Source organism: Urocitellus parryii, chromosome 1, assembly GCF_045843805.1.
Source record: "Urocitellus parryii isolate mUroPar1 chromosome 1, mUroPar1.hap1, whole genome shotgun sequence".
Lineage (NCBI taxonomy): Eukaryota > Metazoa > Chordata > Mammalia > Rodentia > Sciuridae > Urocitellus > Urocitellus parryii.
The window spans coordinates 55,391,696-55,447,696 of NC_135531.1; the positions used below are offsets into that span (position 1 = coordinate 55,391,696).

At 39.0% G+C, this 56,001-nt stretch overlaps 1 protein-coding gene, 2 non-coding genes and 1 pseudogene across 3 annotated transcripts; 1 reads left to right on the forward strand and 3 right to left on the reverse strand.

The window, feature by feature from the left end:
- The first annotated feature begins 233 nt into the window (after window positions 1-233).
- On the forward strand, window positions 234-53,712 carry Ocln (occludin). Its single transcript, XM_026390853.2, has 9 exons — window positions 234-309; window positions 10,466-10,580; window positions 16,253-16,934; window positions 21,050-21,211; window positions 36,652-36,800; window positions 39,819-40,034; window positions 43,678-43,849; window positions 52,096-52,137; window positions 53,435-53,712. The coding sequence occupies exons 2-9, from the start codon at window positions 10,531-10,533 to the stop codon at window positions 53,534-53,536; spliced, it is 1,575 nt and encodes a 524-aa protein (XP_026246638.1). The 5' UTR covers window positions 234-309; window positions 10,466-10,530; the 3' UTR covers window positions 53,537-53,712.
- LOC113184240 (small ribosomal subunit protein uS15 pseudogene) lies at window positions 3,005-3,479 on the reverse strand (annotated as a pseudogene).
- Window positions 34,539-34,648, reverse strand: LOC113184253 (U6 spliceosomal RNA). The gene has a single exon (XR_003300966.1). It is a non-coding gene; the product is annotated as a U6 spliceosomal RNA (small nuclear RNA).
- On the reverse strand, window positions 47,845-47,951 carry LOC113184249 (U6 spliceosomal RNA). Its single transcript, XR_003300963.1, has one exon. It is a non-coding gene; the product is annotated as a U6 spliceosomal RNA (small nuclear RNA).
- Window positions 53,713-56,001: the final 2,289 nt, after the last annotated feature.

The following is a 56,001-nucleotide window of genomic DNA, read 5'->3' on the forward strand; positions in this document are numbered from 1 at the left end:
GCCTGGAACCCCTTCTCCGCCCCCACTCCTTCGGACTAAAACTCGACTAAAACTCGACGCTGTTCCTTTAACTCCGCGTGCTGCAAGGGTGTGCGGAGACCGGCCTGGCCCTCCCGCCTCCTCCTCCACCGCTCCCTTCCCCCTCCTATCCGAGTTTCAGGTGAATGGGTCAAGGAGGGAGGAGGCCGGCTACACCACACCTTCTCGATAGCGTCCACCTCCCACTCCCTCCTTCCTCCGGTGGAGGAGCTGGAGTCCGGGGAAAGCCGACTCGAGCGCTGTGGAGCTAGCTCGCCGAGGACGCAGCAGGTGGGACGCGCGGGCTCAGGGGTGCGGGCCTCCGGCACACCCGCCTGGCGTTGGTGCGCATGCCCCGGGGCCGGGCGACTGGGGTGAGGGGAAGGAGGAGGAAGGCTGAGTCCCCCGCTGGGTCTCTGGCTGCCTGCTGGCTGCCCACTTGGAGTCAGGTGTTCCCGCCAGGTGAGCGCTTCTCGGCTCCTGCGGCCCGATGTGGGTCGGGCCTGGCTGCGGTGAGTGGGTGAGAGTTGGGTGTGGCGCCAGGGGCTCGCGGTGCTGCCTAGGGTCCCCGCGAGGGAGTCTCGGTGCCTTGGGCTGGTAGAGGAGGATCTGGGGAGGACGCTTGGCGCTGGTTTCGGTGGTGGTTTCGCCTTGGGCTGGGGCTCGCGGGAATCTGAGAGGCTCGGGTCGGCAAAGAAAGCGGCGCCAGGGAATTGGGAGACTGTTTCCCCGGACGAGGGGCGACTTGGAGCGGCAGGTCAGTCTTATTCGCCTGAAAGGCTTGAAGCTACCAGTGCCCAAGCAACTTTCCGCTTTTATGGAGACGGGAGATTCGCGAACGACGAGAATGCTGCGCTCAGCTCTGGGTGCTGCAGTTCTGTGAGGTCCTCAGAGGCGCTCGGCGCCCTGCTCCTCGGGGTCCTAAGCCCGGGAGCGGGAGTGAGTGAGCCACTTGATGACCCTGCCGGCTTAGATCCCCGGGACCTTACAATATTTCCGCCCCACTCCATCCCTTGGGGTATCCCGGGGAGAGCGGGTGGCTGGGTTTACTCTGAAATATTCCTGGAGTCAAGGTGTGGGTCACACCGGCTGTTTTGAATCCACTTAGTAGGAGTTGGGTGAACCCATGTCGATTTTAAGCCGGGGGCTGGGGCGGGGAGTTAATTTCGAGTGAGGCTGGACTTCGAGGGAAGCTACTCGAGCTTTAGATTCTCATCAGTGACCAAAAGGCTGCTGCCAGGTGGGCAGATCTGCCCCGGGGCAGTACCTGCTGGACGAGCACTCACTGGGCCGGCAGCTCCTGAGTTCCGCAGGGCGCACCGTCGCGGGGACCCGAGGCCGGCAGCGGACTTTCGAGACCTCCTTAGGCGGGGCACGGCCAGTGACTTGTTGCCTTCGTCGGAGGAAGTATGCTGAGAGCAAGTGGATAGGGGGGCCAAAATGGCCTCTACATCTTGACTCTGGGCGCAACCCTGAGCCCCTGAACCCGAGGAGAAGCCGCGGGATCCGCAGGCCAGCCCAGGACCCACTGGGCGCACTGCCCACCTGGGGAATTATCTAGGGCGGGGAGAAGGCAACCTTCCAGGCAGGTTAATGTGTGGCCCTCACGCACAACAGGTGTATTATTGGGATCCCTGGAAAAGAGAAATACTTCCAGTAAGGACTGCTTGTAATCCTGCTGAAGTTGAAAGCTAGTTTTTTTCTAGACAGAAGTAGGTTTCTCAAACTACATTTCTCCAAGTGTAAAACAATAGTTCCTTCGTGTGGTACTTAGGAATCTTTATTTTCTCCCTCTGATGTTTTAAAATAGGCATTTAAATAGTGGAGGCACACGAATAGGTTTTTCTTTAAGAAAGTGGCGCTTTTTTGGGGGGGCGGGTGTTTGTATTTACTTAATTAGGTGTTTCTTTTGTTAGGCGAAGGAGAGGATAGCGTGGTAGGTGACGTGGGTTCTTTACCTTAAGGTAGGTTTCGGGCTAATTAGGGAAGAGGTAGTGCCTCTCTGTGAGTCTGTGTACTAAAGGCAGATCCCATTAGAACTGCATTTTAAAGGAGATAAACTTTTGTAGAGGAAACATGTTACAAATGGGCTGCTTCAAAAACTCCTTCAGCTAATCAGGGAAGGTATTTTTAGAATTGACAACTGTTGACTAGTCCATCCCTATGGCCCGGTTTAAGTTTTCCGCATCCTGTTTCATGTAAAGGTAGATTTCTTATACTTTCTTCTAAAGATAATGTTGGACTTACTGCATTTTCAGTATGATAAAAGATTACTTTTAGGGCTGGGTGTATAGCTCAGTGGTAGAGTGTTTTCCCCAGCATACTCGAGCCTTGGGTTAGATTCCCAGCAAGAGGTCCAGGGAGGGAAGAGTTGTTTTTAACCATATAAAGGATATCTTTGACCTTTCCAGGGACCTCCCAGAGGGATATCTTTTTCCAGTTGCATTTTAAGGCTTACTTGATTAGAATATTTAGAAGATTATTTCCTTCCAAATAACTGTTTTTTGGGTAAGGGGATGAACTCAACCACTGAGCCACACCACCAGCCCTATTTTGTATTTTATTTAGAGATAGTGCCTCACTTTTGCTGAGGTTGCCTTTGAACTCTCAATCTTTGTGTCTCAGCATCCCCAACCTCTGGGAAAATTACTGTTAATGGAAGTATCAGAGTAAAAAAACTATGCAGGTTTTTGTTGTAACTTTGTTTCAGGCTCTGGGCTTCCAGCCATTACCTAATACTACTACATTTTTTTTTTTTTAATATTTATTTTTTAGTTCTCGGCGGACACAACATCTTTGTTGGTATGTGGTGCTGAGGATCAAACCCGGGCCGCACGCACGCCGGGCGAGCGCGCTATCGCTGAGCCACATCCCCAGCCCCAATACTACTACATTTTTTGGGGGGGGTACTTAACCACTGAACCACATCCCCAGCTCTATTTATTTATTATTTTAATACTTTTATTGCTTGAGTACATATACACATTTATGCCATCAGGGCAGATGCTGTGGATGACTCATATTTCCAATTTAGGGGAAGAACCTGCTTGGTCTTATAATATCGAGCCTATCAGTGAATTTGGCTCTATCAGAATTAGGTGGAATTTAGCATTCTTATTCTTTCTGTTCCTCTCAAGATGCTTTTGAACAGCAACTGCTTTCTTAATTACATGGTAGAGATCCTCAGGAACATCAGGAGCAAGTCCTTTGGATTTAATGATTCTCAAAGATTTTATTGCCAGTCACAAAACGTACTTGTGTAACACTCATGTTTGTGAGTCCCTCAGAATCTCCTCGATTTATGGGGGAGTCAGACCCTTCTTGGACAGTTTGTAAATCTGCTCCTTCACATCATTAGATGGCAACCTCAATCAGGTGGGGGTGCTGGGGTGAAAGGGCAGAGCTGACTGGGACAGCATGCATGCATGCTGGGAGCATCCTGGAGCATACAGACTACCCATGATGGCAGCAGTCAGGCAGCAAAAAACCTAATTTTTTATTTTGAGACAGGGTTTCACTAAGTTGTTTAGGGCCTTACTAACTTACTGTGGCTGGCTTTGAACTTTTTTTTTTTTAAAGAGAGAATTATTTATTTATTTATTTATTTATTTATTTTTTTTTTTAGTTTTTGGCGGACACAACATCTTTGTTTGTATATGGTGCTGAGGATTGAACCCCTGGGCAGCATGCATGCCAGGCGAGGGCGCTACTGCTTGGGCAGCCCTGGCTTTGAACTCTTGATCCTACTGCCTCAGCCTGCCAAACTACTTGGATTAGTGCTTCTACCATTGACGGTGGTGCCAATCACTTAGGGATTTTACTGAAGTACATATTCTGTTTAATAGGTTGGAATGGGTACTGGGATTCTGCCTTGTTCCCAGGTGGTACCCATCCTGTTGTGTGTCCTTTTACCCTCTTTCTTTGCTCAGAAAGTAAGCACTTAACTACTTTAACTGACCTGAATTTGATAAAATGTATTTATTAGGTTATTAGATTTATGAAGGAAGAATTTCAAGGCATTATTGGTGGGTTGAAAATTCTGGACTATCGATTTTATTAATCAAATTTTGACTGAGCACTTCTTTGTGCTAGAAACTAGTCCTACAAATCAGGGATAAGTGATGGTCAAGACAGATATGAGTCTCACAAGTGCTCGTGAGACTCATATCTGTCTCACCTTGTGTTCCAGGGAGGTGGAGATGGTGGCAATAGAAAGAGGCAGACAGAGACAGGGAGGGAGAGAATAAATAATGGTTTTAGGTGTGGGGGAAAATTTGGGCTAAATATAAAGCAAGTTTGGTGTGACCTGGACAGCATTTCTGAGGTTACATTTGAACTGAGACTTGAATATGAGAGCTATCTAGACAGGAACTTGCAAGATCAATGCCCTCCTCGATTGACTCCTTCATTCTAGGCGGAGTCTTAAAATATGTGGGTTTTTTTAAAGAATCACCTTGGAAACCTTATTAAAAATGCAGTTCTGACACAAAGCTAGGCTATTTCAAAATCAGCCAGATTTCACATTTTTTTAAAAAATATTTATTTTTAGTTTTAGGTGGACTCTATTTTATTTTTACGTGATGCCAAAGATCGAACCCAGTGCCTCACACATGCTAGGGGAGTGCACTGCTTGAGCCACATCCCCAGCCCAGATTTCACATTTTTTAAAAGACAATTGTTAATGATGTTCTATAATCCAGATAGAATCATTTAGAATCATTTAACATCAGGTACAATTTAAAATTTTTTTTTTTTTTTTTGTACTGAGAATTGAACTCAGAGGTATTTTACCACTGAGCTACAGTTCCTTCTCAGTTCCTCCCTCCTAACCCCAGACACAGGGTCTCCCTGAGTTGCTGAGGCTTTTGCTAAATTGTTGAGACTGGCTTAGCCTCCTGAGTCACTGGAATTACCGGTGTGTGCACTGTGCCCTGCCCAATTTAAGCTTTTTTATTTATTTATATGCGATGCTGAGAATTGAACCCATTACCCTGATCTTTAGATAATGATAATTATTCTTTAAAGAAAACTAAACTACATCCCCAGCCATTTTTAAAATTTTTGTTTTGAGACAGGGTCTCAAAAAATTGCCCAACCTGGCCTCAAACTTGTGATTCATCCTCCTGAGTAATTTGGGATTACAGGTGCACCACTGCACCCAGCTCTTCTCTTGCTTTTTTTATTTGTTAGTTGTAGATGGACATAATACCTTTAATTAATTAATTTTTGAACTTTTTTTTTAGACATTGATGAACCTTTATTTTATTCATTTATTTATATGTGGTGCTGAGAATGGAATCCAGTGCCTCACACATGCAAGGCAAGTGCTCTGAGCAACAGCCTCAGCCCTCTTGGCTTGCTTTTTTGCCCCTGCCTCTAAAATAGCTTTCTCATTTTGTCTCTTTCACAATCTAGACACACTAGTAGAGGTGATCAGTGGGCAAGTGGGCAAGTCCAGTGGCCTTTTCACTTGTTTTATTTTTTCCTTTACTCAATACATACCTAGTGTTGCTATGCTGGAATTCTTCTCCTTTAGCTGTTTCTGTAAACCACAGTTGCAGACTTTGCCTTGTAAGAGATACCCCCCCCCCAACCCAGTTTAGTCTCCAAAAAATAACACCAAATAACATGTTTTGCATACGTGGCATGAATGTAAATCATTGTTTGTTATTCTTGGAAGAGTGATGGAGTCAGGGTGAAAGAGAGACTTCCTAACATTGAAAAGAAATCTGCCCCTGTGGTTTTGGCTTGTTTTTGTTTTTAACCATTTCTAGAACTACAAAGACAGCTCTTAAGATATTTCAGGGCTGCCAGAGTGATTCTTCTAATGTCAAGTTCTCCAAGCCAAACATTTCCTGTTTTTCTAATTATTTTCAGTCAGACATGTTTTATTTTTTAAAATTATATATTTTTAAAAGGTTCTTAACAATCTTAGTTACCCTCCTGGAGAGTTACCTAGTTTACAACTTAAACGGATTTCAAATTTTGTTTGTTTTATTTAATAACTGTAGCATTCCTAGATCTGAGCATTATTTCTGTGAGTGCTCCTAAAGTTCAGGATAATTTTGTAACTTTTGTTGTAGTGTTCACTAAGGAAATGCACTTTTCAAATGAACATCTGTTAAGCCAGGTCCCCTTTATCCTGTATTACAGTCTTGATTTTTTGAATTGAGTTTGCTTTGTTTTTGGTGCTGGGGATGGAATTCAGGACCTTACATGTCCTAGACAAGCACTGTATCACTGAGCTACACTTCCAACACTGTTTTTGGTGGCATTGGGAATCAAACCCAGGGCCCTGCACATGTTAGCAAGCATTCTGCCATTGAACTATAACCTCAGCCCTGAATTTCCCTTTTTGTATTAGTATTCATGCCTGCAAATACATACTGCCTAAACCCTTAAGTTTCTCACTTGAAGAATAACCGCCTTACTATGAATGCATTTGCTCCTTTTCTAATACCTATCTTACTTATCCTAGCCCACTGGTCAGGATTATGACCCACTTTGACAGAGGAGGTAGGTCCCTGAAGCTCAAAGAAGATAAGGAACTTGTTTCAGGTTGTGAACCAGTAAATAGGGGCTGTTAAAACTACTAAGTTTGCTACAACTCTGACTTTATGGAGATGTTGCTCAATGTTGATGAGTCCCTAATCAGTGGGTTAGTTATTCCAGTTCAGTGTTTGATCAGCTGCAAATCTGAATAAGCTTGTCTGGCTGACCTTGTCTGTGGTCACCACTATAGACCTCCCTCCAGGTAAGCATAAATGGCCCATTCTTTTGTACTAAGTAGATGCTATTATTTAGCCCCTTGGGAATCTGCCCAATATACAAGCATGTATTCAAGATTCCCAGGATTCTTTCTCTGTGTTTCCTTCATCTACCAGTCTGGTAACCTCCAAAAAAGAAACAAAGGTGTGGCATGACTTGTTCTTAATGAGCTTTCTAAAATTATTTGTTTCACAACCTAAAATCTGTTATTAGAGGAGACATAACGACTAAACTCTGAATCCAGGAAATAGCGGTTTGAAAAGGAATTTTGTTTGAATTTCTGACAACTTCAGCTTAATCTGAATTAATTTAGAATTTTCAAAATCTACCTACCACTGAGCCTGGAATTTGGGGGATAGTCTTGAATGACTGAGTTGTAGGTATAGAAGGGATAAGATTCATCTAAGGTCAATATTTACTATTTTACATTCAGCTTCTAAAATAGGCTACCATATTTAATGTTTAAATTCAGTTTTTTATAAAGTCCTTTTTCTGAACATTAATTGGGAAGAAAATTGGACTTTTACCTTTCATAGCACCATAATATTTTGGCCTAATACTCAATTATATGTGTATGTTCACCATTAGAATATGAAGAAATTTATTTGGGTGTTACATATGGTTTGTATATTTTTCTATATGTTGTACTTCAGGAAAGTGGAGTTGTTTTTTGTTTTTTGATATTGGGAATTAAATACAGGATATGGCTCTGTGGTTAAACACCCCTGGGTTTTAAATTGTGATCCTCCTGCCTCAGCTTCCTGAATTGCTGGGATTACAGGTGTGCAGCATCATACCCTGCTATTGTTATGGATTCTAAAAAACAGTGCTTAAAGAATTTGAATTGATTTGTTCTTCCCAATAAAGTCATGTACAATTGCACATACTTTATTTGAAAAGGAAAAAATATTACACTTTAATATACTCAGAGTATAGATCTTGCTCAAGTGTCATTTGAGGATAATGCCTTAGAAAATTCATTTGATCTGATACTTATTATTTTCAATCTTGAAAGCACAAGAAGCTTTGCAGGTAAAAATGTCCATGGTCCAATCTGACTCATTAAACCTTCAACAAATATTAGTCATGTTTTAATCAATGAAACAGGCAAAAATTCCTGCTCATGGAATTTACCTCTGGTGGATCTCAGAATTCCCTATTCCGTAATTACTGGTGTCCCCTGGAAATAACTTTTTTTTTTTTTTGGTAGCTGGGATTGAACCCAGGGATGTTTAAGCACATATCCTCAGTCCTCCCTGTCCTTTTTAAAATGTTTTATTTAGAGACAGGGTCTCACTAAGTTTCTTAGGGCCTCATTAAGTTGCTGAGGCTGGCTTTGAACTTACAATCCTCCTGCCTCAGCCTCCCCAAATCACTGGGATTACAGGTCTGAGTCACAGTGTCCTGCCTCCTGGAAAGAATTTATTGCTGTTATATTAAGGAATATAACTTACTGCTTATACCTGAGAGGCATGAAGTGCTATAGCTAACTGTGCTGTATACCTTCTGGGGTTTGCAGCACTGGATTTTCTAAAAGAAACCTCAAGCTTTTTGGATTTGGGGATTGTGTGTTTACCTCATCACATTAAGGTAAGAGTAGCTAGTCTTTCCAGGACAGCTCTTAGTGCCCATGGATTCACCTGGGACCTAGGCAGAAGATATCTAGTCTTACTGCCTCATGGACATACTACCAATTGTCTACACCACCCAAAAGTTAGCATATCACAAATGGAACTCATTTTTAAATGCTGTGGTAGTGGAAAGCTCATGACATTTTGTGGGTTCAAGTCACATCTAAATGACTCACTGCCTTCCTCTGGACTTTAGCATAATTACTTCACATCTCTTTCTGACCCTTTCTGCATCTATATGTAAAGTGGCTAGTCAGGGTTGTTTTAAGGGTGAAATGAGAATTTTATGTAGAGTGCCTGGCACATTGGTACTTATGTGATATGTTTGTTTTCTTCCTCTCTTAGCTCCTAAGTCCTTCATTACCTTTCCTGGCTTTGTTATAGCTGGTCCAGGTGCTCCTTTTAACTCTGGCCTCTTTGTTCTAACTTATTCATATCTCCTCTGAAGAGAATCTTGAATGGGCTCCCTATTTCCTACTTGAATGAGGTGGCAAACTCCTATCAGACTTTGACTCCTTTTTCTCACTATAGCCTTATTTTAAGAGGTTAATCATGCTAACATGTTCCCACCTGGTTTCTTCTCTTCTACAAAACCATCCACAGTCATGTCAGTATCTACCCAGGCTTGGTGTCCTTCCTTCTTTCCAGGATCCCATTTTCTGGATCTTTAAGTATTTTATATTTATACCTGTACTGTATCTTATCATGTATTTCAGCCCTGAATAATTCCTGAAGTGATGACTATTTTGTGTGTGTGACTTAAGGAGAACGGTGTCCCAAACTTAACTTTCACAGTCTTCTCTGTATATTTAGGCACTTAATAAATATGTGTTGATTGAGTGAAATTCCTTGCAGATGTTTAGGGATTTGTGCTCTGAGGAGTTTTAGAACAACCTTTCTGCTTTTTTCTTAGAAAAAGACTTTTTTTTTTTTTTTTAATGGTACTGGGGGTTGAATCCAGGGGTGCTCTATCACTGAGCCACATGCGCAGCCCATTTTATTTTATTTTATTTTATTTTTTATATTTTGAGACAGGGTCTAGCTAAGTTGTTTAGGGCCTTGCTAAATTACTAAGGCTGGTCTTGAACTTGAGATTCTCCTGCCTTGGGGCTGGGGATGTGGCTCAAGCGGTAGTGCACTCACCTGCCATGCGTGCGACCCGGGTTCGATCCTCAGCACCACATACCAACAAAGATGTTGTGTCCGCCGAGAACTAAAAATAAATATTAAAAAAAAAATTCTCTCTCTCTCTCTCTCCTCTCTCACTCTCTCTTAAAAAAAAAAAAGAAAGAAAGAAAGAAGAGGGGCTGGGGATGTGGCTCAAGTGGTAGCGCGCTCGCGTGGCATGCCTGGGGCCTGGGTTCGATCCTGAGCACCACATAGCAACAAAAATGTTGTGTCTGCCGAGAACTAAAAAATAAAAAAATAAAAAAATTCTCTCTAAAAAAAAAAAAAAAAAAAAAGATTCTCCTGCCTTAACTTCCTGAGTTGCTGGGATTATAGGCATGCACCACTACACCCAACAAGATGGGGTCTTGATAAATTGATCAGGCTGGCCTCACGCTCTTGAATGGCTGAGATTACAGGCCTGCACTGCCACACCCAGCTAAAGGCAAACTTTTTAATCAATTAGATTATGCTTTAGTTTACACTGAGGGGCTAGACTATGTGTACTTTCATATACATTTGTTTTAATAAGCTTTCAAAAGCAATATGAAATAATTTACTTTTGAGAAATTTTCTTTACAGTTCCTTGTTCTTTGAGGTGACTACTTTAAAAATATTTTCACTTATGCTATAAAAGGCTAATTTATGAAATTTTCATTACTGTAATAGAACTTGGGATTTAAGGATGCTTGTGTCCTTTGGATGTGCAGAGCATAATGCTATGAGGAATACCAGGGCAAATAGTTCTTATACTCAGTGATTACATAGTGTAAAAGTGGCAGTGTAGCATGAATGGTTGCTTGGGGTTGGAGTCAGGTTTTCTTCATGATGCAGGAAAACTAACCTCAATAGTAATGACATTGCCCTATTGTCATTGTTAGATTGGCTGATCTTGGGAGCTACAGGGAATTGCTCATCCTAAAGCAGGTGACCAGTGACATCAGCCATGTCATCCAGGCCTTTTGAAAGTCCGCCTCCTTATAGACCTGATGAATTGTAAGTAAATCATTTTTTAGATTTTTTGTTTTAGTAAGGTCTGACACATGTGAAAAAAAAATGTGTATGTTGAAACTTTGATCTATTAAATGTTCTTTTTTTTTTTGATACCGGGGATTGAACCCAGGGGTGCTTAACCGCTAAACCACATCCCCAGCCCTTTTTATTTTTCATTTTGAGACAAGGTCTCAGTAAGTTGCTTAGGGCCTTGCTAAGTTGCTGAGGCTAGCTTTGAATTTATGATGCTCCTCCTTCAGCCTCCTGAGTCACTGGGATTACTGGAATGCACGACATGTGGATATTAAATGTTCTTAAAAATTAAACAATATGTGCACTTGTATTAAACTATAGGGCTGGGATTGTGGCTCAGAGGGAGAGCGCTTGCCACACATACTTGAGGCACTGGGTTCAATCCTCAGCACCACATTAAAAAAAAATAAAGATATTGTGTCTACCTATAACTAAAAATAAATAAATAAATAAATAAACTGTACCAGGAACACAGAGTGAAAAGTATTTCTCTTTTAATCTTAAGTTCTAGCATGACAGCTTTTCTCTCCAGAAGCAACTACTGTCACCCATTTTTTTCTTCCTCCTTAATTCTTTCTTTCTTTCTTTTTTTGGGGGGTACGGGGGTTGAACCCAGGGGTGCTCTATCACTGAATTTTTAAATTTTGAGAAAAGAGTTTTGCTAAGTTGCCCTTGATGGCCTCAAACTTGTGATCCTCCTGCCTTAGCCTTCTCAGTAGCTGCAATTACAGATGTATACCACCACACCTGGCTCCTAACACCCATTTTTAATGTTTGCCTCAGGATTGTCTAGGTTTATATTTGTGTGTATATTTATTCCTTTTTTTTTACACATGATATGAAACTTCAATATTAACAACTATTTAAATGGCTATTGAGAACCTATTGCAATTTTTAAAAATAACAGATTTATTGAGATATAACTCATGCACCATAGAATTTGCCAATTTAGAATAGACAGCTCACTGGTTTTTAGTATATTCATAAACTTAAACAACAATCACCACAATTAATTTTAGAACATTTTATCATCTTCCAAACCTTCCTGTTAGCTCACACTTTCTGTACCCCAGTCCTATGCAACCACCACCTACTTTTTGTCTCTGTATTTGTCTACTCTGGATATTTCATGTAAATGGAATCATATGATAAATGACCTCTTGTAACTGGCTTCCTCACTTAGCATAATGTTTTCCATATTGTAAACTTTAAAAATGATTCCTGCCTTCATATAAAACAAGTCAATTTGAGGGTTCTCGGGTCCTTGGTCATTTGGGGATTTATCAGTGGATTGTATTTTAAATTTGACATCAAACATGGATAGGAATTTCTTTTTAAAAGTAGTTGTAGCTTTAATTCTGATAACAGGAAAAAACACATTTCTCCTGTACTCTTACAACACAATCATTAGAGAATGCCTGTGTGACCTCTGGTCATCAAAATGTGTGGGGATTGTTCCTCACTAGCATCAGCTGTAGGCACCAGCTGGCTGTTCTCCAATTCAGCTCTGAACCTATCTACCTGGAGATAGCATAGATTACAGATTGAGGGCACAGTCCTAGTATACTGCCTCCCACTTCTGATGTGTCTTAGGCACACTTAATGGCCTATGGTCTGACTGACCTGCTATCAAATGGGGTTCCCACAGCCCCCTCCTTGGGTTTGATTAATTTACTTGAGTGACTCACAGAACTCGGGGAAACCCTTACTCTTACTAGTGAACACCAGATAAACAGATACGTAGGGTGAATTATGGGAGAGGGTATGATGCTTTCACTACCTCTCCAGGCATGTCTCCTTCAGAAACTCCCACATGTTCAGCTTCTGGGAGCTCTCTGAACTCAGTCCTTTTGGATTTTTATGGAGGCTTCATTGTGTGGGCTCAATTGATTAAGTCATTGCCATTGATGATTAGTTTAATCTTCAGCCCCTTTTTCCTTCCCTACTGGTAGGGAGTAGGGCTAAAAAATACAACATACAATTATGCCTCTGTTTTAATGTGACCAGCCCTGACCCTGACAGCTACCTAGGAGCTGTGAGCCATGTGTCATCTCATTAGCATGCAAAAAAACACTTATTATTTTGTAAATTCTAAGGAATTAGGAGTTGTATGCCAGGAAACAAGGAATAGAACCAAATATATATATTTCACAATATCACATGTGGGTTGTTTTCCAGTTCTGCAGACTCCTTAGTGTTACTTGAACATGGTAGGGACACAGTTTTCTGTGATCATGAAGTCCTTAAAATATATTGGAGAAGGGTTGGAGAGTAGCTCAGTGGTGGAATGCTTATCTAGCATGTGTTTGCCTAGCATGTGTGGGGACCTGGGTTTGATCTCAGTACAGTAAGTAAGTAAATAAGTAAGTAAATAAATAAATGTAGGAGGATATTGGAATTGAGTAGTGCTTCATTTACCAAATATTTATTTTGTGTTGCTTTTGCAAACGGTGGTGGACTATAACATACACATGGAAAGAGGCACAGGACATATATATTAGAAGATGAATAAAAACAAGCAAACATCCCTACAGTCATCACCCAGGTCCAGAAACAGAACGCCTCAAATGTTTTCTGGGGTTTTCTCCTTTTCACTTATTAATTCTGAAAATTAATAAAGAAAAATAATAACTTTCTTTATTATTTTACCCCTAATATATGCCAGACAGTTAGTTTAGTTTTACTTATTTTAAAATATCATATGAATATAATAATGCTGTATTCTTTCTTGTTTCTTTCAGCCATTACCTGTAAGATTTGTTTACATAGCTGCATATATTCATAGTTCATTATTTTTTGCATCATAATAGCACTATAGAAATAAAATGCAATAAGCTAGGCATGGTGGTACATGCCTATAGTCCCAGCAACTCAGGAGGCTGAGGCAGGAGGATCCCAAGTTCAAAGCTAGCTTCAGCAATTTAGCAAGGCCCTGAGCAACTTGGCCAGATCCTCAGTGGTTAGGCACCTCTGTATTCAATCCTTGGTACCAGAAAAAAAGTGTGTGTGTGGGAAGATTACTTTTTTTTTTTTTTTAAAGAGAGAGTGAGAGAGGAGAGAGAGAGAGAGAGAGAGAGAGAGAGAATTTTTAACATTTATTTTTTAGTTCTCGGCGGACACAACATCTTTGTTGGTATGTGGTGCTGAGGATCGAACCCGGGCCGCACGCATGCCAGGCGAGCGCGCTACCGCTGAGCCACATCTCCAGCCCGGAAGATTACTTTTAATAATACATTTTCCTTAATCCAGTGTATTTAAAATGTTTAAATAAGTGATTGACATTAAAAAATGATTTAGGAGGGGCTGAGGTTATAGCTCAGTGGTAGAGCGCTGGCCTAGCACATGTGAGGCACTGGGTTTGATTCTCAGCACCACATAAAAACAAATAAAAGTTTGTGTCCATCTATAACTAAAAAAAATTTAAAAAATGATTCATGAGCCATGCATAGTGGCACATGCCTGTAATCCCAGTGACTTGTGGGACTGAGTCAGGAGGATTGCACGTTCAAGGCCAGTCTGGATAGATTAGTGAGATTCTGTCTCAAAATGAAAAACAAGGCTAGGAATTTATTTCAGTTGAATAGCACCCCTGGGTTCAATCCTTGGTAGTGCACACACACATCAAAAGATTCATAGGATACTATACATTCTTCTTTCATACTATGTCTTGGAAATCCACTGTGTATTTTACACATCTAATAGTACTTCTTAGTTTGGACTAGCATTACTCAAGTGCTTGATAGACCCTTGAGGCTAGTAGAGGCCCTATTGGACAGCACAGCTCTGTAGGATTCCATCATATGGAAATATCACAATTTATTCATTCCACTGTAGGTGAACATTTGGGCTTTTTCCAGTTTGGGTTTACCATAAGCAGTGCTACTGTGAACTTTTATACTGTTTGTGAAAGTGTAATCAGTACAGTCACTTTGGAAAACAGTTTGACATTGTCTAGTCAAGTTAAAAATGCACAAAGATGTATTCCTGGATATATGCCATAGAAAAATAAGTGATTTTTGTACCAGAATACATATTCAAGGATGTTCAGAGCTATACTGTTCACAATACCCCACACAGAAACAATCCAAATGTCTAAGTAGAATGGATTATAGAATTTTTCTCCTGGCATTTTCAAAGACCCAACTTATCAGTGCCCCTCTCTAGTTTTGCCATATCATTTTTGTTCTCATTCCCATATACTCAGATTTTTTTCAAATTATCATGGTTAGCAGCAGCTGGTAGGAAGATGTCTTACTTTGGGGAGTAGAAGATGGTTTGTGGGGATGGTTAAAACCAAAAGAGGCTGACATCAGTGTCGAATTGAGTTTTGCCTCCCAGGCTTATAGTTCTTAAGATTCAGTGTAGCCACACTTTAGTGTGTCTGTCACAGTGAGCCTATTTATGGTTAAATTACTGGGATGTCCAGAGTATTTTGTGTAAAGAGAGATTCTAGATCCTCTTAGGCATTACTCTGATGAGCTCTCACTGCATAGTTACTTTGCTTTGTGACCCTTGCCATAACTATAGATGTATAGTGATTTGCTCAATGTCTTACTCTCTTGACACACTGAACTATGGAGTGAGAGTATCCTGTTCAGTTTTGTGACTCCATTGCCCAGAACAGTGCCCAGCACAAGTCAGCCTGACAGCTCCAGTAAACAGTTGTTAACTGAATGAAAGAATGAATGTGTTTTCTTTTTTCTCTTTTCTTTTCTTTTTTTTTTTTTTAGAGAGAGAGAGAGAATTTTTTAATATTTATTTTATTTTTTGGCAGACACAACATCTTTGTTTTGTTTGTATGTGGTGCTGAGGATCGAACCCGGGCCGCACGCATGCCAGGCGAGCGTGCTACCGCTTGAGCCACATCCCCAGCCCCTGAATGTGTTTTCTTAACTAGGAGAATGAGGCTGCCAGGAACTACCCAGAATAGGCCAGTGTAGTTGTTATGTTCGATTGCACCTGTCCTGTGCCACACAGGCAAAAAGGTTGATATCATTGTTCTAAAAGTGTCTGGGTCTCAACCCTAGGGATTACAATTTATGGTGTGTACCATCTGAGATGTTTTTTTTTTCCTTCAATGCTGGGTATTGAACTCAGTGCCTTGAACTTGCTAGGCAAGTGCTCTAGTATATGAGAATGAGAACAAAAATGATTGAGTTACATCCCCTGCCCATCATCTGAGAGTTTTATATTTTCTAGGTGATCCTAAGATGGAGCAAATTTTGAGATCCTCTGCTCTGTAGTATATACAGAGTAGTCATTCTCCAGGTATGTTTCCAAGGCTGGTAACATCTGTACCAGCTGGAAACTTGTTTTATCTCAGAACTGCAGAATTAGTAACTCAGGCTAGAACCAAGAATCTTTTAACTGGGCCTGCGGTTATAGCTCAGAGTGCTTGCATAGCATGTATGAGTAACTAGGTTTGATCCTCAGCACCACATCAGAATAAATAAATAAAGATATTGTGTTCAATTACAACTGGAAAAAAAAATCTTTTAACAATCCTTTTCAGCTGATTCAGTGGGCCATAATAATAGTTTCATTTACCAATGGTTTGTTTAAAATTATTCCAAGTGCTTTGTATATTCTTTGTGCTTACACTAAAAAGTGCTAACATAAAGTTCTTTTCATATGTATTTCAGTAAACCGAATCATTATGCACCAAGCAATGACATATATGGTGGAGAAATGCATGTTCGACCAATGCTCTCTCAGCCTGCGTATTCTTTTTACCCAGAAGATGAAATTCTTCACTTCTACAAATGGACATCTCCTCCAGGAGTGATTCGTATTCTGTCTATGCTCATTATTGTGATGTGTATTGCTATATTTGCCTGTGTTGCCTCCACACTTGCCTGGGACAGAGGCTATGGAACTGGCTTACTAGGAGGTGGTTTTGGCTACCCTTATGGAGGAAGTAGCTTTGGTGGCTACGGAGGCAGCTATGGCTATGGTTATGGCTACGGTTATGGCTATGGAGGAGGCTATACGGATCCAAGAGCGGCCAAGGGCTTCCTGTTGGCCATGGCTGCCTTTTGTTTCATTGCCTCATTGGCAATATTTGTTACCAGTGTTATAAGATCTGAAATATCCAGAACAAGAGGATATTACTTGACTGTGATAATAGTGAGTGCTATCCTAGGTATCCTGGTGTTTATTGCCACAATTGTCTATATAATGGGAGTCAACCCAACTGCCCAGGCTTCTGGATCTTTATATAGTTCACAAATATATGCCCTCTGCAACCAGTTCTATACACCTGCAGTTACTGGAGTCTATGTGGATCAGTATTTGTATCACTACTGTGTGGTGGATCCCCAGGAGGTATGAATAATGTTTTGTTTGTCCCTATCCACTTGGGTCAAAGGGCTTCAACTTGAAATATGTAATAGAGTCACTTTGGGAATGTTTTAAAAATATTGACTTTGGTCAGGTGTGGTAGTGCATGCCTGTAATCCCAGCAACTTTAGGACTGAGGCAGGAGGATCACAAATTGGAGGCCAGCCATAGCAACTTAGTGAGACCCTCAGCAGCTTAGCAAGACCTTGTCTCAAAATGAAAAATGAAAAAGATTGGGGATGTAGCTCAGTGGTAAAGCGGCCCTGAGTTCAATCCCCAGTACCTGCCCTTCCCCGCCCCCAAAACAATTGATGCCAAGGCTCTTCTTCTAATTATATCAGAATGTGGTGGAAATACTGGGTGTCATTATTAATATATAGTTAAGATACTGTATAACTCTATCCATTTGAAGAACAGTTCACTGGTTTGTAGTCTATTCAGAGGATTGTGCAACTATTGCCACAGTCAATTTTAGAATAATTTCACTATCTCAAAAAGAGTTCCTGGGGTTGTGTTGTAGAGCACTTGCCTAGCATGCTTGAGGCACTGGGTTTGATCCTCAGCACCACATAAAAATAAAATATTGTGTCCACTTATAACTAAAAAATAAATAAATAAAAGTCCCTAGTACCCAAGAGCAGTTAGTTTTCAGTTTTCTAACCTTTCTGGTCAATCACTAATTCTGATTTGTCTATTTTCTGTGTATTTAATATATTCTCACAATATGTGGTCTTTTGTGATTGACTTCTTTCACTTAGCATGATGTCTTAAAAGTTTGCCTTGTTTTTAGCATGTATGAGTCTTACATTACCTTTTATTGTAATCCAGTATATGTACATGTCACATTCTGTTTATCCTTTGTTGATAATCATTCAGGCTTTTTTCTCACTGGCTGATACAAATAATGTTTTGAATGTTGGTGTTCAAGTTTTGATGTGACCTGTATTTGAATATCTCTTGGGTTGGATGTAAATCTAAGGGTAGAATTAGTAAGTCACATGATGATTCTGTTTAACCTATTGAGGAACTACCAGATTTTTCCAAAGAGGTGGCATCATTTTATTTTCACACCAGAAAGGTGTAAGGGTTCAGATTTCTCCATTTTCTTACCAACCCTTGTTATTGTCAGTCTGTCTGATTATAGCCCATACTAATAGGTGTCCTTGTGGTTTTCATTGATAGCTAAGTTGTTGAGTATCTTTTCATGTACTTATTGGCCATTTCTTTATGATCTTTGGAGATATGGCTATTCAGAATATTTACTCATTTTTAAATTTGACTTTTTTTGAAGTTGAACGCTGGGCCTCACTCATGCTACACAAAAACTTTGCCACTGAACTACATCCCCAGCCCAAATTGGACTTCTAAAAATTCTTATATATTTGGATGTGTCTCTTATATCCACATGTAAATATTATCTCATTTTGTTATTCTTTTTCCATTTTCTTTTTTGTGTCTTTTGCATAATAGTTTTTGTTTTTGTTTTGTGGTACTGGGGATTAAACCCAGGGCCTTGTGCATGCTAGGCAAGTGTTCTGCCATAAGGCTACATCCTCAAGCCCAAGTTTTCAGTTTTAATGAGGTTTAATTTATTCAGTTTTTTTTCTATTGCTTGTGCTTTTGATGTTATATCTGAGAATATTTGCCTAATTCAAGATCACAAAAACTTCTGTGTTTTCAGAGTTGTATAATTAACTCTTATAATTAGGGCTGTGATCCATTTTGAGTTAATGATGTAAAGAAAGGATTCAAAATTCTTTGCATATAACTATCCAGTTTTCATAGTATTTATTTAAAGTACTGTTTCTTCATTAAATTTTATTCATGAATTGTCAAAAAAAAAAAAAAGAATTTATCCTATGATCTGGGGATATAGATCAGTGGTATAGTTTGCCAAGATGGCACAAGGCCCTTACTTCCATCCCTAGCACCGAAAAACAAACAAACAAACCTTGTAGATGTGAACATTTATTTCTGGAGTCTTAGTTGATTTGGTTCATCTATATGTCTATCCTTATGCCACTACCACACTGCTTTGATTACTTTATCATTAATTTTATAGTAAGTTTTGAAATCATGAAGTGGGAGTACCAGACTTTATTTTTTAAGATTGTTTTGGCTAGATTCTGGGTTCCTCTCACATTCCCATATGAATTTTTAGGACCAGTCTCTATCAGTTTCTGCAAAAAATTCTGCTAGGATTTGGAAGAGTTGTGTTGAATTTGTAGATTGATCATTGGGAATTTTGTCATCTTTATAATGATAAGTCTTCCAGTTCATGAACATAGAATGTCTCTCCGTTTACGTAAATTCCCTTCAGTTTTTTTTTAAATGTTTTGTAGTTTTCAGAGTCTCTCTAGATCAAATTTACAGGTGAGGTTGAGAACCCTGCTGTTCAGTAACAATGAATCATCCTAATTATATTAGCATCTGAAATATTTCCCCGAGTTACTCATCTCTTGTTTCTGTTTTCTTTTTTTCCTCCTTACACTATCTTAGGAATTCCCATTCTTTTACCTGAATGAGTCATTCTTTTAGGGTTAGACTTTCTCCAGAAACTGTCTATCTTTATTTTGAAGACTGAATATTTTCTCTGCAAATATAGTATTTCTGAATGTTTGTTGCTGCCATTCAGACCTAGCTCTGGAATTGGTACTCCTGTCTTATCACATTCCCATCCCTTTATTTGAAACCTATATTCTTTGTAAAAGGATGTCAGATGGGTAGCTGAAAGGTGAGCCTCTATTACCCTTTAGTAGATAACCAGGACAGAGACTTGGTACCTGCCTGAACCTCAAGTGGCTCCCAGTCCAGCACACCGCTTAATATAGTTATCAGATACAGAAAGAACCATCCAGAATACGAAGTTTTTTGTCACAAGGCCCTTTCTAGTACGTATATGAGACTCTGAAAACAGGAATCTGTCAGACGTAAGGAACCTTTAATTCAAGGCTCAAATTTATGGTTTGATTAGATTCATGTCTTTTTGGTACTGGGAATTGAACCCAGGGGCGTTTAAATACTGAACCACATCCCCAGCCCTTATATTTTTTATTTTGAGACAGGGTCTCGCTGAGTTGCTTAGGGCCTTCCTAAATTGCTGAGGCTGGCTTTGAACTCTCAATCTTCCTGCCTCAACTTCTTGAGTAGCTGGGATTACAGGTGTGTGCCACTGCGCTTGGCAGGATCCATGTCTTGATCATTTATGGTTATACAGATCCTCTATGCACTAAAATTTACATTCTGTGTAAAAATGTTTGCCAAACATGTGTTATGAACAGGATTGTAAGCACAATTGGGTACTTAAAGCTACTTTTGAGATTAGCATTTTCCAGCCCTTTAGAAGTATATTTGTAATTCCTTTTACTGGCCATTCTCAAAACTGTCTATAAAAACACATTCCCGGGGATGGGGCTGGGGCTCAGCGGTGGAGCGCTTGCCTAGCATGTGCGAGGTGCTGGGTTCAATCCTCAGCACCACATAAAAATAAATAAATAAAGGTATTGTGTCCGACTACAACTAAAAAGAAATTTAAAAACAACAACAACAAAACATTTCCTACATGGGCAATCTTTAGAACTAGTTTTCTACAGCTCTAAACTAGGGTGATGAGAATACCTAGCTTTAAGCCATTTTGTCCATTGTCCCAGATGTTAAACACCTACAAAAATTTAAGTATAAATATAATTAATCATATTAATTAATATTAAGCATAAGAACTATAATAGAATAATGTTAATATATAAATTGTAATTAATTTTAATCTGATTAATTAATGTAATAATATGTATCAGCTTTAGATTATGATTTCCAACTTATTTCAATGCACCTGTGTCAATTTTGTTAAAACTGTCACTGAATTGAAAGCTTGGGACTGAATGGGTTAAGTACATTCTGAGGATTTTGTCAAGCAGTGCATGCGCATGCTTTACCAGCCTTAGCCTAGTGGGTGTGGGTTAGTTTTGCTTCAGCATTGTATCCATTAAGCCATAAATATTTAGTAGGTCCTAGGGTAGATAAGGATTTTAACTTGTAGAGGGCAGATTGTAATTAATTAAGCAATAAAAATTAATCTGCAATGTCTTCAAATCCCTTTTTAGGCTATTGCCATTGTGCTAGGATTCATGATTATTGTGGCTTTTGCTTTAATAATTTTCTTTGCTGTGAAAACTCGAAGAAAGATGGACCGGTATGACAAGTCCAATATTTTGTGGGACAAAGAACACATTTATGAGGAGCAGCCACCCAATGTGGAAGAATGGGTAAGTGTAAAGGAAAAAAACAAAACAAAACTTTGAATCTTTTATTAACCCCCAGGTTTCTGACTCTAAATTTTGGGTATTTGGTTAAACTGTGTGCTTAGAATTGTTGTCTGTGTATATTGCAAAAGTTGTTGCTTTTCATTTTACTTGGAACTGTGAAAGGATGGGTTAAATGGCAACTGTTTTACTAGAAGGTAAAAATCAGCTGGGTGCAGTGGCCCATGTTTGTAATCCCAGCAGCTCTGCAGGCTAAGATAGGATCTCTCAAAGCCAGCCTCAGCAACATTGAGACACTAAGCAACTCAGTGAGACCTTGTCTTTAATAAAATACAAAATTGGGCTGGGAATGGGCTCAGTGGTTGAGTACCCCTGAGTTCAATCCCTGGTACCCTACTTCTCCCCTCTCCCCCCAAAAAGGTTTTCATTTTCAAGGAACAGGTCTAGTATCTGAAAAGAAGTGACTTCTAAAGAAATCATGTAGAAAGAGCTTGATCTTTGCAAAAGAAAAACAATGTCTTCCTCCTACCCCCTTTTTGTTTCTCTGCCTTTCACTTTGAAGGAAATAATATCACCCTGGGTGCTGTCTTGAGTCAAGATTGGCAAGGGTGTTTTGGAATAGTAGCAGTTGGCTACTACCACACCTGGGGTGGAACCCCACATGCTAGGCAAGTGCCCCACTACTGAGCTGCATCTCCAGTCCAGTTGGGAGGATTTTAAACTTTCTACATGAATAGAAGCATGACAAACCACAGTGACTAATTCTATACTGATAGTTATCTATGAAATACTTCTGTTCCACAAAGAGAGATTAAAGACTTGTTTTTTGTTTTATTTTGTTTGGAGATTGAACCCAGGGCCTTGAACATGCTAGGCAAGTGAACTACCACTGAGCTGTACTGCTGGCCCTGTTTTTTTTTTCTTTCTTTTAGTTTTACTGGTGAATTCTACCATTTATTTAATTAAAAATTAACAGTTATTCGTAAACTCTTCCAAAATGGAAAGAAGGTAACACTTTACACTTCATTCTATGAAGTCACTGTTACCCATAGCCAGATTAAGGCAGTACAAGAAATTACATACCAGTTCAGTCCTAATAGATACAGATGCAAACATTCCTGACAAAATCTTTGCAAATTAGAAAGGGTTTATATAACATGCTGCCAGCCCTATTTTAAAGTTTTATTTTCAGACAGGGGCTTGCTAAGTTGCCCAGTCTGACCTGGAACTTGACGTTCTCCGGTGTAGGTGGTATTTCAGGCATGTCCTACTGGTGTTCTAGTTTTAGTATATACTAGTAATCCTACCAGCTTTACTGAAAGCCCAGAAAGTCCCTTGGTCCAAAAGTATCTGCCAAATGAGTAACTGAACTATTTAATGAAGGAGCCTAAACAAAATAAAACAAAAAGCAAATAAAACAAAAAATAAAGCAAAAAACAGGAAAGCCAGATGAGTGTGGCATGTGTTTGCCACCTGGATGAAGGTCTGTGTCCAGGAAAGCCCTCCTTCATTCCCCTTTTAAGGGTGAAGTGTGAGGTTGAGTTTTCTTGCCATCTTTTGTTTCAGACAAGGCCATCTATAGATGGAATAGGACAGTCTGATGTGAACTATGAAGTAAGTGTTTCACTCAGAGTTTCTGGGTGTGTCTATTTTCACTGGCTGTTGTATTTGTTTACTTAAGGTTTCGAGAGAGACAAAAAAAAAAAAAAAAATCCCGACTCAAGGGAGACCAGTGCCAGTAATATTAGAGTCCCAGTGAACTTTGTCCTCTCACCTGAGCTTACTGTCATGAAACTTTAATTAGTTCTATCTGCTTTTGATAATGTGGCAAAAGATAGCTGTAGTAACTCATGGCGATGATAATGACAAACTGAAGAAAATGGCTCTTAAAAAGACATTATTTTCGGGCTGGGATTGTGGCTCAGCAGTATGTGAGCTAGCATGTGTGAGAAACTGGGTTCGATCCTCAGTACCACAAAAAAATAAGTAAGTAAGTAAGTAAATAAATAAATAAAAGGTAGTATGTCCACACTACAACTAAAAAAAAATTTTTTTTTTAAAAGGCATTATTTTCAAGCTGGGAATGGTTAACATACCTGTAATCCCATGACTCTGGAGGCTGAGACAGGAGGATTGCAGTTTGAGGCGAGCATGCAGCATTTTAGAGAGACCTGGTCTTGGGAGTAGGGGGTGTGGAAGGACTCAGGTATGTAGCTCAGTGGTAGAGCATCTCTGGGTTAATTCCTGGTGCCACACAAGAAAGAAAGAAAGATAGCAAGAGAGAGGTGGCAGGAGGGAGGGAGGTAGGAAGGAAGGGAAGAAGGAAGGAAGGAAATTATTTTTGAGGAGATAGTGTTTTTATTTTTAATTTAATCTAGTTATTTTTTTGTGTGTGTGGCACTGAGGATGGAACCTAGTACTTCACACATGCTAGGCAAGTGTTCTACCACTGATCCACAACCCTAGCCTGAGATAATGTTGACCTTGATTTAAACAGTGTCCTTGTAATGAAATATCACATATAGTACCCAATAAATATGAATGATTTTTTTTATGTATTACTTAAAATTTTTTTGAAAACAGCATCATTTTTTTTTTTTTCCTTTTTTGGTACCAGGGATTGAAATCAAGGCACTGAACCACTAAGTAACATCCCTAGCCCTTTTAAGATTTTTTTTATTTTTAGACAGGATCTCTCACTGAGTTGCTTAGGGCTTTGCTAAGTTGCTGAGACTGGCCTTGAACTTGTGGTCCTCCTGCTTCAGCCTCCCTAGTTGCTGGGATTACAGGTGTGCACCACCATGCCTGGCTAAGGCATCATTTTTATACAACTTCCTCTGAATTCCTGGAAATTTGATAGTTTATGAGTTGTTTCTTGAAAGCTTCATTGTTCTGTCTGTAACATTTTTTTTTAAACATTTATTTTTTAGTTGTAGTTGGACATAATACCTTTATTTTACTTATTTATTTTTATGTGGAGCTAAGGATCAAACCTAGGGCCTCACACATGCTAGGTGAGTGCTCTACTGCTGAGCTACAACCCCAGTCCTGTAACATGTTTTTCATTTCTTGAAACTTAATAACCTGTTGAAGAACAGATATGTGACTTCCCAAATTTATGTTTTTTGTGATAACCTAATATTAGGCAGATTCTTTATTTTTTCCCTCTTCTTTCAGTTTGCCTTTAGAAACTCTATTTGAAATAATATGATTTGGAGATGTTGTAGCCATCTATTCTCCCCTTGGCTGCCCGAGTTCTTGTTGCTGAACTCAATATCAAAATTCCCCTTCTTTAATTTCAACATCACAGGAGGCCCATTATTTTTTCTTTTTTTTTTACATCCCCCCCCCCCCGCCATTATTCTTAATTTCTCTGCTATTCTACACTTTTCTGCTGAACTTGGTTTCACTGTGGTCATGGGCTGTCCCACTGCAAATGTAACCCTACATCTGAAATCTGTGATCGTGGAGTGCATCAGTGATTTTCTTCTTTTTAGAAATTAGTATCATCAAAATAATCTAGAATTTCTGGGTGTGATGGTGCATGCCTGTCATCCCAGCAACTCAGGAAGCTGAGGCAGGAAGATCACAAGTTCAAGGCCAACCTTAGCAATTTAGAGAGGCCCCAAGAACTTAACAAGATCCTGTCTCAAAAAATAAAAGGGTTGGTGATGTGGCTTATTGGTTAAGTGCCCCTGGGTTCAATCCCTGGTATCCCCCCACCCCCAACCAAAACCAAAAAAATCTAGAATTAACTACTTATGCTGTGTGCAGAGTAAAACTTTGGTTCTAGACATGTGTGAGTGAGGTCCTGAGTACAGTTCCCAGAATACCCCACCCACCCTACACCATGCACACACACACACAAATTTGTGGAATGCTAAGGCAAGAGACTCTTCACATAGTTAATCATGGTTGATTGTTGAGGGAGAAGAAAGAATTAATGGAGAGCTGGGCACAGTAGTGCACACCTATAATCCCAGTGACTAGGGAGGCTGAGGCAGAGGATTGCAAGTTTGAAGCCAGCTTTAGCAATTTAGCAAGGCCCTCTCTCAAAATAAAAAGGATTTAACTTGGGCTGGGGATATAGCTCAGCTGGTGGAGTGCTAGCCTTGCATGCACAAGGCCCTGGGTTCAATCCCCAGCACTACCCCCCAAAAATTTAACTCAGTGGTAAAGTTTAGTCCCCAATACCAAAACAAAAAGAAAAGCTAAAGTAACAAGGAGCTTCTCAGTGTTAGTTTACTCTCTCCTTACAAGTTGGGATAGGTCCAGAAATGTACTACCATATTAAATATTGCCTTTCTTCTGGACTTTTAATGGCTTTAAGATCACATCTCCTTCCCCAGCAAAGACATGTCAAAAGCTGAGATTTCAGAGTTTTAAACAGGTTTTATCCCTTTTGTAATATCTGAGAAAACTTGCAATTTCCTGCCCCAGTGTGCATAACACAATGGTTTCTCTGCAGGGATTTTTAGTTGTTTTCCCCCACTCCCTTTTTTGGGTACTTTGTTTTTGTATAAACAGGCCATGTTTGCACACTGTTTGTTAACCTGGTCTTTTATAGGCACTCATAAATGCCTACCAATTCAGTTGTATTTTAAATCTTCTAAGGTTCTTTTAAAATTATGAATCTTTATTTTTTGTTATGCCCATAAAACCCCAGATCTATTTATTTTCCCCAGATTTAAAAAAATGTGCTTTAGGGGCTGGAGGTGTAGTTCAGTTGTAGAGCTCTGGCTAAGCATGTGTGAAGACCTGGGTTCGATCCCCAATTCCAATAAATATGATTGTAAGTATGGAGGGTTTTTTTGTTTTGTTTTTGTTTTTGTTTGTTTTTGGTGCTGGGGATTGAACCCAGGGCTTCATACATACGAGGCAAGTACTCTACCACTAAGCCACATCCCAGCCCCTAAAATCACAGAATAAAATTAAAAATAAGGGGTTGGGGCTGTAACTCATTGGTAGAGTGCTTGCCCAGTATGTGTGATTCAATCCCCAGGATGGCCTCCCCCCGCCCCCCCGCCTCCCCCCCAAAAGAAAAGAGAAACAAAATATACCAGAATGGTAACTAGAGGGAATAGAATTTTTCTTATACTCCATTATATGATCAAAATTCTGTATACTTGGCCTGGGGATGTGAAATTTATGTTCCTGCGTATTTGCTAGTAGCATTCTATTACAGACATGTATTTGGCCAACCCATGTTGTTGCTTAGTAGGTTTTTTCAGTTTCAGCTATATTGACTAATGGCTTTTGTTGTGGTGGTTTGTAAGAAGTTGTTAGTATAAAAGCAATACTAATTTATTGTGACATAATGCAAATAATATAAGAAAAAAGTGAGGGGAAAAAATGAAAAGTGTTCTCCCTCTTTTTCAGTTTTCTGCTGGGGCCTTTCTTAACGATTTGTATCCTTCTAGATTGTTTCTTTTCTTATAAAATTATTGACTTAATACGTTCTGAGACCTTGTTCTACCAATTCAGTCATTCTGAAAGAAGGTTCTAATTGATGTTGGGTGGTTGCTTCCCCCTACCTCTAACTCTAGGTGTCTAATCACATATACAAATTCAGTACAGTAGAGCAGAGGGGCTCTAGACCAGAGCCAAACTGCCTGGCTTATGATCTACCTTGCCAGTTACTTTTGGGAGACTTGACAAGGTTTTTCATATCTCTGCCTCAGCTTCTTCATCTCTAGAATGTGTTGTTGGAGGTAGATGGGATCTACCTGGTGTCACTATTGTCTGATCTCTATTTTGTAACATCCATAACAGTTTATCCATTCTCCTGTTGATGAACTTTGGGATTACTAAAAACTGCATTGCCAGGCACGTTGCTTGCCTATTATGAGGAGGGTTCTCTGTTTAATCCCCAGCATTGCTAAGTAAATAAATAATTTTTTTCTTTTTGGTACTGGGAATTGAACCTAGGGGATTTAACTACTGAGCCACATCCTCAGTCCTTTTTTAATTTTTTGAGACAGTGTTTTGCTAAGTTGCTTAGGGCCTTGCTAAAATGCGGAGGCTGGCTTTGAACTTGTGATTCTCCTGCCTCAGCCTCCTGAGTTACCATTCATTGTCTTAATTGTATCACGGAGGTGTTTATAACAGCAGAACCCTGGGGCAGGCACAGTGTGCCCCTTGTAGTTCATGCTACTCTAGAAGCTAGGGCAGGAGGATCTCTTGAATGCAGGATGCAGAGGCCAGCCTGGGCAAGATCCCATTTAAAAAAAAGAAAAAAAGTACAAACCCTTTACACTGAGTGATTGTCTAGGTTGTTTTGTTACCAGGCCAAAAACTAAGCTTTGCCTGATTTGTGCATCATGTAGGCAAAGAATAGCCTTCATTTGTAGCTATTAGTTCTTAAAAAGCCTAATGGGATTGTTAATACTCCCTCTTTTTTTCCATTCTTTGTGGATAACACTGTCTTTTTTACCTCTAATGGATGTACTTTTTTTTTTTGTAGTGTTGGGGATTAAATTTAGGGCCTCACATGTGTTAGGCAAGGCTCTAGTACTGAGCTACACTACCAGCTCATTTGTGATATTTTTAACCAAAAAATATGTCAAGGAAGTTTGTTTGGAGAGAGTGCCTAATATAGGGACAATAGCACTGATGCCGATACTTGTTGCAAGCTGATTAAACTCTATGGGTCTCAGTTTCCTTATCCATTATATTAGCCAGTGTTATTCTGTCTGCCTCTCAAGACTAATGTGAGCTGCATCTGAGAAAATGGATACAAACAGTGAAATTATCCTGTCTGTCTGACGGGGATATTGAAAGGAAAATAGCTGACCTTACAAAAAGAATTTTGATGTCACTTTAATGGACATTCTTGCCAGGCACAGTGGCACATGCCTGTAATCCAGTGGCTAAGGAGGCTGAGGCAGGAGGATTGTGAGTTCACAGCCAGCCTTAGCAACTTATCCAGGCCCTAAGCAAATCAGTGAGACCCCATCTCTAAATAAAATATTAAAAAGGACTGGGGATGTGGTTCTGAGGTTAAGCACCTATGGGTTCAATCCCTGGTACCATAAATAAATAAATAGACATTCTTCTAGTTACAGGTGGCAGAAATAGGTGAAAAAGAGGAATTTATGTGCAAGATTTTGAAATCCTAGAAAGAGTTGAAACAACTTAGCCTTAGAAGACAGGGATGGTGACTGTTTCAGGAATAACTAGAATCAAGGACTTAAAGGACCTTGGGATTTGCTTTCTCACCTTGACTTTCTTTCTGCCTGGGTAGTCTTTATTTTCTCTCAGGGAACACAAGCAGGAAGCAGCCAATTAGCACTCTAGAATTTTCATATTGGTGCTTCATCTGACACTGGCCTGGGAAGGGACCTTGAATCATGTGGGTCAGAGTCATGTGGATCTGGTGACCATCCTTACACTGATCCACTGTGGCCAGGGTTCCCCTCACATAGCCTGGCATATGGTCTTCCCAAAGTTAACTGTATGGAATGAGGAAATGACTTCGAGAAAAAGGTGCTGTGTAAACCTCATGTACTATAAATATGTTGCATGAATTAACTGTAGTTGTCCCTTGTTTTTGATAATCTGGTCATCTGACCAAGTTTACATTCAAAGTGCAAATTGAACAGTTAAAAATGAGTTTCTGAGGGGCGGGGGTTGTGGCTCAGTGGTAGAGCACTTGCCTAGCATGTGTGAGGTACTGGGTTCAATCCCTGCCACCACATAAAAATAAACAAATAGAGGTATAAAAAAATAATAAAATGAGTTTCTGAGCCAGGCACAATGGCACACGCCTGTAATCCAGTGTCTCTGGAGGCTAAGGCGGGAGGATCACAAGTTCAAAGCCACAATCAATAATGTAGTGAGATCCTAAGCAACTTAGTGAGGCCCTATCTCAGGGAAAAAAAAAAAAAATCTCTTTCTGTCTGCTTGAGCTGGGTTTCTCATAAGGTCAAGGGACTATGGTCTAAGCAATTGAGAATACCAGATGTGGGATTGTTCAGCTGTGGGTGCCAGAACTGAGTTGGGAGGGACTAACACCTCTGAGTCCATGGAGATGAGTAATTCATACATATATATATATGTGTGTGTGTGTGTGTGTGTGTGTGTATGTATATGTATATATGTGTATATGTATATATGTGTATATATCATATTCCATGTATGTATACCTTTATTTTATTTATTTTTATGTGGTATTGAGGATCAAATCCAGTGCCTCACATGTGCTAGGCAGCATTCTACCACTGACCACAACCTCAGCCCTATAATTCATATTAATCTTTCTGTTCAAATTCCTTTACCACATCTGCATTTTTAGAGCTTAAATATACAGAAACTGGCGCCTGGCTTTGGAAAAACATATAATCTCTACAGTCAATATTAAGGACTGATTATAAAACTTATGTGCTTGAGATTAGTTTTTATTGATATCTACAGTATTCGGGTGAAGTCATAATTGAAAGTTAAGAGCTTCAGTTTTAGGTGTGCCTAATTAAGTTGCAGTAAAGTAAAAGAAAGGATCTGAGGGCTGGGGCTGTAGCTCAGTGGTGCAGCGCTTGCCTAGCATGTGTGAGGCACTGGTTTCCATCCTCAGCAACACAAACACACAAAAAAAGAGGATCTAAGAGTGAGATTGGGGTGAGGTCATCTGATTTGCCTCTCTGAACTCACACAAAGGAAGCTGGAGATCTGAGTAGACTCACTACAGTAGTAAGATAACAGTTAGCCAGTGGTGACAGATGAGTTTAGACTCTGTTTACTCACTGCCTTTTCCAGTGTAGGACATCAGGTTGACTTGGGTTTGAGCTTCACAACTTAATATTTTTGGCAGAAAAGCTAAAAATAAAACAAAAATCACAAGTGTACAGATGGGACAGGATCTCCGCTAAGCAACTTGGATCTCGTCATTTTGGTCAGCCTACATAGCTTTTGGTTTCCTTGACTTCTGATGAAGGTTTTACTTTACTCCAGGGCAGTTTTGGCTGTTCATTTAATAGATTACTTTCCTGAAAATGGGAAAAATAAATGTTCCATCCATGAATATGCAAGTAAAGAACAGGGCCAGCACGTAATATATTCACAGTCAATAAATTTTAGCTACAGTAGTAATTGTTGGTATTTGCAGTGATGAACTTAAATAAGTGAGCTTGGGTAAAAGTATCCAAAATGTAACTATACATATAACATTGGTTGGAGTTTAACTTACTCTTACCCATTTAGCTACAAGCTTACATTAAGAATAAGTGTTTTCCTCAAAGGTATAGGCAGGTTGTGCATGTTATCTCCCCCTGCATACAGATGCACACAGGGAGAGAGATGTTAATGGTCCAGCTACAGGGTGGTTTGGGTAATTAGCATCAGACTTCTAATGAAACTTGTATAGATGTTTTTCTTTTTTAAAAAATTTAATTTTTTATTTATATATGACAATGGAATGCATTACAATTCTTATTACACATATAGAGCACAATTTTTCATATCTGGTTGCATATAAAGTATATTCACACCAATTTGTGTCTTCATACATGTACTTTGGATAATAATGTCCATCACATTCCACCAATAAATGTTTTTCAACTTGTACAGGCATTCTTTAATATATAGGCAAGATTACATTGTTATCTGTGGCCTCTAATAAACAAAATGGACCAGAGTGGAAGCCTCCTGTTCACTTTCAAAACCACCCAGGTGGATTATAGTAGGCCCTGACTGTTCCAGCACCACTGTGAATGGAGAGAGATGCGAGAGCAGTTCAGGGTTTCCTGAGAGCCAGTTTATTGGACCTTAATTGAAAGAAATAACAGAACATTTAATATGTTCTAAATAAAATTTGGTTTTCATCTTTTGATAAAATAGCTAAGTTTGTTTAGAGAATGCTATTCTAGAGTTTATTGAAGAAGAATGAGTTTGGGCTGGAGCTTTCTGAAAGCAGGAGTTTCCAGCACCAAGAGGTAGCATTTCTAAGCTTAACTATGTGTATAGGTACAATGATCTAAACACAGACCACTTGTTTGCCAGATAGAGAAGAATTGTGTCTGTATCTGTGGCTCTGGAAACTTTGCCAACATTAGAATCCCCCCACCCCCAAGAGCTTGATGGGGAGTCTTTGTTTTGCTGGGCTGGGGTGGGTCTGACTGAGCAGGTGTTGCTGTTGCTGGTCTAGGGAGCATATTGTTTAAAACCACTGTTCCTGGAGTCCAGCTGTGCTCTTGTATTGCATGAGTTGTTGTATGCACGAAGCCCTTTTACATGATGGTATACTTTGTATACCAGACTGGAGTAAACTAAAGAGGGTTTGGAACTGCAGGTGATATCTGCTTGGGCTCTAAGGACTTCATGGCTTTCTGCATACCTGTTGAGGTGTGGCATGAGGCACAAGTGTATTAAACTAGAGTGCATTCTTCTCCAGAATTTCCATGTCTGTAGCAAGGGGCCTCAAATAAGATAATTGAGGTTTGTTCTGTGAATATAAGGTTTCTCCACCTCACTTATTTCCCAAGCTCTAAAACCCTATTGATTCTTCAGAATTCATTGTGGCTTTACATATATTACTTTTTCTTTGGCCAGCATGCAGTTGGGGGCAGCATGCTTCGAAGTCCTCACTGTCATCTGAGCAAACTAACTTAATCAGACTTGTTCAAACATGGCCCATTATCTTTTCATTTGTGACACTTTGGGAGCATTTGCTTTCTGGTGGCCAAAGGTGGAAAAAGAGACTAAGAGAATTTTCCCTAATTTTGAGGCTTTTGTTGGAGGTGAACATCTGCAGGTGTAAAGCACCAGAAAACAGGAAAAACAAGTTGGACGACTTGCATTGAGCCCTTAGTACAAGGGCCTGTGGCTGATGGAAGTGGGATGGGCTGGTTGTAAAACTGGAGATGATACTTTGAGATTAACCTTTTCTTCCTTCTGCCCAAGGTATTTCTCCATTTAGCAGGCAGGAAAGCCTTTCTGTTAACCTCCTGAGGGTAGTCTTCCTGTACCCTGAACCCAACAAAGGCACCTGGTGACAAAGCATCTACCCTATTCATAGCAACTGTGTGTGGACAGCTGCTTTCACATAATTAGATAAATAGGGGTTTCTCAGGTTGCAGCAAGGAATTTAAGACAAATGATAATAATAATAATACTCTTTGTTACAGAAAGTAGAAAACCTAGCTGTAGGGGCTTCCTTATGCCATGATTTAATTCTGAAGTGGAAGTTCGTTTTGCTAGAAAGAGCTTGGCTTTGGAGTTGGATAATCCAGGGTTAAAATTCTTCTCTACCATATCACTTTCTCTGTGACCTTCAAGTTAATTTAACTTAGTGGCTCTATTTCCCATCTGAAAATACTGATAATCCTATCTCACTGGGCAATTGTGATGAATAAACAAATTAGCCTTTGCCTGGCACATGGTAGATACTCAACAGAGGAACTTTCCTTTACTTCTTAGAAGTGGATGGTTCCTCACATTACCAGACCAGCTGAGTGTACCTCTAGCCAGACTCTTTATTTATTTATTTTGGTACTAGTGATTGAACCTAGGGGTGCTTAACCATTGAGCTAATCCCCAGTTCTTTTTTTTTTTTTGAGACAAAGTCTAGCTAAGTTGCTTAGGGCCTCACTTAATTGCTGAGGCTGGCTTTGAACTTGAGATCCTCCTGTCTCAGCCTCCCAAGTTACCAGGATCACAGGCATGCACCACCAGCCTGGGCTAATGGCAACTTTTTGCTTTTACTAATTCCAAGTGACAGGAAGTTAATGTCAATAGGGGTGAGTGTTTCTTGCAAACTTTGTTTTGCTAGAGAAAGTCTTTTTTTCAAAGTGACCTAAAACTTTCTTGACCTTTTTACATCCTCTTCTGACTTCAGAAAGTCAGGTGGGGGAAGGGAGTCACCTGTGATTCTATAGCTTCCTCTTGGGTCCTGTGAGGAAGGCAGAAGACTGGTAGGTGTCTGGAGAGCACTGAGCTCTCTAAAGCAGAGCTGTCCTCTTTGTTTTTCTTTGGCAGCCTACTGGGATTTACATGTTTTCAGTAACTCTCCAAAGAGGTTAGAGTAGTATTAGATGTTGTTACAAAGATTTTTTTCCCCACACATGACAAAATCAGAACCCTCTTAATAAGTGTAATTAAATTTTGAGTGACAATTTGCCCTTATTATAATTACCTCATATGTAGATATTCTGAAAACATATTCGTTTAATTTTGACATTTCAGAGGCGCTTAGTTCTTTTTTGATTGGAATATGAGTCTTAGTAAATCTTCCCCTTAAATTAGTGGTTAGTACTCCTCAAATATGGCCAGCTTGAGTGCTTGTCCTTTTTTGAATTTACTCTCGAGTGAGTCTGAGGCATTCTTTGGTTGGCTTGATGTATTCTCCCCCACTCTTCCACTCCCACAGTCCCAGCATGTCTGTCTTTCTGCTGCCTTTGTAAAGTTTAAATGTTGAGTGGGGAGAGTGGCGCCAGGAACTCCTGAAGCAGATCCCAGCAAAGGGCTAGCTGGGTTCTGCCGAGTGGATTTCCACATGCCTGTGGAAGCCAGAAGCCTTCAGCACTGGAGTCTCTTCCAGGCTTGAAGGCTCTTCTATAGGAGGTTGAGGTCAGCCTGTGGCTCCCCCTGCTTCAGAGCAGAAAGTTCATCATTTGGCTTTGGGGAGAACTGATTCAAACTTTTCTTCACCCTTCATACTCAGTTTAAGACAACCTTTTAAAATTTAATTTTCATCCTTCTGCCTTAATTTCTTAAGGCTATACAAGTTACTTAACGGAAAATGTTCATCATTTACTGTGCAGAATGAAGCCTAGTTATTTTTCTCAGGTTCTAAATCTTTAAGGATTTACTGCAAGGACTGGAGATGTGACTCAGTTGTAATGTTTGCCTAGCATGTTCGAAATTCTGCATTCTATCCTAGATGGGGAATGGGAGTGTTACTGAGACAATTAGAATGGTAATTCTTTTCTTCTTCTTCTTTTTTTCCTTTAAAGAACCACCATTTTGTCAGCTGGGGATCCTGCCAAAAATAACAATGAAACTCAGGAATGCCTTATCTCTTCATAGGAAATACAGGCTGGGACTCCTTCCATAAATTACTAATACCTAATCACTCTGCATTGGCCTCTCCATTTGCTTCTACTGTCCTCCAAAAGCAATAGTATTAGGTTTATGTTCACTTTGCATTCAGACCATGAAGTGGGAGAGAGGAAAAGTAATATTTTAGTTTGAGGAGTAAAGCATTAAAAAGGAAAAACATTTATCTTCCTTCTGTTCTTATAAATACATTTTGCCTCTGTATCATTCTTAAGCTCCTTTTGAGAAGAAATGCTGTTGATTATTTCTTTGAATCTAGGATCACAGCTGGGTGGGGATTTTTTAAAGTTTGGAATTCTTCATGAGTTTGGGAGTCATCCTTGCACAGGAGCCATGCTAATAACCTTCTCTGTATTTTTCCAATTTTAGTATATGTGCTACTGAAGCAAGCACTGCCTTTAAACTTTATGCACATGTATTAAAAAGGTGTGACTAAGATCTATGTTGGAGGGTGGAGCTGGTGGTCACGTTAGTCTAGTTCTGCTGACAGTGGCATAAATAAAGGTCAGTTCAGAGTGGCTGTAGATAAGATGCTTAGGTATACACGAGGTAGACACAGATCAGTGATCAGCCCAGGCATTGTGCAGAGCTTTGGAGACTTGAAGAGGGAAGTAGGAGACTGGCCATATGACCAATTTTACTAGGTCTAGGTCCTTGGGAAAGTTGTCCATCTCCCTGAGCCAGAACTTCCTCATTTCTGAAAAAGGAGTAATACCTGTAAAGTTGTGCCTAGTAAATGACCTGTCAGTTTAGTATTGTAAGCAGTCACAGTGGTGGCTAAGAACACTCCATTGTCTACTAAAGTTAGAGATAAGTGAACAAGCCATGGCTGTGAGCAAGCAATTGTTTGGCACTTGCTCTGGTGGGAGGTTTGTAGGCACAGGTGTGGGGAGATTGGACAGGTTAGTGCCTCACCCAGCAGGAACTTGATTTGAAGGCTTATAGGAGGTGCTGGCACTTGAGCCAAGTCTTAAAGCCCAGTGAATGCAGAGCTGGCAAAGAAAGGGGGAAGGGCAGCCCAGGTGCTAAGAAATCTCTAAAAGGACCCCTGCCTGCCCATTCACTTAAAAGTTGCCGCTAGAGGGGAAGCCAGGACCTGAAGTGGAAAATGGATTTTTAAGAAAAGGAAGTCTCTTTAAGTTATGAAGACTTGGATTAAGAATGGGCCTTTGGCTTGGAACATTTGCCTGTGGAGCTTGGTGTTGTGTTCTGTTAAAAGGAATTCAGTGGGAGCCAGGAATGGTTCCCATCTGGTCCCCCCTGTGGTGGGATCTGAGTACACTCCTTGGAAACCCACCCACTGGTTTGGCAGTTACTGCCAAATTCCACTTTCAGAGGGAAATGATCCCATTCCTTTCTGACTCTGAGTGTTAAATAGTCTAGAAAACCTCTGTGTACTTTGAGGAGTGGATAACATCTTTGGGTGTGTGATGTTTCAATGATAAGAGAGGTACTTACCCTTCTTTTAATGCTTTGAAGAGTGGAAAGCCCAAGAAGTGTGTGTGTGAGAGAGTGTGTGTGTGTGTGTGTGTGTGTGTGTGTGTGTATGTGTGTGTGTGTGTGTGTTTTGCAGAGAAATACACTGCATTGAAGCTGAACCTAATTGCAAAGGTTTATAATAGCAAAATAATTCATTTATACATCTGCTGTTTCCTGAAAGTTGTTAAGCAAATTCTTTGATTGGGCTCAATGGCCTTAATTCTAGAATCTAGAATTAGGAGTCTGAGCTGTGTTCAGAAGGCATTGTGGTAAATGAGATACCCCTGAGGCACCCTGTCATGTCATTTAATCATCAACTTCCTCCAGAATCACTGGCATTACAGGCGTGTGCCACCATGCCCACACAAATCTCTTCTTCAAAGAACTGTCTCGGAAATAATTTTGAGTTGCTTAATTTCTTCTGTGTTTTAACATTCCATGTTTAGGGATGAATGGATTAAGAGCTGGTGTCCTTTGTCCTAGATCAGTGATTTTCCAAGTACAGTGTTCAGACTGCAGCAACAGGATTACCCAGAGAACTTGTTAGAAATGCAGATTTTCCTTGCCCTGACTCAGAACTAGCCTTGATAGACAAGCTTGGTTTTCCTAATGTGGAGGTGGGGTGGAGGTGGAACAATGACCATGGATAATTATTCTACCTAATTATATCCAGATAAAAATCAGGCAGGATTTTTCCTACTTCATAATGCATTTAGGTCTTATTCAAACTAACAATTGCACTTTATGTGTTTATGAAAAATACTGAATTGATTGTTAATGCTGATAACAAAACAGCAATCCTTACAAGTTTTTAATGACCCAAATAAATATTAGAAATTTTATGTATATGATAATTTTGTTTCCCCTTTAAATTATAGGGTATAGTAACAACTATATTTCTTGGGGCTGTTTTTTAGGTTAAAAATGTGTCTGCAGGCACACAAGACATACCTCCACCCCCATCTGACTACGTGGAGAGAGTTGATAGTTCCATGGTGTACTCTTCCAATGACAAAGTGAATGGCAAGCGGTCGTATCCAGAGTCTTCCTATAAGTCAACACCACCGTAAGTTGAATCTCCCTTACTTTGATAGAATGGGTCTACAAATGAGTATTAGCATATATTGAAAATTAATTTTTTTTGTGCCACCTTCCTTCAAAAATATGCAACAGTACACATAAAAACCAGACACTGATCTTTCTTTTGTATTACAATGATCTTTGCTTTATTGGTAGAGACCTAAATATGACTTGAAAGATTTGGATGGGGAGAATGAGGTCCTTTTCCTCTTCTAAGTTGAAAATGTGTTTTTTTATTTGGTGATTTAATTCAGCACCTACATTGTGGTCTTCACTCTAGAAATGTGGTTCTGTATGCTCTTGCTACTATTTCTAATTGTGAAGTTTAGGGGAGGGTGGAAAGAAGTTACTGAGTATAATGCTAAGTATAATTCTCAGTTTCTCTTTTTGACAATAGTTATTAAATCTCTTGAATGGAAGGGAAAAATTGAATGTCGATTAACCCTACCCACATACATGTTTATTAAACTAGAAAGTTTCATTTGAATTCAGATTTCTGGTGTATTAATCATTTTTCATTGTTGTAACAAAATACCTCAAGCATGCTACCTTTATAAAGAAAAGAGGTTTATTTAGCCCACAGTTCTGAAAGGTCAAGGGGATGGCACTGGCATCAGCTTAGCTCTAGTGATCTCTAAAGACTTTCCAATAGGCTTAACCCCTCATAAAGTTTCCACATTACATAGCGTCGCCACAATAAGGACCAAGCCTCCAATACATGGGTTTTTGGAAGACACACTCAAACCATATATCCAAACCACAGCATCTGATTTCTCATTTACCATGCTGAGTCCTTCATATTGTAGGGGCAAGGTTTAGATATGCTTCATAATTATGGTGGCAACTCTGAAATATCACATATATCATGAACATCATTCTAAGAGTTGTAGTATTGATGTTGATCATGTATTGTTTGTTTCTTTTCCTTCACTGATACTGTGTGTCTTCTGAAAAGGAGGATTCTTGTGCATCTGTTTTCAGTAATTATCTTGAATAGCTGTACAATACTGAGCCAAGTGCTCCTGGGTATACGAAGTCTGTGTTCTCATAGACATGGCAAAACAAAGGTGGAAGAAAGTGCTTAACTACACTGAGAGGCCAAAATAAGAACAGCAAAGGCATGTGAAGGAGTATGTATGGGAATAAGGATTAATTCAAATCTACAAAAGGGTCAACCAACCTCCAGACCTGATGACCCAGTAAGGTTGAGAATATCTGAGTGAAAAAGGTAGCTGGGAAGTACAGGGCTGATTATCTCATATGCATTGTATGTATTTTGACTTAATATGACTTGTATCTAAAAGTAGGTTTAAAGGTTATTTAGTCTATACATATTCTATGATTCTTTTTTTTTTTTGGTGGTGGTGGTGGTGCTAGGGATTGAACCCAGGGCCTTGTGCATACTAGACAAGCACTCTACCAACTGAGCTATACCCCCAACCCCATCCATAATTCTGAATTTATATATACTTCTCTTGCTAAGTATTTTGTTTTTAGCTTTCATGCTAAAAACAGGTATGTTACTACGTAGTGTTTTAAAGGGTATAGGAAAAGGAGAGGTGGAAAACTTTCAAGGTCAAAGATTTATAATATTAGTAACTAATATCATAAAATTATGGCCAAGACACTTGCTTTATATGTTTTTTCCCTTTTTTCATTTCATTTGCCCTTTACCTTCTTCCCTCTCTGTTCCCTACCTCTCAAGTAGACCCACTGCATTCAAAAAGTTTTATCTTCTACCCCAAAGCAAGAAGCACAGAAGCTAATTCTTGGCAGAGTATCTGGGAACTTGTTAATCATTGACTCAGGGAGAAAGTCACATTTTCTCTCTACTAGGACTAGCATTAACATAGCATACAAAACCTTGATACCTGAATACATTTACAAAGAAAAAATAAATACCATCTCCACCCCCAACTACACACACATTCTCCAAAACTTTAGGGTTCTGCAAGAAATTAAGTGAGATTAGAAATCTCAGACTCTGATAACAATGAGAAATCACCTGGAAAATGGTAAGCCTGGAAGATAAAGCTCAAAATTGTGACTTCTGTGAGTTGGAAGCAGTAGGAAGGAAGAAAAACAATTTTCTTTTGACATTTTCAATAGTTGGTTTGGATAGCCAGACTTATACTCAGAAAGTCTCAGCCCTTTCTTTGATCTTTTCATTTTTTTTTTCTTGCCCTTCTACCACAGAGGAAGGTGACTTTGTACTTCTGTTGCTTAGAAGTAGTTTATGTTTGCCCCAGCTTTTGGTATTTTATTCTTGTGTTAGGCTTGTTTTCATGCTGGTGGCAGGAACAGTATATGCAATTCAATTTCTCATGCAAGAAGAAATAATTGCATTAGAAAAATAATAAGTATAATGGTAATCCTTCCATTCATTCTATCTGGCTTCAAGATTAACATAGCATTTTTTAAAAGAATATTTAATGAACTCTTTCATTCATTTCAATATAAAGATTTGTAGTTTTAAGGTTTTAAATCATTTCTAGGTTTTCAAAATTTTATCTTAAAAAGAGAATTATTATATGGTGGTATAAAATTAATATTACAAAGAGCTTATCTCTGAGAGTCAGATAAGCTACATCCTCTTCCCCACGTGACATTTCATGGAACTGGAAGAACCTGTACAAAATCACCATCATCATCATTTTCCTGACAGCTTTTTATAGAGCAAGTCCCTGGCACGAGGCAGATAAACACCTCTTAAGATCAGCTTGAAATGAAATCTGAGATCCATTTTACTTAGAAGTTTAAAATCCCCCCTCCAACCCGTGTCAGACCTTAAGAACTGCTGGTGTGTATCAGAGGATCCTGAGAGAGTGCCATAACGAATGCGGCAAGCCAGGCATCTGCTCAGTGCTGAGCATGTAAACCCTTGAATGCCTGTGTCTGCATGCAAGTATTGCTGAGTGCTTGTTATTGCTGCCCTTTGTGGTTATGATATACTGGCCGAGCTGTAGTGTACTCAGTGGCCACTGAACACTGACCTCTGTTTTAGGATGCCTGAAGTGGCTCAGGAGCTTCCCCTCACTTCACCCATGGATGACTTCAGACAGCCTCGCTACAGCAGCAGTGGTAACTTAGAGACACCTTCAAAAAGGGCTCCCACTAAGGGAAGAGCAGGAAAGCCCAAGAGAACAGAGCAAGACCACTATGAGACAGACTACACGACGGGTGGAGAGTCCTGTGATGAGCTGGAGGAGGACTGGATCAGGTAGAGTCCCTCTCCTCTTCCTACAGCCACTTGCATGTCCTGAATATCAACGTGGCCAGCCAGGTTTGGAGTTGTTGCTTCTGGTACTGGGTTCTGTGGTGTGATTTTATTCTTTGCCAATGAGGACTGGAGACAGTTTTTTGTGTTGTGTTATGTTGTGTTTTTCCTTAGTGCCTTTTTTGTAACTTAGATGGAAATGGAGGCAATTGCTTGACTGTAATCATGTCTTAAACACACTTTCAACTTCCCCACAAAATGGCTGGTGAATTCCTCCAGTGTCCCCTAACAATAATCACCCAAGAGAGATTTTTTCAAGTTAAAAAAAAAAAAGTATAAAGGAATTCTGTTTTACTGATTATAAAATTCCCGCCCAGATCAGTGAGTGTGTTGTGGCTTTCCTTTAGCAATTCCCCTTAAATTAAACTTTCATGATAAAAACCAGAGTTTCTTTTAAAGGTTAATCCAAAGAACTCGGGCAAACAGTTTTGTAAACAATTGCAGTAATAGTTTATAGAGTTCTGGCCAATGTTGTGGTTAACTTGTGTCACTGTTGGTTTTAGTCCATCACTAGGTACACATGGACAGAGTGCAAAACCTTTTCTTGCCCCAGTGTTCTGGGGATTGGGACACCAGGCAGAATCAGTTGTGGTGTGCTTGGTGGTTTATGAAAACACTGCTTCTCCAGGTTTTAGTAGGGGCAGGTGGGACAGGGATAGCTCGAAATCCCTTGCTCACCAGTGATTCTAGCACCTCATCTTCTCCTTCCCCCAAGAGTTTTTTTGACATGCTTCAGCCATCTAGCTGTAAAATATTTGCCTAACTTGTATTATAGATGATTTAACTGAAAACTCAGAAATCCTAAATTTTTTGTTTCCCTTTTGATCAAATCATTAATTTCCCCCCATGAAAAATGAAAATAGTAAACTATTAGATTTAGAACGTGAAATTTCATATTAGGATAAACAATTCAGAGTATTTTCCTCAATGTGTCATGAGTTGATAGCATCATCTTCATTTGCAAGGGGTTGCAGTATATTCAGAGAGATAAGTGATGACAGAATTTGTTTTCCTGATACAGTAATGAATTGCCAGATTATTTGTCCAATGAGCACGTTTTTTTACTCATTTTTTAAAAATTGTAGTTAAAATGAAGTCATTCTGTCCATCTATATTTGTTCATTTTTATGTGGTGCTAAGGATCAAATTCAGTGCCTCACATGTGCTAGGCAAGCACTCTGCCACTGAGCTACAGTCCCAGCCCCTATTCACTTATTTTTTGAGAAAAAGTAGAAAGAAGTTTTATTGCTTTGCTAGCGAAGGAGAAACACAGGGACTCCTGTCTCAGATACTGTGATTCTGCTCATCAGAGGGAATAGGGAACTTTTAAAGCGCTGATTCACAGGCTACATTCCAAATGTTCTCTGCCCAGAGTTGTAATTCATTATTATTTGGATGAGCTAGTCATTTTTTAGTTCTTCTGGTGCCACCCCCACATCTGAATTACTTCATTCTTGTGGTGGGGGTGTGCTCAAGGACAAATACCTCTACCTAGGATGGGGAAGAAGGGTAATCCTTTTTTCCCTGAGATTAAGGAGCAAAAGACTAGGGAGAGGGAGGAAGAGAGGCAGAGAAAGAAACATGTCCATTTAAAAAATAAGTTGCAGTAGCAGAATAGCAAATGCTATATTCAAACCATAAAGTGAACCACTATTACATTTCCCCATTGTCAATTTCTAAGGAAAAATGTGTGTCAACATCTCCAAGCTTCTTTCTGTTGAGAGAGGGTGAAGTTAGGTAGGGGAAGTGACCCGAAGGCCTTGTTCTCTGTCAGGTAGGACATGGACAGTTAAGGGTATTTGGCATCAGGATAGTCTAGAGGTCCATGGTGTTTGTTGGCAGGTGACTAGACAAGGCATACATAGGGCAGGGATCATGCAGATGGCCAAGGGTGTTACAACTTCACTGGGTTCAGATTCCTTTTTCTCAAAGTGGACCAAGATGGAGCAAACCATCTCCTAACTCTCCAGCAGTTTGCTCTCAAGAAATTCACCAGCCCCCTTGCTTCTTCCTCATGGAAGTAGGGTTGCTTGGAGTGCCAAATCTTGAAAGAAAACTGGAGTAGGAGCTGCTCTCAGGTCCCATCTGGGTCCTCAATTTGTTACTGAAAACTTAGCCCTTGTCCCCCATGCCAATCCAATAATGAGGACACGATTTTGACAAAAAGAAATAAGTTTTATTGCTTTGCTAGCAAAGGAGAAACAAGGGATTTCTGTCCCAGGGGCTATAATTTTTTTTTTAATATTTATTTTTTAGTTGTAGTTGGACACAACACCTTTATTTCACTTGTTTTTTATTTTTTATTTTATGTGGTGCTGAGGATTGAACCCAGGGTCTCGCACGTGCCAGGCGAGCGCTCTACTGCTGAGCCACAACCCTAGCCCCAAGGGCTGTGTTCTTGAGCACATGTTTTTACATGAGCATGTTGTTTTTTTTTTTTTTTTTTGGGGGGGGTAATATCTACTTTTATAATAAAAGAACAAAATATACTATTTCTTTTCTTTTTTTAATAGAAATGTACCATTTTATTACAAAGCCTCACAAAAATTAAAATAGTATCTTTCTAAGTCTAGGAAGCTAGACTACCAACCTTCACCTGTGGAACTGGGGGGAAGACAGGGCAGTGTGAGTTTCTTGGCTCTCTTGAGGCCAGTGGGAAGGTAAGAAAACAACCAATGGCTCATTTTAGGAGTCTGAAAAGTACAGGGGGTCCCTGAAGACCCACCCATCCCTTCTAGAACACTTGGTAAGGGCACCTTTCCAAAGCTACTAAATAGACCCTTGTCATTTTAGGATTTTTTTATGGTTACATCCCTTCCCCCCAGATCTGCACTGTAGATGGTTCAAAGAGGGATGGGGAACAAGGCAAGTGCTGGAAGTTTCTTCAGCACAGCTGCCTTGGGATCAGGACCCTGGTTTCTATCTAGTCCCTTGGGACATTTATATTTAATACAAAATATGCTATTTCCACTTAGGAAAAACAAGACCAAAAATAATTAAATAACCCAGCCTGAAGACTGTAGGTAGTAGTAGGAAGCAGCCACTCCTAGTAAGCCACTGTGCTGCTGCAGTGACCAAAACAGGCTTTGGGTTCCAGAATTTATTTTAAGACAATAAACACAACCATTATCATGTGATTTTTGGGTTAAAAGCAAATGTATTTTTATGACTTGGACCTTAAATTTCATAACTGATTTTCTACTTTATTTTTAAAACTCATGAGAGAAAAACCACAAGCAGTAATATAAAAAGTAACATCTTTCTTTTTAAATTTTTTTTGTTTTTTAGTTGTTGACAGACCTTTATTTATATATTTATATGTGGTGCTGAGAATCGAACCCAGTGCCTCACACATGCCAGGCAAGTGCACTACTGCTGAGCCAGAGCTCCAGCCCAAAAAGTAACATCATTCTTAATGGAAGATATTGTATCCCATCTCCCTCCCCCCATTAAAAAAAAAAAAAAAGAAAAAAGTAAACAAGGGAAAGTCATTCTCTGTAGTCTACCGGCTTTATTATCTTTGAAGGATACTGATCTTACGTCTGCTAAGGATAAATATGTAGTCATTTTCTCTCTTAATTCTTAGGGAATATCCACCCATCACTTCAGATCAACAAAGACAACTCTACAAGCGAAATTTTGACACTGGCCTGCAGGAATACAAAAGCTTACAAGCAGAACTTGACGAGGTCAATAGAGAACTCTCTCGTCTAGATAAAGAATTGGATGACTATAGAGATGAAAGTGAAGAGTACATGGTAAATTCAAACCTGATATTTATATATTGCATAGAATTTGATTTCTAATCTATGGAGAAATAGCATCCTTTATGTTAAAGTTGATATTTTTTTTTTTTTGCTAAAACACAATTTCATAGTTGAAATGAGTTTTGGATGACAGTTTTTCCAAATTGTTGATTGTACTAAGAGTTATAAAATCATATTATATGTACCTCTACTCCTTTCTATTTAAAAGAAAATAGCCAGATTATTTTTTTCTACTTGTAAACATAATGTATACTTTCTGTAAAAAACTCAATACAGAGGGCTGGGGTTGTGGCTCAGAGGTAGAGTGCTTGCCTAGCACGTGTGAGGCCCTGGGTTCAATTCTCAACACCACATAAAAATAAATAAGATAAAGGTATTGTGTCCAACTACAACTAAAAAATAAATATTAAAAAAAATACAGAGCTATGCATGGTGGCGCATGCCTGTGATCACACCTACTTAGGAGGCTGAGGCAGAAAGGTCACAAATTCAAGGCTCCTTGGTTTCTTAGTGAGACCCCCATCTTGAAATAAAAAAGTAAATGACTGGGATATAGTTCAGTGGTAGAATACTTGTGTGAGGTCTAGAGATTAATCCTCAGTACCACAAGCAAACAAAACCCTCCAAATTTAATACAGAAATGTATATAGAAAAATATATCACCTTAAATCCTATCTCCAAAAAATTCTTGTCACCACAATACTAGTTGTTAGCATATCCTCCTTATGAGGGACTGATGTAGGCACATATAGTCTCTAGTACAGAATCATCTTTTATCTTTCCTCCTTTCTTACTCAAGAGTAAAATAATTAACTATTTTTCCCTTGATCACCCAGTTAAGGTAGTGTTGGTCCATATAAAGTTAATCTTTTTGTCTCTTTTTCCTTCCTTCCCACCCTTCCCTTCTTGCCTGCCTGCCTGCCTGTCTTCTTACCTTCCTTCTTTCCCTCTCTCCATCCCAGAGGATTGAACCTAGGGGCAGTCTACCACTGAGCTATACCCCCAGCCATTTTTATTTTGAGACAGGGTCTCTTTATGTGGCCCAGGCTGGCCTTGAACTTTTAATCCTTCTGCCTCAGCTTCCCTTTTAGTTAGAATTACAGGTGTGCCACCATACTGAGCTTATTTTTTTCTTTTTAAGCTGTCTATATGGCATTTTGTATGGATACTGAAATTTATATAGATATGTCACTCTTTAAAGAGACTAGTCTGTCTCCCATCTGTTTGTTAATTAATTTTATCTTTGATGTAAGTGTGGATTCGTGAGTATTTTTTTCATACTTTGAGTTATGATTTAATAGAATTTATTTTGTGGTTAAAATTTTTCAGTTTTAACCACTGAGAACTCTTTCAATTGCTTCCTATGACTCTTGGATATTCTTTATCCTTGTGGCCCCTCCCCTCTCCTCCTTTTATACTAAGGGTAGAACCCAGGGTCTCATGCATACTAATCAAGTATGCTACACCCGCAGCCCCATCTTATCCTTTTTAAAAAATATATTCTAGCATTGCTTATTTCTTGCTTTTGTTGAGCAATAGTTTATAGTGACTCTGGAAACTGAACAGAAGGATCACAAGTTCAAGGCCAGTCTTGTCAACTTAGCAAGACCCTATCTCAAAGTTAAAAAAAAAAAAATGGGGAGGGGCTAGGGATGTGGCTCAGTGGTACAATGCCTCTGTGTTCAGTCTCCATACCAGGAAAAAAAAAAGAAGTTTGTGGTTATTGTTTAAATCTACTTTTTTTCCTTTCATATTTTTTATTAGTACATTATACATAATTTGGGTTCATTTTGACATAATTATGTAAGCATGGAATATAATTTGCTCTGATTCAGTCCCCAGTACTTCCCCTTTCCCTACCCTCCTCCCTCTCCCTTTTCTCCTTTTACTTTACTGGTTGTCTTCTACTTTTTGGTTTTTAATTAGTGCTTTATAGGTATACATGAAGGTGAAATTCATTGTGGTATATTTGTTTATGGACATAGGTTTGTTCATTTCATTCCAGAGTTCCTCCCTTTTCCCATCCCTCCTCTCTCTCTCTCAATCCCCTACCTCTACTCCACTGATCTATTCTATATTCATGGGATTCCACCCCCACATTTTTTTTCTTTCTTCTTCTTCTTCTTTTTTTTTTCAAAAGGCACACTGTGAAGTTTATTTTGTCTGCTTTCTTGCCAAGACCCAAAGAGGTTAAGTGACTTGTCTCAAGTCACACAGCAAGCAAGTGGCAGAGTTAGACCCAAACTCAGCTCTCCTGATAAGCAGCTAGTGATAGTTGAGGGCTTTGTCTTTTTCTTCCTGTCCAATGCCTGAGATTCAGGGGGAAAAAAAATAGTGTGCTTTTCACCTTATAATCTGGCCCCCCATGGAAGTGTGGTGGGGAGACTTAGTTCTCCATATTTGGGGGATCAGAAAGGGTCATCTGGGACTCTTTCAGCCCTTATTTTGCTCTATCTTGGGGGATCAGAAAGGGTCATCTGGGACTCTTTCAGCCCTTATTTTGCTCTATCTTCCACATATGAGACAAAAGATTTGACCCTGGAATTTCTGCGTATGGTTTATTTCACTTGCCATGATTTCTCCAGTTCCATCCATTTACCAGCAAATTCCATAATTTCATTCTTTATAGCTGAGAAACTCCATTGTGTATATATATACTGCATTTTCTTTACCTGTTCATCTGTTGATGGACACCTAGGTTGGTTTCATAACTTGGCCTTTGTGAATTGTGCTACTATAAACATTGAAGTGGCTTTATCATTGTAGCATGCTGATTTTTAGATCTTTTGGATAACTACCAAAGAGTGGGATAGCTGGATCTTATGGTGATTCATTTCCAGTTTTTTGAAGACTCTCATTCTGATTTCCAGAGTGGCATAATTGGCAGTCCTACCAATAATACATGAGTATGCACCTTTTCCTCCACATCCTGGCCATCATTTATTATTATTTGTATTCTAGATAATTGCCATTCTGACTGAAGATAAAGTCTCAATGTAGGTTTTTTTTTTTTTTTTTTTTTTGTACCAGGGATTGAACCCAGAGGCATTTAACCATTGAGCCACATCCTCAGCCCATTTTATTTTTTATTTTGAAATAGGATCTCACTAAGTTGCTAAGTTGTTGAGGCTGGCTTTGAACTTTTGGTCCTTCTGCCTCAGCCTCCCAAACCATATGGGCCACTGCACCTGGCTCAGTGTAGTTTTGATTTGTATTTCCTTAATTGCTAGAGAAGTTTTCCATTTTTTCATGTATTTGTTGGTCATTTGTATTTCTTCTTTTGAGAAGTGTCTGTGTAGTTCTTTTGCCCTTTTATTGATTGGGTTATCCTTTTGCATGTGTGTTAAGTTCTTTATATATTCTGTATATTAATTCCCTGAGGAACAGATGACAAAGATCTTCTTTCTGAGTTTTTTTATATATTCTGGATATTAATTCCCTGAGGAACAGATGACAAAGATGATCTTCTATTCTGTAGGCTTTCTCTAGTTTCTTCTCTAGTTTCCTTTGCTGTGCAGAAGCTTTTTAATTTGATGCCATCCCACTTATTTTTGGTTTTATTTCTTATGCCTTAGGAGTCTTGTTAAGGAAGCTGATGCCTATGCCAACTTGGAGGAGTGTTGAGCCTACATTTTCTTCTAACAGTTGCAGAGCTTCTATTCTAATTCCTAGGTCCACTTTGAGATGGCTTTTGTGCAGGATGAGAGATGGAGATCAAGTTTCTTTCTTCTGCATATAGATATTCTATTTTTTCCAGCATATTTATTTAAAAGGCTATCTTTTCTCCAGTCTATATTTTTGGTACCTTTGTTAATTATCAGAAAACTGTATCTATGTGGATTTATCTCTGTGTTTTCTGTTCTATCCCAGTGATCTTGTCTGTTTTGGTGGCAATACTGTGCTGTTGCCTCTAGCATTTCTCTTCTTGCTTAGGTTTGCTTTGGCTGTTCTGGGTCTTCCAAATGAATTTTAGAACTGTTTTTTCTTAAAATATGGAATGCTTTATAAATTTGTGTGTCATCCTTATGCAGGGGCCATCCTAATCTTCTCTGTCTCACTCTAGTTTTAGTATATGTGCTGCTGAAGCGACCACTGTTTTTTCTAATTCTGTGAAGACTATCATTGGTATTTTGATGGGGATTGCATTGAATCTATATAAAACTTTTGGTAGTATGGCCATTTTGACAATATTAATTCTGTCTTTCAATGAACATGGGAGGTATCTTCTAAAGCCTTCTTCAATTTCTTTCTTCAGGGTTCTGTAGTTTTCATTGTAGAGGTCTTTGACCTCCTTGGTTAGATTTGTTCTCAAATGTGTGTGTATTTCTTAGTTTATTTTTTGAGATTATTGTGAATGGTTTTCTGGGCTCATAAAGATCTACTTTTAGGGCTTGGGTTGTGATTCAGGGGTATAGAGAACTTGCCTTGCATGCATGGGGCACTGGGTTTGATCCTCAGCACTACATAAATAAATAATATAAAGGTATTGTGTCCATCTACAAAAAAAAAAAAAAACTACTTTTATTTTTTATTTATTTTTTTTATTTTTTATTTTTTATTGGTCGTTCATAACATTACATAGTTCTTAAAACATCATATTACACGGTTTGATTCAAGTGGATTATGAACTCCCGCTTTTACCCCGTATACAGATTGCTGTATCACATCAGTTTCCCTTCCATTGATTGACATATTGCCTTTCTAGTGTCTGATGTATTCTGCTGTCTGTCCTATTCTCTACTATCCCCCCTCCCCTCCCCTCCCCTCCCCTCCCCTTTTCTCTCTCTACCCCTTCTACTTTAAATCATTTCTTCCATTTGTATTAACTTGTCTTACCCCTCCTTTCCTCTTATATGACATTTTGTATAACCCTGAGGATCGCCTTCCATTTCCATGCAATTTCCCTTCTCACTCCCTTTCCCTCCCACCTCTCATCCCTGTTTAATGTAAATCTTCTTCTCAAGCTCTTCGTCCCTACCCTGTCCTTGTTTACTCCCCTTATATCAAAGGAGTCATTTGGTATTTGTTTTTTAAATATTGACTGGCTTCACTTAGCATAATCTGCTCTAATGCCATCCATTTCCCTCCAAATTCTATGATTTTGTCATTTTTTAATGCAGAATAATACTCCATAGTATATAAATGCCACATTTTTTTATCCATTCATCTATTGAAGGGCATCTAGGCTGGTTCCACAGTCTTGCTATCGTGAATTGAGCTGCTATGAACATCGATGTAGCAGTGTCCCTGTAGCATGCTCTTGTTAGGGCTTTAGGGAATAGACCGAGAAGGGGAATAGCTGGGTCAAATGGTGGTTCCATTCCCAGCTTTCCGAGAAATCTCCATACTGCTTTCCAAATTGGCTGCACCAATTTGCAGTCCCACCAGCAATGAACAAGAGTGCCCTTTTCCCCGCATCCTCTCCAGCACTTATTGTTGTTTGACTTCCTAATGGCTGCCAGTCTTACTGGAGTGAGATGGTATCTTAGGTTAGTTTTGATTTGCATTTCTCTGACTACTAGCGATGGTGAGCATTTTTTCATGTACTTGTTGATTGATTGTATGTCCTCCTCTGAGAAGTGTCTGTTCAGGTCCTTGGCCCATTTATTGATTGGGTTATTTGTTATCTTATTGTCTAATTTTTTGAGTTCTTTGTATATTCTGGTTATTAGGGCTCTATCTGAAGTGTGTGGAGTAAAGATTTGTTCCCAGGATGTAGGCTCCCTGTTTATCTCTCTTATTGTTTCTTTTGCTGAGAAAAAACTTTTTAGTTTGAGTAAGTCCCATTTGTTGATTCTATTTGTTAACTCTAGCGCTATGGGTGTCCTATTGAGGAATTTGGAGCCCGATCCCACAGCGTGTAGATCATAACCAACTTTTTCTTCTATCAGATGCCGTGTCTCTGATTTAATATCAAGCTCCTTGATCCATTTTGAGTTAACTTTTGTCCACGGCGAGAGATATGGATTCAGATTCATTTTGGTGCAAATGGATTTCCAGTTTTCCCAGCACCATTTGTTGAAGATGCTATCCTTCCTCCATTGCATGCTTTTAGCCCCTTTATCAAAAATAAGATAGTTGTAGTTTTGTGGATTGGTTACTGTGTCCTCTATTCTGTACCATTGGTCCACCCTCCTGTTTTGGTACCAGTACCATGCAAAACAACTACTTTTAAAATTTTCACCTGTAAAAATAGCTATACAATTTTCAATTTTAAGGTTGTGCTATAATTTACTTAAGAGTAATCCACAGCAGCCACCACAGTGGTGCATGCCTGTAATCCCTTCAGCTTGGGAAGCTAAGGCACAAGGATTGCAAGTTCAAAGCCAGCCTTTTCTCAAAATAAATAAATAAAAATAAATAAAATAAAAAGGGGTAGGATGTGGCTTAGAGGTTGACTGCCGCTGGGTTCAATCCTTCATACAAAAAAGAAAAGTAATCCTCTGCAGATAGACATTCAGTATGTCTCTTCCACCCTGGAAGGCACAGGCGATCTTTTCCAGTTTTGTATTCTTGTCTGCTGTCTAGTTAAAACAAATGCCAGAATGTGGAATGGGTGAACAATAGGGTATCTGCATTTTAACTTTCACTATAAAACTGTCCTCTAGAATTATACCAACTGCATTCCCCTAGTAATGCACTAGAGGGCTCAGTTGACCCACATCTCTCTAGTGCCTGAAAAATTAACTACCTTGTGTCTTAGGTATTACTAATTAAATACTTTCTCATCATTTCATATTTTTATTGGAATTTCATATTAATTTTATTAAATATTCTTTGCAGTTTTTCAATTATGGTCATCTGCTTTTCTGTTTTGAAGTATTTGCTTTTATAGCTTGATTTGTCTGTTTTGTGGTTTCTATATAGTATTGTGATAAACCTTTCTCAGTTAACATTTATTGGTCACTTTTTGAATCTTTGTTGATGTGGAAGTGCTGAGATTATAAATTCAAAATGCATGTCTTCCCTCCTCACCAAAGAATTTATATACTAAGAGAAAAACTGACATGTAAATAAATTATTGTAACTGCTGTATTTATGTTATGTATAGAAAGCACATTTAAGTGCTCAGAGAATAAAGTCAACTAAAGGCCTAGTGAATTTATAGAGGAAGCATCACTGAGCTGTGTCTGTCACAAATTTTCTAGCAAGGCACATACCTATGGCACATATCTGTAATCTCAGTGACTTGGGAGGTTGAGGCAGGAGGAATACAAGTTCAAGGTCAACCTTAGCAACTTAGCAAGGCCAGTCTTGAAGAAAGAAAAGGAAAAAGGACTTGGGATGTAGCTTGGTGGTAAGGTGCCCCAGGTTCAATCCCTAACACCCTGCCCCTCTAAAAAAGAAATTTCTAGATAGAGCTGGACACAGAGATGTATGTCTGTGCTTCCAGCAACTTGGGAGGCTGAGGGAGGAGGAGCACAAGTTAGCAAGAATTTGTCTCAAAATAAAATTTTAAAAGGGCTTGAGTTGTAGCTTAGTGGTAAGGTGTTCTATGTACTGGAAAACAAAAAACAAAAAACAGATAGAAGGGAATGGTGTACAGTGAGTGCAATGCAGGATTAGATGGCCATAAGGAAAACATCATGGTAGAAATATTGATGCATTAGCCTGCCTAATTTTTTTTTTTTAAAGGAGTTGCTAATGGTGGACCCCAAACTGGGAAATTAGATGAGTAAAGTTTATGGGAATCTCAGACCAGTTTCATAGTGGGATATAACCAGATCAGATCTGCATTACAATTCAGAAGACTTTTCTGATGTCAGTGTTGCATGTGGCCTGGCATGGGGGAAAGATGAGAAGCTTTAGAACAAATTACTACCTGCCCATATGAATGGAATGCATGTGAAAATAATATCAGAAACGTTTCTTCAGCTGGGCACGGTGGCACACACCTGTAATCTCAGCTACTTGGGAGCTGAAGCAGGAGGATCATAAGTTGGAGGCCAGCCTTATTGATGCCCTGTCTTAAATTTTAAAAATAGAGCAAGGGGTGTTGCTCAGTGGTAGAGCATCCCTAGGTTCAATCCCCAGTACTGCCACCTACCAAATGTTGTCACTAGACACCTTCCTGCTGACTATAACTTGGTAAATTTTTAAAAGTTGTAAAGCTTCATTAATTCCTTATATTCTTATCATAAACTGGTCTTTTTAGCTCCAAAGTGCGACATCAGGAATGTTATTCTTCAAAGAGAAATGCCCCACTAAACACATTGCCTTGTGTTTCTCATTAATAGGCTGCCGCTGATGAATACAATAGACTGAAGCAAGTTAAGGGAGTAAGTATCCTGAATTGTAAGATTCTTTTAGGAAAATCTTTTCTATGTTTTTTTTTTTTTATTTAATCTTTAGGATGACTAAGAATACCTTCTTATGCTTGCACTGGTTATTGAGAAAAAGCCCTGTGATTTTGATAGGAATACTATAACTCAGAAGTTGGAACTTTAATTTCAGTTGTTTGCTGCTACAGTCCATACTGATTTTCTGAAAACTTTTTTTTTTTTTAAGTATACACACAAAAGTGTTGAAATCAAAGTATACAACTTGGTAAATTTTCACTCCAATGCACTGGCATCCAAATCAAGAAATAATTTCCTATGACCTGGCAACCCCCACCCCATCTTTTTTCCCTGATATCTTGAACTTTATATAAATAGAATCATACAGTATGTATTTTGTGTGTGGTATTTCTTTTACTATGTTTCCAAGTTCCTTTCATAGTTTGGCATGTAGTTCTGGTTCATTTATTTTTATTGCTATGCTGTGTGTTTAATGATTAAAACACAACTTGGACTTAGGATGAAACTCAATATGCATGAAGCCCAAGGTTCTATCCCCAGCATGGCAAAAAAACCATACACACAATTTATTCATCTACTATATTGCTAATCAACATTTGAGTTCCCGATTTTTGAGTTTTACAAATAAGGCAGTATGAAATATTTTTGTAAATGTGCAAACATTTAATAGGTACAAACTCAGAAGTGAAATCACAGAGTCATTGGGCATGCAGTAGAAGGCATGTGTGTATCTAGCCTTAGTAAACACTGTCAAACAGCTTTCCAGGATAGTTGGGCCATTTATATTCCCTCTGAGCAATGCAGCCCCCGTTGTTCTGTGTCCTTGCTAACACTTGGTATTATCAGTCATTGACTTAAAACATTTTTAAGATTTTACTTTAAAATTTTTGTGAATTATGAAGCATCATGATTTTAAATAAGAGTTTTAAAACAGTATGTAGTAAATGTCTCTTATCCCCTGTTTGATAATGCCAGTTTCTTATTTCACCAATTTTTGTAGATGATCTGATAGAAAAAAGGCCATTAAGTCTTCTTGGTGATTTAATGAATTTTTAGAAATGAGCATATGCTTTGTGAAATCCAGGTTAGAAGATATAATTGAGTAAAGTGAATCAGCTGCCTATGTGGTTGGCAGTACCACCAGACACTTTAAATATATTCATTTAACACTCAGCAATTCTTTATGACTAATATTCCCTTTGTTTACCTCTGCCTTCTCAGCAGACCTATTTTAATTGTGTTGAATTCATGTGATTCATTTTTTCCTCCCTTTTAGTCTGCAGATTACAAAAGAAAGAGAAAATACTGCAAACAGTTGAAGAGTAAATTGTCACACATCAAGAAGATGGTTGGAGACTATGATAGACGGAAAACTTAGAAGGCAGATGCCACAGTGCTGGAGAAATTAAGGAATATCTATCTGATATCTCTGAAATGTTCTCAGAAGGCAAATGACTTTGGACTCTTACCTAGGAAGCCAAAACTCGGTGTTCATTACAAAGTTTTGGTAGCTTTAATATCATCAGTTTCATATCATCAGTATTGAAGCATTTATAAATAACTTTTGTTAATCAACTGGGCTGAACACTCCTATTAAGGATTTTATAGTTTAAACACTGGTTCTCGTATTAAGAACAAAATAATGCTGTTTGAGGGTTTTAAACCTTAAAGGAAGGTCCTGGTATGAACTGTGCTGTGAATTTTCACACCCAAGAAAGCATCTAATCTTCCCAACAATGCTTTAGATAATTATTATTTATAATCATTTCTTTTTAAATAAGAAAACTGGGTCCCTGCAATGAAGTCTCTGAAGTGAGACTGCTTGTGTACTAGCATATGCTTTTGGTTATGTCTATTTTATGACTCCATTAATAATAAAGTTCCTGCCTTTGGAATTTTAGCTACTGTGTATACTACATTCTGCCAACCTCCCTATTGATTTTTTTCTGTTATAAAATGATTAAAATGTTTTTTTTTTGTTGCTTTTTGTCACCTGTTAATTAAGATCATGTAAAATTAACAGATGTATGAAATTTAAAGATTGTAAATATAAATGTGTGTGTGTGTATATATATAATATATACTTTTTAAAAATGAAAGCTTAAACCTAGTGGTTAGAATTTTGTGTTTTTAAGTAGTTTTTATCTTTTATGGTTTACATGCATTTTTTGGTAATCAACTAGACCTTTTTCACTTTATCAGAATGTCCCATTACATTCATAATTGAATTATGACTTGAATTATATCATACAGGAATGTTCAACTTCTGTACATATCTCATAAGGTATTAAACCTGGTGTTCTCTTTTTGTAATACACAGTTTGATGTCATTAGTATGGTTAATATTAGGCTGTGGAAAACTACACTCAGGAGTTGTCCCTTGTTTTAAACTATTTTGTGTGCTGTGCTTGTTGGCAATTTCCCAATCCTTTGGCTGTAAGAAGGCTAATGTGTCTGGAAATAGAATGCTATTCCATAAAACACCAAATTATTTCAAACCGTTCCTTTAAATCTCATCACTTCTTTAAAAACTTCAAATTCTTATTAGAAGTAAAATTAGTTCCTAATACTATGCTAACCAAGTTGATTGTGTTTATCCATCCCAGTTTTGATTGTTTTTCTGACAATTGAATAATCTTTAGTATGCAATTCAGGCATTGAAGTTTATAATTTTCTGTGTACAATTTTGCATTAGTTTCTAAAGATAAACTTTTAAATGTTTTCATGGAACACTGTTTCACTTCTTCAAATTGAAGAAATTCTTATCTTTCTATATGTTTCATAATATGATTCTATATTATACAAAAGGCATTTCCAAAGTTTTTAGATTCACATAAAATGGAAATGAGCATGAGCACATTCACTGATTTTTTTCTTTTTATTTGGTCGGACTGGGGATTGAACCCAGGGCCTCAAGCATGCAAGCAAGGCAAGCACTCTATCACTGAGCTATATCACTAGCCCACCTTCACTGATTTTTGTTAAATATTTAATTATGTTCTTGGAAATCATTTTACCTTGTTTGTGAAGGCAAGTTTGCCAGTGTTCTCATAGAACAATTTTTCCACTGAACACAGAAAATGAAATAGGAAGGATTGTAAAATTGTGCCATAAAATTGGACTTTGAAATAAAATAAGAAAATAATTGTTGAAATGCAGTACGTAGCAATAAAGACCACTTCAGGAAGCCAGGATCAGAAGACTGTGGATCATGGATCCAGGGGCTCTGGCATCAGTTGGGATTAGGATTTCTTACCCAGGCATTCTCCCTGCTTAGGCATCAGGATGGAAGTGTCTCCACTCTGGATTTTTTCAAAGGCTCAGCTGGAACAATCAGAATACATACTTGATCACCTGGGTGTTCGTGATTCTACTACACTACACCACACTCACTCCCCCCTTCCATCCCTACCTTTAAAATTTTTAATTCTGAGACTGGGTCTCATTAAGTTGCCAAAGCTGTCCTCACACTTACTTTTTTTTTTTTTTGGTCCTCGAACTTTCAGTCCTCTTGCCTCAGACTCCTGAGTTGCTGGGATTACTACAGGCATGTGCCACTGTGCCTGGCGCTCTATACCACCTCTTGGGTGAAAGGAAAAATAGATGTAGAAGTACGTAATCCCTTATTTTATATTGTTAACATTTTTTCTATTGAAAAGAAATGAGCAAAATGCTTGAATAATTAGAGAAGCTTTTAGAAAATATTGTGTCAGTAAATTATTATGCCCCTTTGTAGTTAGAAAAGTGATACAGCTACATGGCCAGGATGTTTTTATATGACAGCAACAAAATGTAGAAGGGTATTCCATAAAGTTTCTCATTTGTTGCCTGCAAAGCATCTGT

Excerpts from the sequence above, each read along its gene's own strand:
- Ocln (XM_026390853.2), top strand. The coding sequence starts at position 10,531 with ATGTCATCCAGGCCTTTTGAAAGTCCGCCTCCTTATAGACCTGATGAA. Across the intron at positions 21,212-36,651 it reads CACCCAATGTGGAAGAATGG|GTTAAAAATGTGTCTGCAGG; the intron begins GTAAGTGTAAAG and ends GCTGTTTTTTAG. Across the intron at positions 52,138-53,434 it reads GACTGAAGCAAGTTAAGGGA|TCTGCAGATTACAAAAGAAA; the intron begins GTAAGTATCCTG and ends CCTCCCTTTTAG.